At 41.0% G+C, this 66,680-nt stretch overlaps 3 protein-coding genes across 3 annotated transcripts; 2 read left to right on the forward strand and 1 right to left on the reverse strand.

Moving 5' to 3' along the window:
• The first annotated feature begins 7,823 nt into the window (after window positions 1-7,823).
• On the forward strand, window positions 7,824-20,595 carry LOC141010254 (chitin synthase chs-1-like). Its single transcript, XM_073483127.1, is given in 22 exon segments — window positions 7,824-7,849; window positions 9,888-10,023; window positions 10,326-10,514; window positions 10,593-11,472; window positions 11,890-12,079; window positions 12,213-12,308; window positions 13,170-13,331; window positions 13,917-14,091; window positions 14,221-14,322; window positions 14,733-14,874; window positions 15,621-15,821; window positions 16,461-16,576; window positions 17,033-17,201; window positions 17,375-17,554; window positions 17,651-17,929; window positions 18,007-18,187; window positions 18,280-18,314; window positions 18,405-18,469; window positions 19,359-19,469; window positions 19,561-19,775; window positions 19,876-19,969; window positions 20,473-20,595. Coding segments are annotated over 22 exon segments (3,867 nt in total).
• Window positions 20,596-29,142: 8,547 nt separating this feature from the next.
• On the forward strand, window positions 29,143-40,133 carry LOC141010258 (chitin synthase chs-1-like). The gene is made up of 22 exons (XM_073483134.1): window positions 29,143-29,168; window positions 29,880-30,015; window positions 30,776-30,964; window positions 31,375-32,169; window positions 32,453-32,676; window positions 32,961-33,050; window positions 33,669-33,830; window positions 33,951-34,125; window positions 34,219-34,336; window positions 34,381-34,548; window positions 34,710-34,910; window positions 35,444-35,559; window positions 36,108-36,276; window positions 36,567-36,750; window positions 36,843-37,117; window positions 37,386-37,569; window positions 37,683-37,717; window positions 37,817-37,881; window positions 38,944-39,054; window positions 39,146-39,360; window positions 39,462-39,534; window positions 39,960-40,133. Exons 1-22 carry the CDS (start codon window positions 29,143-29,145, stop codon window positions 40,050-40,052), a joined length of 3,804 nt encoding a protein of 1,267 aa, XP_073339235.1. The 3' UTR covers window positions 40,053-40,133.
• Window positions 40,134-41,303: 1,170 nt separating this feature from the next.
• Window positions 41,304-48,959, reverse strand: LOC141010483 (formyl peptide receptor 2-like). The gene is made up of 3 exons (XM_073483464.1): window positions 48,764-48,959; window positions 43,577-43,763; window positions 41,304-43,489 (listed from the first exon to the last, which is right to left on the reverse strand). The coding sequence occupies exons 2-3, from the start codon at window positions 43,754-43,756 to the stop codon at window positions 42,599-42,601; spliced, it is 1,071 nt and encodes a 356-aa protein (XP_073339565.1). The 5' UTR covers window positions 43,757-43,763; window positions 48,764-48,959; the 3' UTR covers window positions 41,304-42,598.
• Window positions 48,960-66,680: the final 17,721 nt, after the last annotated feature.

A 66,680-nucleotide genomic window follows, 5' to 3' on the forward strand; every position in this document is an offset into this window, starting at 1 on the left:
ACACCCATACTTTGGTTTGTGTCAAACTATGATCAAACATAGCTAGTTATGTGCTCAGCGTTTCACTTGATGTTGCACAAAAATAAATCAGAATCCCGACAAAAGGTCCTGGTGTCAGATGGAACTGTGGAGCAGGCTTTATGGTTCTGCCCCCCGGTGACTGGCACATGGTTCTCCAACTCAATTGGTTAAAAATGGCTGCCGAGTATGCATGAAAGGTTTAAAGTTGAGGAAATGTAACGTGTTTAACAGAAGCTTTGCATGGACATGAATAATCAGGACTCAAGCAACAGTGACACAAACTGTTTCCCTTCCTTGTGACTCTGTTGTGGTTATTTAGTGAGAAGTAGTGAGGTGTGACTTGGGAAAAAAGAAAGCTTTAACACTTCCCTGTATGACACTTTCACGATCAACCACCGAGTAATTAAATGAACAATAAAGACAGAGCAATAATTAAATGTCACAGGGACGATTGCTGAAACTTTCCAGTCTGATACAATAATACTTTAATGTGATAATCACCTCCGCCGAGGAGGTTTTGTGTTCACATCGTGTTCGTTTGTTGGTTTGTCAGCAGGATTTCACAAAAAGTACTGAACGGATTTCCACGAAACTTGGAGGGAGGACGTGTCTCAGCCCAGAATAGACCCAGTTAACTTTAGGTGTGGATCCAGATAAAGGGACGGATCCAGGATATACAAAACTGATAACTCAGTGTATGTGTTTCTGAATGTGGAGGTGTGCAGCAGCAGCAGGGTTCAAACTGCGGTGGATACGGAGGGTAGAAAGCAGAATATTACAAATACAGATGAGTACAAAGTCCCCGAGCACAACGCCACCGCCCGCTCATAAATATTTCAGGAGACACAACGCGAAAATTCTTTAAATTTTTTTTACAGCCTCGTTTGTCCATGAACTGTCACCTGATACTTTAGCAACAAGTAAAATCATCTGTTTGTCTTGGAGGGTCCAGACAGAGCAGCCAGAGGACATTAGAGGGAAAACCAGAAAACACTGTCTCCATAAGATGTGATCCAGTTTCACACAAATCACTGAATAAAATGATAAGTTTCTCTTTTTACTGCGCTCCAGTGGCAACGCACATGACTTTGAGTTTTACAGGAAGAAATCATTACTGATTTTGTTATAAAAACACAAAGAAATCGATTTTTTAAAGACATTTTTGGGTATATATTGTTAAACAGGTGCACAATGTGACCGTGGATGTGACCTAAAGATGTTTAACGTTAAACATTTTTACCACGGTCACATTCCTGTAAAAGTGACCTGCTTATGGAGACAGTTTTTTCTGGTTTTCCCTCTAATGTCCTCTGGCTGCTCTGCCTGAACCCTTGGGGGTAAACAGATGGCTTTACTTGTTGCTAAAGTAGCTGCTAGCAGCAGAGGCAACACTGGCTTGTTTTCACTGACGTCATGTCGGTAAGTTAACTTGTTGTGGTGCCAAAATCTAACCAGACACAGAGCATTTATTGTTACCATGACAGTGAAGGTCACCTGGACATTAAACAAACATTAAATGAGGTGCAAAACTTAAAGAATGTGTAACCTGACATTTGAAATGTTCTTAAAAGTGCTGTGCTATTGATACGCCACCGCACGAGACCCTGTCATCGTTCATATTCTACCTATATGATTGTCTAAGTGCTGTTTCTAATAACCAGGAGTATACTTCTAATGGTGAACACTACAAATCAATTCACTTTTTGTAATCTAACTTTTCATTTTGGCCAAAAACAGACACATTTAAAACGATATTCGAACCAGAATATGGCTACATGTGTAGGGATATAGAGACGCCCGGTGAACCACAGCGTGTTCAGGAGGGTACATCGTGTTTACACATTACTGGGTTTTTTCCCAGTTTCTTTGCCTCTGTATCTTTGTATGCTACACACATGTTCAGACACACACACACTCAGAGATAAAGTTAGTTCCTGGCAGTCAATCACGTCAGGAAGCACCTGTCAGTCTGTCAGATGCTATAAAACTTCAGTCTTAGAAAATTTTTGGGTGTGGAACGAGGGTTATGTATGCTACTTGGAAAGTGCACTGTGCTGAATGCAGCTTCACTGCTGATGCTAAACGTAGCGGGTTAACTTACAGCAACATGGCAGCAGTAGTTACATCAATGCTATTTCTGTTTTTACACTGAACAACTTCCTTCCAAGTCGATGCTATCGCAGTGATCATTCAGCAGATAGGCAGGCTCACAGGTGTGTCCTCTGCTCTCTCTGTCCCAAAACCAAATTGCTAATAAAAAAGAAAGCACATAATAACCGTGTGTGTACGTACGTCTGTGCATCAAACCCGTCGTCCGTAATTCATGGAAGCATTTATGGACAGTTGTGATCCACGGATTGGGCCGTGCCAGGTCGGTCGTAAACCGAACACATTTTTTATTGTATTTCCGTCACTAAGTCGAGTCGCTCGCTTACTAACTCATGTTTTGTCACAGGACGTCTGCAGTGTTTTGGTTTATTCTGCCTGCAGTAATGAGACGTTACATTCATATATGATGTATTATATAATATATATAAGATTTTCATTACACGATTATTGTGGCCAAATCAATTCACGGTAATGATATTATTCTATAGAAAATCTTTGTTTATTTTTATTTTTTGTCTCTTTTTTGGCGAATAAATTTCAAAATACGAGCGTCGGAGGTGAAGAGAGTCTGTCACCATATCTTTGAAAAAAGTGTACAGAAAAAACAGTTCGACTCAATTTCTATTGAAAAGGCGGCCGGATGACGTCAGAAACAGAAGATGCGAACAACAAAAATCTTCATTGGATTATGATAAACAGTATACTGTATATATATGTACATATGTACAAACGGTGGAGATTTTGTCTTCAGCATCAGGGCGGGGAACGACATCGACAAAGAAAACCAGACAATGAAGGAAATTAATTCCTATATGATGCTAGATCTGAAGTATGAGGAGGTGGCCTGATCAGATTTTCCCTTCCTGCTAATTCCCCCTCAACTTCCTTGTGCAGGTTGTATTACATTTTTTCTAATCTGCTGAAATACCTTCGATCAAGGCGTTACGGTAGCCAGAAGTCATGCATGTGGCCTCTGACGAATGCTAAAAATAAGCTCACACAAGAGGCAAATCATAAAGAAAATGGTCAAAGTCGAAGCAGCAGAGGCCAAAATTTAGATTTCAGTCCCTACGAGGACGGTTTAATCTCCACAAACACCGACAGTTTGTCACGCAGCTTTTCTGTTGAAGATTTTAGAGACATCTCAGTGCTTCAACAACATATGATGACATTTTATACCACAGTGTGCCCAAAGCAAATCCAGCTCCGTAAAGAAATGTTCACTTTTTTATCCTAGAAATGTTTCCAAATCCTGCTGGAGAGCCTGAAACCTGGAGAGTGAAGCCTGTTTATCGCAGCCTTAAGCTTTAAACTACGACGCTCTACCTGCCCTACTTGACAAATCAGAGGTCATGAGTCTCCGGCCGTTTACGTCCCACCAGCCAGCTGCACAGTAAACTTAGCTCACTTTAGCTTTACGCGTTACACGTACAATCTAGAAGAACAAGCATTTCTACAATCTGATCATTCTTGTCCTGCAAAAAGTTATCCATGCTTTTATTTTCTCAACTTACACTGGCTGCCTGTTTTATTTCGGACTGATTTTAAAATGTAACTTAACACTTTTAAAGCTTTAAAGGTGCTATTTGCAAGAATATGTTGATTTTTTTGAGTTTTTGACTGGTTGGGAATGAGACTCAAAAATCAACTTTTCTTACAAATAGCACCTTTAGCTGGTCTCGCCCCAACGTATATTAAAGATTTACTGACCCCCTGTGCAGTGAGACCCCCCACAGACTCTACCTATTGAAACCTGGCAGGTGACATCATCAGCAACTTTTAAATCTCCTCTTCAAACCTTCTCGTAAGGCATTTACGACTCCTCAAAACTTTTTGGGTTTTATCATTTGCTCGTAACCTTGTTTAGAAAAGTGCTTTATTGATAAAGTTATTATTATTATCGTCATTATTATTATTATTATTATTATTATTATTATTATTATTATTATTATTATTATTATCATCCCTCTAGTGTCAGTTTTGCACGTGAAGGTCTCTGCCACATTTGTTTACACTTTCAAAATAAAGCGTGCAGATAAACAGTTTGTTTAACTTTGTCAAACAGTCGTGGTTTGGTTAGGTTTAGGAAAAGCTCATACTAACTAACTTAAGTGACGTCACTCTTGTTACGTTCACTTACTGTACTTAAACCCAAAAACCAATTACTCTTGGTCACAAACGTGACAGGAAATACTCTGTTTGGAAGGAAAGTCCCGTCGCTGTTTATCTAACTGCACTAGAGCGGCGCCTTGAGAAGTGACGGGCTGCTGACCCGGCTTCTGTATTTGATGCGCTGGGAGTGACAGCAGGTTCAATCATTAGTCATCATAAGATTGTTATCAACACAGTTGAGTGTTGATAACGATCAACAAGTATTTGGCTGAACCAAGTGTCATCTGAGGGAAATAGGTCACTGGGTAGCTGACTGATGTTTATAAAAAAAAAACTCTCTTTCTCGTGTGATCAAAAACATCGATACACAATTTAAAGGTAAATCAATCTGGGGCACTTTGAGAGCTGAATCAAGAGACTATATCGACGCTCCTGTGGACAAGGACCATCAGTGTTGAGTTCAGTGTTGGCAGTCACGACACTTCAGCCAGTCCACCATTTTAGTTTGAGGAATGAGAAAAGTTAAAGGATTTGTGAAATTTGTGTGGCACCCGAATAAACATCGGATACGCGTTTGACTCATGGAGGCAGCTTCAACTTGAATTGGGACTGGAAGCAGATGCTGACATGGCTCATTTCCAACATTTATAAACCAACATTTGTCTCATTGGGTATTATTAGTGATGACCGGAGGCAGTTTGTGGATGAAAGAGAAGTCCAGCTGATACAACAGCAGCAGTAACACAATCTCACAAGGTTTTATTGTTGTGGCTTTGTTGATGTTGGATCTCAGTGACACAGTGACACAGATTACATATGAAATATTCACCCGCTGCTGCTGCCAGGAGGAAGTAGGGAAAAAAAAAGATAATAAACAAACTCGCCTCGTAATCCACAAGTGATGTAAACAGACTGTAACTAATCTTCAGCGACAAATAAAACACAGCTTCTTCATCCTTCATTGAACTTTCATTATCACCTCCATTCAAACCTGCTGGGCGTGTTTATGGTTTATTTTTAGTTTTGTAAAATAAACCATTAAGATAATTATTTTACAAAACTAAAAGGGAAACGAACATAGAGACAAAGTATAGAGCCTAATTAAAAAGACACAGTCTTGCTTTTTAACAAGCTGCTGCATCGTGAACGTAACTGTTCTCGTACTCGCCCACCATGTTTGTTACTGGAGGATTCAACTTGAGACCACTTCGAGCGAGATGTAACTCTTACTCTGTTTTACTCTATGATGGAATTGGTCTCAGTGAACCGGTGGATCGATGAAACTGCTATGCTAGCTCAGTCTGATGACTTCCGGCCAAAACACGCCATCGATACCGTCCGTAATGGCTCAGACTCTTTGGCCCATTTTGGTAACGTCACTGAGATGGAATCTGTATATTCTTCTCTGGTAATTCTCCAAATAACGCCCACAGAGATCTGTGTCTGAGCCTCTGGCGGCCTGAAGATAGGTTGTGCCAGGTGTGCCACTTTTTAGGGGAATTTCTTTCTCTTACTGATAAAGGAAACTGGCAACATGAAATCAACCTTAATTCCCAGCAGATGAGAATTTATCCGATCAGCACCGACCTGCCTGCATCACAGAGGATTACTCCTTTCCAGTGAGTTTCTTATTCCTCCGTTCACGTGTCAGTGCCATTTTATAATCTGATTATCTGCGTCAAATTAACCTCGAGTGCAAGAACCCAAAGACGTTTGTACAGTGTACAGCGTACTGCACGGTCGGTGTTGGAAACAAACACCAAACAACTGTCGGGTTCGATTGAGAAGTTTCCATCTCATCTAATTAAGTCCTATTTATAAATGCTATAATTACAGTACGCAGGACTCTGTGTGCTACAAAAGACCTGATCTTCTTGTGCTGTAGCCACACCAGCACAATTTTTGACAAAGACTAATCTGCAAAAGAGATTTTTAGTAATTTTTACATGATGGAAGTCAAAACTATATGTTTTGTTGTGCACTACAAAGATATCCTGGTCTGGATTTAATTCCTTGTAACATGAAGCCGATGTGCAGGTGAAAATGTAACGTCCAGTTTTAAATGAATCTCCAGAAAATCTGCAAAAGAAAATCTGATGTTTGCATCTGCCTCAATTCTTTGTCTCTCCAGATGTTTATGACACACGCTTCATATACGTCATCATTTGTTTCCTCACGTCTGTTTCTGTTACACGTGGTCGCATTTATTCTAGTTTCAAGCATTTCCACTGTTTTTCTTAATGCGCAAATTGAAAATGTAAAACTAGAAACCAGATTTTGATGAAATTAGTTACGGACATTCATGCTCCCCAGAGGGTGATCCCTAATGAATCTGTTGCCCCGCTCCTCGTTTTTCATCATGCTCCACTGAAAGCTCAAAATGTCCTCTTGACCAACACGTGTGGCACGACAAAAACTAACCCGGACTCTTGTTAAATTTGCTGTGGATATTCATGCTCCCCAGAGGAGGATTCCTTACATTTTGGGAGCTTTTTAACTTTCTTCTAGTGCCGCCATCAGGACAAACGTCCACCTCTGGACAATCTAATGCCATGTGACTGTGCCCTGGGTACGAAGTCATGCTCCTCAAAATATTGGGAGACTTCATCAGAACAAATTTTATGTTCTGAGTCACAGCAGGTACATTATGTTCATACTGATGACTGGTCCGGTAATAAAACTATTCTCAGGTCTATAATTAGTGAAATACCGTCCAGCCTTAATCACTTACTTTGGCATATTATGTAACAGCACTCCCATTATTACTCATCCATTGACTCTGGACTCTCTCCTCCCGTCACTCTTTCGTCTTTTTCCTGGCTTTCCATTGGTTGGAATGAAAGTATTTGTTTTTCATTACATTGGGAAGTAATGAAAAACAAATCCGTAAATTCCTTTAATATTTATTTTTCTGACACACAAATATCTGTCCTTTCTCGTCCTCACATTTTCAAAGCAGGTTAGTAAATTTAGTTTTAATGCATTTGAGGGGAATTATCAATTATTTTTATTTTGCCTCATTGCACGCCACCTTCTCAGCACCACAAGAGCACACCACGCATGCCAGATGCAGTGAGACGAAAGGAAGTAAAAGACGTAAGAAGACAGAAACCCTCTGCCTGGATTTTTTTATTTTTTCACTTTGTTGCTGCTCGGGAGGTTTTGTGAAAATGTGGCTACTACTTTTACCAGAGTCTGTTTTTACACAAGTATCCGAACTTCTACTGGAGGAAACAATGTGAGGACTTTTTGTCACCTCTGGTGCAAAAACACTTACTAAGACCTGAAGTTGCATCATGTGTCTTCTCCCCCAACACACAGCAGATACAGAAACAACACGTGTAATACTTATATTTGATAAGTGTCAGAGGTGATGTTTAAATTCCTTGGTTGAAACTATATTTTTGTATTGCTTGTTAAAACAGTTGCACTGTAAATTTTAACTGAATGACATTCATGTGCTGGAGCATTCACCTGTTTTGAGCAGTGTGGGTGGGGACGAGTGAGTGAAGGTGTGAGTCACGCAGGTGTGCTTTAAAAACTGGTGTTGAGCCAGAAGGCATCCAGTAGCAGCAACAACCATGGAGGAGAGGAGAGACCTGCCCAAGTAAGTAGACTCAAAACATATTTTCATTTTTCAGTCATAGAAGTTAATTTACAGCTTGTGTCAAAAACTGTTGATCTAATTCAAAACAAAAATATTTTTTATATTTGTCATTTTCATTTTGTCATTTGATATTTTTCTGCAGTTGCAAGTAAACAAGGTTAATAATAACTTCTGCACCTGTGGATGAAGTTGAAATTATACTTCATAACTGTGGAGAATCTTTAACATTATATCTGATTATAACTGCATTATAAAGCGTTTAAATGAAAACATATTTTAGTTTAGACACTGCTGCTGACAAATGATTACCTGAACAGATTAATTAATAACCAACTGATCAAATCACTTCTCTGGACTATAATTTCTACTTGAGTTATTAAAAAAACACGTCCTGTTGTTTCTGTAAAATATGTTTTTACTGTTGCGGATGTTTGTTCCAGCTGTTTTAAACCAGACACTGCAGGAGGAATTTCTCATAAAAATATCTTTAAAAAATATGTTTGTAAGCTCCTACAGTTTAACTTCTGAGAACATGTTTGAAATGAAATGAACATACAGTCGCCTGTGCGTAATGGTCCCCGCGTCAGGACACTTTGCTTCATATCATCCTCAAAGCCAGTACGTCTCATCCATCTGAAACTGATCTTTATAAAAGTACCAACAGATTATCAGTCTGATGTTGCTGTAAATGATTCTCCACCCTTATTCTTATAATACTTATAATTAATCCAGTATTAATAACCTTATCAGACTGTTCTACTGGTCCTAATACTCGTCTTCACCCACTCAGCCATTAAAGCCGCATTAGTAATCCCTCTAACAATGATGGCTAAAATATTTCAGCATTATTTTAAGGCCGTATTGTCCAGCCTGAAAACATATGTATGTATATATATGTACTACTCAGAATTAGTGAGGGATATTTTAGTGTTTCACTTGATTGTTTATTTTTTGACATATCTTAATTTTTATTCTGTGTTTTGTGAAATAATGCGACTCATTTCATTTGACTTTTATTGCATATCCATGCACATGCATATATGCACCCATATCCCAACATCCCTAACTCGTTTTGAGTAGTGTATAGATATATTAACACTTCATTTAGTTTAATTTTTAAATTGATATATTAACGCTTTAACATCAGTATTTCTCTCTTAAATGTAGAGTTATAATTGGTTAAGTTCAGGATGTGCATTTGGGACAAACTGCCGCATCACCCAGTAAATGGTCAACTAATTACAGCATGTTTATAAGAAGAGGCTTTCCACAGTTGTTTTTGCAGTTAAAAGTCAGATTTACTCAGACAGATGTTGCGAATCCAAAGTCAGTGTCAGTGCTTGAAAAAACAGGAACTTGAATAGGAAACAAACAGTCTACTGTGGGCAGTAGTTGACGCAGACCAAATGCAGTTTTACTAGAAAAAACAGGGTTAAATTAATAACAAAACATTAAAAAAACAACAAATTATTAATCCTGACTTTAACTTCTTCCAGTTCAAATTCAAAACCAAATGCAACATTTATAAACCACAGTGACTGACTCACTATAGCTCACATTTTGCATGACTGCAGGACTTAAAATAAACCTTTTCTCTTCTCTATTCTATTGAAAAACAATTGATTGAAGTTTTATTACATTAATAGAAAAGTTTTTGGTTTTTTTTACTTTTATGGTTTGAAAAAATATACAAACAGTTCTCACCTCACATTACAGTGACATATACTGAATGTCAAGAGCAAAATGACTTCAGAACAGTAAACATTTTGCACTTACTTTTTTTTCTACTTGCTACTTTGTCTTTGTGCTGCTGCAATATTTGCTTAAACAAGAGCATCATCACACTGCAATACAGAAGGTGACGGTATGCACCTTTACAGTTGGTTTGGATTCCAGCAATAAACACACAGAAGAAGAAGTTCAGCCTGTAATACATGTTCGTCACGTCAAGTCATTAAATCATCCATCTCAGCCTCTCTGACCCTCAGAGACAAAACTGTCACATCATTTCTCATCACCTGTCAATGTATTTATGAAGGAGGCCGTGGGACACCTGTCGGGAGGTCCCGATCATTGAAGATGAACAGACGCCGTGGAAGATGATCAAACTTCTAAAGATCATCACTCTGTGTGTCGTCGCTATGATTGTGTTTGGATTGGCTCTCTGCAGCAAGGTTTGCTATTTCCTTTAATATATATATATTTACACTACATTAGTACTATGAGTAAGGCTACAGCTAGAAGTATTAGAGAACCGACCCTGGAAAATGTGTGATTTCTTTGCAAAGTGTCTGCTTCATAGACAGAAATGGGTCACTTTCTTTGTTGAGGAAATTCTTGCATCCAGATATATCATGGTTCATACCTGTTATCACTCCTAGAATATAATTTGCTTTGGTGTAATTACTCAACACAGGAGGTCTACATGAAGTTACATGACATACAGTCACTTTTCACTTTTTTTACTCTGTTCCAGACGTCTTTCCTCCTCCTCATCACCTTGTCCAACGAAGGCACAAAGACAATCCCAGATGAGCAGAAACCCGTCGTTCTGCTGTGTATCGGCTGCTCTCTCATCGCTTCCAGCATCCTTATTTTTCTCAAAAGCATCTGGAAGGCATGTTACAAAACATCAAAGCTGCCAGGAACAACAACAACTGCCCTGGTAAGACGAGAGCCAACATTTCTCAGTTTGTCTCATCTTTGACTGTCTGGTTGAATTTTCTTCCTACTTCTCCTCCAGGTTCTGTTCTTTGAGTTCCTGGTGTCTCTTGGTGCGGCGATTCTCACCATCGTTGCAATGCCGCACTTGGACATCGTGACCAACGTGACGATACTGAACAGCGTAGCCGTCCTCTCTGCGCTCCTCCAGGTGGTCGCTCAGTGCACCGCCAAAGAAAGGAATCGCTTCCTGCTGCCATCCATCGCCGCCTTCATCCTCCTTGTGCTGGGTTATGTCCTGGTCCTCGTCTTATACATTATGAAAGATCCTTTTGATACCAAGATGGCCATTTGGGTGGGTCTGGCTGTTGGTGGGTCCTTCTTTGTGTCCTTCAACTGGTGGGAGAGCTACTTCAGACTGATTGGCAAGAACAGCAGCTCCGTTTTCCTCAAGAACCTGTGCAGAGACATGACAAAGTGCCAGAACATCCTGAACATCCTCTCCAGCCTGCTCAGGATCGCTGTGACCGCCTGTGTCCTCGGAGCCTACGTCCCTCTTGGCCAAATGGACTGGGACATAGTGAAGTCCATCCCAACGCGCGAGACAAGAATTATTGCCATCATCATCGGGGTCCAGCTCATCTCCTCTGCTCTCTGCCACTGGTTTGCATTGGCAGCCTGTAAGATGCACGCACTGAGACGATGCTTCATCCTGCCTTTGTACCTGGCCTCTCTGGCCGTCATGGTTCTGCTCGTCGTCCCCGTTATCGTTTACTATCAGGACTACAGAACGAGCCTGAACGGCACCGAAAGCATCAGCTTCACAGGCTACTGCGATGTAGTTGTGGATGGAAGAAACCACAGCTTGAACGGCAGTGTGTTCCCACATCTGGTTCTGGATGTGACACACACTCTGTGCTTCCTGGACATGTCCAAGATAACTGACATTGGCCTACTGACAGGTAATTAAGCACCAAAACTCTAAACATGCTCCACACTATTACTACTGTTACCAGTTCACCTTTCTTAGTTATTTTTTTTATTTAGGATACTCGTTTCAGTAAAGTATCCGTTACAGATAACTTAATTTGTTCAAGTATCAGAATGAGCCAAGTAAAATGTCTCAATATTCGTACTCCTGAAGCTCAATTTTGAAGCGTTTCTGTAAATAGTTTTCTAATAGATAATAATTATAACAACTTTTGATCAACCCGTATCAGTTTCAGGCTTAAATTAACAACCACCAGTTAGTCCCGCCCATTTTTTGGTGTAAGTACCACTTTTGGTTCAAATCCGTAGTAGGTTGAACAGTTAATCTTGCACCTTGCAGTATCCAGAGTTACAGTCATCACTGAACATGTTTATTAATCTTCCCTCAGGTTCGGCGGTGTCCTGGTGGCTCGGCCTTGTGTTGGCCACCCTCCATCTGTGGTACCTCAATGTGTATCGTATCCAGAGAACCCAAGACCTGTTTGTCAGGAGGCTGTACGAAGGAGCCTTCATCGAGCAGTCTCTGCTACTCAACACCCGCTTCGACATCCAGACCAAACGCAAGATGAAGAAGTAAGTGTCGTGTGTCCTCGAAAGAAGCATTTAAAGCCTCAGACTTAAATTTTAAGGCTGTTAGAGTGACACTTTCTCTTCTCCAAACAAAACTGTTTCAACAAAGTTTCTCAAATTTGCAAAATCTTGTCATGTCAAGTGGTACACAAGATGACAAGGTGATGGTGTATCTGTGCGCGACCATGTGGCACGAGACCTACGATGAGATGTTGAACATCATCATCTCGATATTCAGGTGAGTTGCATGGAATCTTTTATAATATTTCATTCCTCTAACTCTCTGTTCACTTCAACGCATCACCAACCAAAAGAATTTAAGCTTTTCAATGCTACCTGTAGTGGAAAATTTTAAATATATATTCTGCCATGTGGTCAGTTAAAAGCCGTTTACCACCAGTGTGATGCAAAAATGTGGCAATACAGAAAATTGGCACACAATATATTATCCGGGGTGCTGTATTCCATTTCCGTCCCCATCGCCCCAGTTTGCGAAAAAACATTAATAGACTTCACGATCAGATTTGGTCATTTACGTTTTGTTAATGAGGCCCAATAAATTCACCCTGCACCCAAAAACCCTTTGCGTGACCAACATATAACTACATTAGCTACATTACCATCTTCATCGTATCCCAGCTGCTGGACCATCTCAAGACAGTTATTGTCCTTGACATGGTTGTTGAGGTAGTCGGTGCGGTGTCTGTAATACAGTTTTGGATGCTGCAAGACCAAATAGATAAGGTTTTCTGCCATTTTGACCTGGACATCAGCTGAATCAAAGGATTTCATTGGTCAAACATGTGTTTCCGTGGGTGGTAATCCACTGACGTCAAGGTCCATCTAAATATTTTTCCCCCATATGAATGTTCGGCAGCGGCGTGCATATGTTGGTAAAATCCCAAACATTTTGTGAGTGCAAATTTTCCGGGCAAAAATCTTAAAGAGAGCTTGGTGTGAAAAGGCTTTAAATGTGTTGCTGTCATTTCATTTTCCCAGAGATTGTGTCCATGACCCAGACGGTTTTCACAATGTACTCTTAACTACCACAAAATGTTCTGTATCCCAGTGAATCTTTATGTTTCTCTGAACACTGCAGATTGGACAAGTACAGACCAAAGATAGACCCAAAGTTCAACGATTTCGCCTTCGAAGCCCACATCTTCTTCGATGACGCATTCGAAGATGTTGAGGGAAGTCAGGGGCGTCACCTCAACAAGTATGCAGAGAACCTGGTGGAAGTCTTCACAGAAGTTTATGGGTAAGTTTACAGAAGGTCAACAGTTACAGGGCAGTCGCAAAAAAATCAGATTTCGTTACCTAACCTTAATTTTCCTCCCTACATTTGACCACAAATATCTGTACTTTCTACTCCTTATATTGTCAAAACAGGCGCGTCACTTTAGTTTGAATGCGTTTGAGGGGAATTATGGATTATTTCTATTTTGCGTCATTGCACACCACCTTCCCAACATCACAAGACTGATTTCAACCAGATGTAGCAAGACGAAACACGATAAAAGATGTAACAGGAAGGAAACAGACAGAGAAAGAGACTGGAATGGGTAAAAAAGGTGTATTAGTGTCTCCTGTAGCCCTCTGCCTAGATATTTGACGTCCCGGGAATGAAACTCAACAATCAACTATCTTTGTGGTGCGTTCAGCTCCAACAAATCCTACTGATTCTACCTTTAAGCTTGATATTCTTATTATATTATATTAATATGACGTGCCCTTCAGTTAGTTAGTTCTGACCGGACAGTAACACTTGACACAGCAGAGAAAAAACTGTTTTTAAGAAAGTAAAAATTACAATAAAAAGTGTTCTCTCAATTTCTGTCATCAGCATTTTCAAAAACATCGATGAGAAGTTCTTCAAAAAGCAGCAGCAAATCCCAGATCAGACGGTAGTGAGGACACCTTACGGAGGTCGTCTTGTGATCACCATGCCTCACGGGAACAATATCGTGGTTCACTTCAAGGACAAAGAGCTCATCCGCCACAAGAAGAGATGGTCTCAGGTAGGAAAATAATGACTTTTAGAGTTCACTTCATGTTTAGAAATCTGTTTTTTTTTCCTGTTTCAAACTCAACAACCCTTGATCATGAGAAATACTAGCTTTATCTAATTGTTATTTTTTGTTTTCCAGATCATGTACCTTTACTATCTTCTTGGCTGGAAACTCATGACCAAATATTACCAACGCTGGCAGAACAAAGAAGACGAGCAGCAGCTGAAAGAAGAGGTCCAGGTGGGTTAAGATTAACATACGACACTAACCCTAACCCAACAATGAAAATTCAGTCATTATCTACTCACACATCACACACAAAACATTTGTGGAGCTTCACAGCAAAAAGGCGTGGCAGCGTTACCCTTAGCACTCTGTCTGAAGTAGTAGGTGCACAAGCTCGACTGCTGCTGAGTGTAAATAACATCTTTTCGAGCTGTGTGGAGCCATTTTATGTTTTTCTTTGTGCTAATTTTTCCTTCAGTTGTTTAGAAGAATCCTGAAACACTGTTTTGCAAACTTTACCTGATTTTCCAACGACATGGGTGTGAGCAGATAATGACTGAATTTTTGTTCAGTCATTATCTTATCATTATTGGGTGAACTATTCCTTTAATGTTAAACAAAGAAATCTGTGCCTGTTCCTTCAGAGAGAGAAGCACAACACCTACCTGCTGGCTTTAGACGGAGACACAGACTTCCAGCCGGCCGCTGTGATGTTGCTCATCGATCGTCTGAAAATGTACCCTCGTGTCGGGGCAGCGTGTGGCAGGATTCACCCCACTGGATCAGGTGGGTGTAGTGTCTGAGTGTTTCTTATACCTCCTGAGCTCTGAGTGACAGGACAGGATGGGACAGGATCAAATGCTTTCTTTAAGTATATTTGGGAAGGAGACAATGTAGAGATCTCATGTTCAGGATAACAACACATTAGTTCTGTAGTGTGCTTCAGAGAATAGCTAAAGGAAGAGGCCCACACCAAGGACTGAGGAATTCAGAGGTTCAGTGTATACATTTCCATCTAAGGATAGGAAGAGGTTCAGGGTTGATTTAATGTACACATTTCCATTTAAGTATACAGAGACTAACATCAACATAGTAACGCACACACCTCCATGTACACGTAGGTAAACAATTAGAGAAACAGGCAGGCCTGAGCGAATAGACTTTAAAAACACACACACACCAGAGAACGGGGGTGATTTTGGTTGATCTCCTAAGACTGAGGGTCTGAGAGGAGTTCTGATAGAGCAGAAGGCAAAGTATTTTGGGCATCACTTTGCCAAGATTTGAGAATACCAGGGAGTGGCCACACTCTGGTTCGGACGCTGGCTTGAAATCTGTTTCAATAAAGAATGCTCTGTCTAATACACCCAGCCTTGCCTCCGAAGAATCTCTTATCAACATACTACACGCCGACACCTTTCGAGGACGACAGCCCATACACCTCATGGGCACATTGCACAAGCTGAAAAACCAACATTGACCAGCATTAGGTCGATGTTTAGGTTTACAATACCTCTATGTGTGCTCGACAGGTCCTGCAGTGTGGTTCCAGAAGTTTGAGTACGCTGTCAGCCACTGGCTGCAGAAGACAGCGGAGCACGTGTTCGGCTGCGTGCTGTGCAGCCCCGGCTGCTTCAGTCTGTTCAGAGCAGAGGCGCTGATGGACGACAACGTTATGAAGAGGTACTCCACCAAGTCCACGGAGGCGAGCCAATACATCCAGTACGACCAAGGTAACAGATGCTGTTTGATAGGACCTCCTGTTTCTCTAAAAAAGAAGGGAGGGTCATTACGTTTGCAAATCTTGTGTGGAAGTCAATGGCAGAAAAACAAAGTAAAACCCAACCTATACATGTGGTATGGCTTCTGACGAAGGAAATGCCGCTTCTGAAGTCACTTCAGAGAGTAAGTTACCCACTGATTCTGACAGGGCTGATAATATTGTGACTGGTCCAACTGCTAATGTGTTGTTAAAAAAATCAGTGGTTAACCTACTCTCTGGAGTGTGTTGTTTCATTTTCTGGAGCCGTACGATGTGGATATGTTGGGTTTTAGTCCTCTTTTAAAATGAATATGGCTGTTAAACTCCAGTCAGCAGTCAACGTCACAGAACATAAACATTAGAAAAGGGAGGTCAGCTCTTGTGGGTATTTCCTGTGTGCTTGCACCGGCATCCTTTTCCTTGCAGATGTACACATCCAGAAACAGCTGAACACATGCTCAGTATTTGTGATCAAAAGTCAGATTCAATGACAAAGATGGTACTTGGCGGTATGCAAAATCTGATCTCCTTCTTTATTTAGTTCCTTGTTTCTCACCCAGTCTTGGTGATAGCTTTCACAATCAGTCTCTCCATCTTCCCTTCTCTGCAGGTGAGGACCGCTGGCTGTGCACTCTGCTGCTGAAACAGGGATGGAGAGTGGAGTACAACGCAGCATCTGATGCTTACACCAACGCACCCGAGGACTTCAAGGAACTCTACAACCAGGTGAGTGTTGTAGCTGATCAGAACCTTTCCCACAAAGATTTGACAAACTGATATATTCACTCATCGGATATCAGACTGCCATGCCGATCCAGATTCCATTGTCTATTTATATGAATCATAAATAAGTACATTTTAGAGATATAATATGCAACATTTCTGCATTCCCATGCCTACAAATGACTCAAGCCAATGTTTCTGACAATGTTCCAACCCGTAACATTTCTTGTAAATTACTCAAGGTATCAGTGTGTTTCATTTGGTCGCCTTTTATTATAACTGCCAGCAAACAACCTCTTCAGAATCGGAATCAGATCAGAAGTGAAGAAAAGCGAATCGCTAATATTTTCTTCCAAAATTCAGAATCTGCGTATCAGTGGCATTTATGAATGTGGATCTCATTGCTTACAAGTTGTCAGATTCACAACAGCTGTGCTAAAGATTATTTCACATCTTCAGCGTCGGCGATGGGGACCGTCCACAATGGCCAACGTGGTGGATCTGCTAGGCTCAGCAAGCATAATTTCCAAGAGGAACCCGTCCATGTCCAAACCCTACATGTTCTACCTGCTGTTTAACATCACCTCGGGCATTCTGGCACCTGCCACCATCTGCCTTCTGATTGCAGGTTGGTGTTTTGTGTTTGAGGGATGTACAACCTATGGTGAACTTTTGAGATCAACTGGACATCAACCAGACATGATCGTCTTACCATTGTTTCATTTGTATGTATATAAATGCAAAAATAAAAAAGGGAAGAAGAACATTGACTCTGTGTGCCTCCTCTATTGTGCTCTCCAGGTAGTTTGACCTTCATCTTCGATATTGAAGGCAACATTGCCCTGGTCCTGGCTGTGATTCCTCCTGCCATCTACCTGGGTCTTTCTTTCAAACTCAAGGCAGACACTCAGATCCAAATTGCAGCTGTCATGAGTATCATATATGCATTCCTTATGTTGGTGGTGACAATGTCCATTATCGGTAAGTTATATTCAAACAAGCATAACTTAATGCAGACCTAGAAGCTTAAAGTTGCTTTAATTTCTAAAAACTCTCCATATTTTCATCTTTCTTCAGGTTCGATGGTGAAGGACAAAACTATCCTGGCACCCAGCAGCCTTTTCGTCGTCATCATGGCCCTCATTTACATCGTAACTGCATTATTGCATCCTCAGGAAATCCAGCTGGTGTTCCATGGCTTTCTCTACATCATCTGCATCCCCAGCGCCTACCTCTTGCTCACCATCTACTCCATGGTGAACATGAACAACGTGTCCTGGGGCACCCGGGAGACGAAACCTGCCGCCGGAGCTGCCAAGCCTAAAGCCACCACCCCACAAACAACCGCCCAGAAAGGTAGACACCAGTTGAATATAATTATTGCTAATGATTGTTTGTGACGACTTAACTAAATCTGATCTACACCCTCGCAGCCAAAAGCACCTTCCACCGGCTCTTTTCATGGGTCAAGTGTTGCAAGAAATCCAGCCGCGGATCTGGAGAAGGACAGCTCATTGTCAGCCAAGAGGACACGAACCCAAAGTCCGCACAGCCTGAACTCCTGCCCCAAAACACTATTGTGGAGGACGTAAGGATCCAGGAGGAAGCACAGAGGTGAGATCTGAAGGTGGAACAGTCACTGAATACAAAGTGTCGGTAATACAAAGTGTGAGATGATACTAAAAATGTATCTGATTGTGTTACAGGCAAGTGGAGCCTGTCTTCAACCACCGTGCCCAATGTAAGTCCAAACAATTGGGCAAAAAAATGTAACACACTTGCTAATGTGATGCTATCTACTAATGCCCTCCTGTCTTTCTCCTTTTCCCAGGTTGGGTCACACAACTAAAGAATGCGTCCAATGACATGCAGCTCCAGGAAGATTCACTCGACAAGGTGTGTATGTCTGTAATTATCAGGTTGGTGTGATTATCGGCCGATCAATATAGCAGGACCAGAGACATTGCCTTTTTTACTCTATGCAGTCATCTTCATTTTCAAAACCTGCCTACCCACAATGCAATGTAGCCACTAAATGACATCACTGGAGGCGATGTATCAGATCACAAGCAGCGTCCTCTGGAACCACGAAAGGCTTTATACTACTTTTTTTTCAAGTACGCAGTAGTACTCCCCAAGTCGATCGAGTCACCCTTTGATATGACATTGAAGCATTTGAAGGAAGCAGTATAGCCGCTAACTGCTGCTCACTGTACTCTTTGCTGTACACAGCATCTGAGACTGACTGATGACAGTATGAAGACAGGGGGAAAAAGTACAGAGGTGATTTACAGATAGGGGAAATGAGTGAGAGAGAGAGTTGGGCATCAGCTGCGGATAAAAAAATGACTGATCCAGAATATTTTCACATCACATTTTATTTGACCCAACCAGAAGTGACTGTGGGCAGACAAACCAAGACTTTTCTGGCTGATTTTATTTTGTTCATGTCGAGTTTCAATGAAGTGTGTTTTACAATTCAACTCATCTTGCTTCAGTAAAAGACAGAAATGTGAATTCAGATGGTTGTTTTTTTTCTATTAAGGAAGGAAAATAGGTGTAAAAATATCTCGTTTCCTGACATTTAATGAGTTTATATTGTTTACTTATTGGACTAGTGAACTCAACGCTAACAGTTAGCACGCTAACTTCAGTATAAATAGTACAGAGACATCTTTGACATAATGTTTTAAACTCAAATATACATATTGCCCCTTTAAACAGCTTCAACATATAGTACATTTACAACATAATTAATAGAAAGGGTGTCTGTGTTCCTCTGTAGACGGAGGAGGACTTCTGGAAAGAACTTCAGGACAAGTACCTGCAGCCTCTGGTCGACGACAAAGAGAAACAAAAGAAGATGGCCAATGACTTGAAGGAGCTGAGGAACAAGGTGTGTGTGTGTGGAGCTGAACTATGGCTAATCTAACAGGAAACAACGGCACAGTTCATTTTATTAATCTCGTCTTTCTCATCACACGCAGATAAACTTCGCTTTCTTCATCATGAATGCGATGTGGCTGGTGGCAACATTCACCCTCCAGCTCCTCCAGGCCACCGTCTCCATCTCGATCCCCTTGTTAAACTTCGAACTCGAGGACACTGGACAAGACGTACAGATCGATCCCATCGGCTTCATGTTCATTCTGGGGTTTGCTTTATCGGTGCTGCTTCAGTTCTTTGGCATGCTGTACCACAGGTGACCACTCACATCAAATGACTTTTTGATTTCAACGACTGTTCACGTATCTGTCAGCCTTTCTAAAATGATCTAACTCTCTTGTTCTGTCTTCATCTAGAATCATAACTCTGATACATTACGTTGCCTTCCTGGACACACAGCCCAAAGAGCAAAAACCTGAAAAAGAAGAATTAAACCAGGCGAGTAAAAAGGTATTTACACTTTACTGCTACATGTTTCTACTATCAGTGTTGCTTCTTTTATTACACCTACTGTGTCTGCTAGTCCACACATGACTATTTTAACAACTTGCAATGACACAAGAACTACTGATAGTTCATACAAAGTACTAAATAACACAAAACTTAATTTTCTATACCATTCAGTTTGTTAATGAGGGGATTCAGTGTAACATGTCATAGTCATAACCTCGATCAAACAGCATTCTCCACACAAGTTGGATCCACCTCACTCTAATTATTTAACTATGCTTTTGTGTAAGTTGCTAACAGAAAAAACAACTATTTAATTGCCCTACACATACTTTACTTCCTTTAATTACCGAAACTTGCGGGGGCTGAATTTACTGACATGAGTCAAGATACGCCCTCGTGCCGCTGTGGTTAGACGAGAAGAATCAGTTCAGTCGCCCTCCAGAAGTGTTCCAGGTGTGGTGGCATTTATGTGCACTGATCATCCTTCAATCTCCTCCCAGGCCGACTCTGCGTCTCAAGCTGACACCAACTCCAGCTACCAGGAGGAGTCTGAACCTGAAGACAGTGATTATGACGATGATGAGATGTACACAAGAGGATACAATAGAGGGACGAGGGTGTGAACACAGACTCTCTGCCCAACTAACACAATTTAGCACTTTGAAATATCCACTGTATGTGAGATTTTGACCAAAACTGTTTTTTTATTGTGTGTAATATTTATTTTTATGTTTAGATGAGTTATTTATATACATCTTGCAGTGAAACAGTTGCAAAATGACAAACTCTGGATGAAATTGTGATGAATTTTGACAGAACAAGAACAACACAGCATCTTAAAGCAGTAATGTGTTGTGTGTGCAGATGAAGGACCTCGACAACATCAGTCAATTTAACAGTCTATTCCATCTATGAAGGATCTGTATGCTGTAAATATTTATTTTTGAGTTTGCTGCGTCTGTGTGTAATGAAACTGCAATGTGAAGAGGAATGAATGAAGCATTAGAAATAATGTGAAGAGAAATTACAGTGTTTGCACTGATGAAGTTCTTTGAATGTCGAAAAAAAAGTCAGGAATATCTGGTTGGGAGTCGGGAAACTCATCATGTGAATCCTGAAGATCAGAAAAGTCTTAAATCAGGGAAATGAAGCATATATTTTGCGGGGGCATCGCTGGTCATCCTTATCAGGTATATTTAAATGCTGTCTCTGTGTGCTGCGCCGTGTTTAAAACATTTACATATGCAACTTTTACTTTTTAATGTTTTTCTAGAATTTTCTTTTTTCTCTTTTTTTTTCTTTTTTCCAGTAAATAAGCCCCCGGACTGTAATTAAATTACAAGAAAACAAATTCTGGTATATTTGTTGTGCACTTATGTTTTCTGAGGGGTTATAAAGAAGCTGCTGGGGACGGGACGTGCATCAGAGGAGGCACGTCGGTCACTAAAACTGTAACAAGCATCTGATTCTGTTTGTATTTATTCGTGAGTGAAGGAAAATAAAGTTTACTGAAGTACAAATGTGTTTCCTTGCTGTTATTTTACCTACTACGGCTTAATGTGTATATGTGATGATGTTGTGATGATGTTTTTAAACCATTTTTAAAAAATGAATATGGCTGTTAAGTCCTGCACACAAATACCTCATCACCGTACAGATTTTTCAGGTATCTGTACTTTACTTGAGTATTTATTTTTCTGCCAACTTTTGACTTTTCCTCCTCCCTACATTTGAACACAACTATCTGAACTTTCTCCTCCTTGCATTTTCAAAACAGGCTTAATATTTTATGCATCTGAGAGGAATTGTCGATTATTTTTAGTTTGCGTCATTGCACGCCGCCTTCCCAACATCACAAGTGCCTATCATGCACAAGGTGTAGCAAGATGAAACAACATAAAAGATGGAAACAGAGAGACTGGAATGGGGAGAAGCCCCTTGCTTGGATTTTCTTACGTTTTCACTTTGTTGCTGCTCGGGACGCTTTACCAACCCCAAAAAATGATATCTTTGTTCAGGAACAGCTGGGACAAATCCTACTGATTCTACCTTTAAGTTTAATAGTCTATAATAGATAGACTGTACTTCTCTCTCTTCTTTCCCCCTCTCCTCTCTGTAACGTTATGTTCATGAAGTTCATAAACTAACCTGTCTCGCGACGGCCTAAACCCAGCTCACGTTCCCTATTAGTGGGTGAACAATCCAACGCTTGGTGAATTCTGCTTCACAATGATAGGAAGAGCCGACATCGAAGGATCAAAAAATCATGAAGTGAAGTACATTTCCCCTCCAGCTCCAGTCAGCAGTCAACATCACAGAACATAAACGTTAGAAAACAGAGGTCAGCTCTGCGGATCACTGCTGGAGTCAGGTTGATAAATAGGAGTGAAGATAAATCCACTTTTTAGGTTTAATTTGTAGGTTTAATCCATCAGAAAGCTCCACTACAGACTCCAAAACCACCACGGCTTGACCTTACTTGATCTTTGTTTGATAATCAGGTGTTTTATTCAGTGATGTAAAACCTGTGACTTCTTGGACTTGGTTATGTAAAACAAGCCTCACTTCCAGAAATAGCTGAGAAGATGTTCCGTATTTGTGATAAAAGGTCAGATTAAATGGTAAGGTGTGGTACTTGGTAGGATGGACCATCTGATTTTTTACTTGTGGGAATTTCCCCTGTGTGCTTGCACCAGACATCCTTTTCCTTGCAGATTTGCATAACTAGTGTTCATTTTATAAGCAGATGGACTAATATGCAACAAAGTGAAACCGCTCACCTTAAGGACTTGGTTTCGAAAAATAACTTCCAGAAACGTTTGGAAACATGTTCGGTATTTGTGATCAAAAGTCAGATTATGTGACAAGCATGAAAATAAGAAACCCAGTCGATGCTTTACATGCTGGGTGTACGTGGCCAAACTGAGCAGTTTGTAGCACAGCTGGGAAGCTTCTGTTGGTCTGGTTTACCTTCAGTTGGGGGGGATTTAAAATACATTTCAAGTTACAGTATGTTAAAAAAAGCCCATGTAGAAAAATGACTAAGGTAAGATGTCACGTTTTATTAATGAGGGCATCACAGAGCATATGAGTTTTATTAAAAGGGACTTCTATGCTTTATGTTTTTAACCATAGAAGTGATTAAATCCAGCAAAAACAGCAAAAAAAAGCATTTTGGGTTTCCGTATCTCAACAGTTTATTTCACCGTGTCAGTTTGTTCGTTTGTCAGCGGGACTACACTGAACAGATTTCTATGAAACGTGGGCGGAGGATGGGTCTCAGTTTGGAGTAGACCCCATAAACTGATCCGGACAAAGGGACAGATCCAGGAATGTTTCCTCACTTTCTGTCCCATTGTGAGGTAGGGCTGTTCGTTTGTTTTCTTTTTACATTTTTGTTAACTTAAGCATTTGTAGGTAGCTGTTTCTTATGAGTGAGTACAGTTTGCTGCAGATCTCAAATAAATCCTGATCAAAATATGTTTAATTTGATATTGGATCAATAAATTCTGAATTAGACACATTGTTTTTTTCCACAGCTGATTACAAAAGTTGCTACGTAGTGAGTCATCTCGTCTCTCGCTAACCTTGAGAGTTGCACGTGGGAAGTACCGATCAGGAAGGTGACCAGCACGGAAACGACTTGCAACAGTTTTATCTTTTATCTTTGACTTTAGTATCTCTGTCCAACTTTTTTTCAGATTGTTGCTTCTGGGAATCTGTGCAGGAAAGGCTCCTGTTCACAGTGTAATTGCAGTCTCATTAGCAGAAATCAGTTGGAGTTCCCCCGTTTGGTTACGATAGTATCGGCCCTGTCTATTATTTGGGGGAAACAAATCAGTGGTGAAGTTTTTTAATTTTCTGGAGGCATTTCTTCATCAGAACTCATACGAAGTAGATATGTTGGGTTTTATTGTGTTTCTCCCATTGACTTCAATACAACCGACACCACAGTTTGGCCCCAAAGCAAGATTCAGTCTCCTGTACCTGCTCCCTGGTCCTTGAGTGTGCTCTGTGTTCCTGATTTGTTCCCCGTGGTTTTCGGGTTCATCCTTAATATTTTCCTTTGTCTGCCTTTTGTTGACAGTTTACGTTGCCTGCCATGTTATTTTTATACTATATATTATTAACATATCCAGTATTTATACACTACAAATACAATGTTTACATATTATTGTTGTACTTTTGGATTTTTTTAACTTTTGGATGTTGGACTTCAGCTCATTAAAGTTCACCTTGTACACACCAGACTGGTCGGCTATAACATGAAAACATCTTCAGTCGTCACTCTGCATCTTGTTTTTGACTATTTTCCATGCACAAAGTTAGTGTCAAAAAGGAAATAAAGAGCTTTAATGAGTTTAAGGCTTCTGTTACTCTCAGGCAGGGGTATTTTGAAGTCACAAACTGGATATTTCCTTAGAAAAACATGTGTTAAATGTTAATCTTCAGTGATTTTGTTATTGAATTTGAACTTGGACCATGTAAGACTATATGATGTGGAAACCTTTGTGTTTTCCAGCTAATAGGGGCACTTACAGGTCATCTGCAGGCTTATTTTTGCATAAAACAATTCAGGTGAGAAGAAATAATAAATACTTTGTACTGGTGTTTTCAAACTCCTATAGATCAACTGCCACCTTTTTAAAAGAGTCTGTACTCCGAACGGTTCGACAAGAGCTTAGTGCAGATTCATCACACCTTCCAAAGAAATGTAGGTTAATAATTAAATCCTCCACAGGTGTCACCTGAGCACAGTGTCAATCACAGCCTTCAGTACAGAACATCCAACACCTGTTTGCATGATAATTAAAAGGAAAGGAAGAACATTTTCGGGTGTGTTCCCTTTTTACCTTTGATTGCATTTTTTTTTTTTTAATGATGAATGATACATGTAGGTCACTGTATCACTAGAAGCAGTGTGTATGATCTTTGTTGACTGTGCAGCAAAATGCACGATAACGATTTTATTGCAAATATCTATGGAAATAATTTTTAAAAATGCTAGTAATCAAATCTATCTTTAACTTTGTTTGCTGTGTTTTGCCAATAAATTACTCTCAAAATACTCTGATCTTCACTAGTTACACGTGAAAAGGTAACAAAATGTTTTCACTTGCCTCAACCCACTTTTATAGACTTGCTTTTATGTGAAGTCACCCTTTAAAACTGATCTTTCTTTTTATTCCTTTTACCACTCTCAGTCTGTTTATCTGTTCCTAATTCCTCTTCTTATCATCCTTAATTGATTTTATTCTTTTATTATCTGTTTTTTGTATTACTTTTCCTCTCTTTTCTTTTTCTGTGATCTTGCCTGATTTATCGATTTTATTCCTTTTACTTGTAACGACTCATATTGTCTTTTTGTGTTTTTACATTTGCCGTTCTGCCTTCTTGTTTTAACTCACCTTAGACTAGACTTCCTTGTGTTTGTCCTGCTTTTGCTTATTTGTCAAAGCACTTTGTAAACTCTGTCTTTAAAGGTGTGATATAAAAGTGTTTATAATATTATAACAGCTTTTTGTTTGTTTGTTTTTTAATTTGTGGCCATTTAAGTATTTTTGAATCAGCGACTGAGGAGTCTGAATTTCAATGTACGTCCATTGACATGTAGGTCACATTCAAGTTTATTTAAAACATTTAAACAAATAACTTAGTTAGTTACTTAGTTACAGAGAAAATGAGTGAATTAATTGTTAATTCTGTATTTATATTTTTCTTATAATCTCTCGGTGCTTTTACATTTCTATTCTAGGATGAAACAACTGTAACGTGGCCTATTTCTCATTCTAATGTTATAGTAAACTTTTGAAAGGAAAACTACTGATTGAATAAATAAAAACACACACGTACTTCTTTTGTTGCTTTTATAAAAAACATTCTTTTGTTTGCGTTCTTAATCTAATCAGGTCACTGAAATTATCACCTGTAACTCGTGTAACGTTTATGGAACGACCTCCTTCAACCCACGTGTGAACAATAAAGACGTTAAACATCTTATTAATTATCCTCAGTTAATCACTGCACTAAACTCGGTATGTGGCATTTCCATCTGCCACCGACACAAAAGAGCCGCTGCACCTTAGAGGAGTGCTTCGGGATTAGTCTGTCACTTCAAGGCATCGCAGTTCTGATTTGACCCCGTTTGATTTGACCCGGCACCCACAGCCCCACGTTGAAGCAAACACAGTGGTGGTAACTTTTATTTTAATTGTTTGCTTGGATAACTTTTATTTTATATAATGCTCTGTAATTATTTTCCCTCAGTTAATGTTAGATACTGACATGTGTTGAGTTTACTTTAGTAGCCTGGTTCATCCCCCCCGTGTCTCTCGTGACGGTTGAGTTCTGTTATGTTGGACTCTTATGGGCCCAGAATTATTCTTCAATGCTTTTGTTATTGATTTTCGCTATTTGTAAATAAAATAAAAACATATTCTTCAACACAACACCTGAGTCTCTCTTGCCTTTTAATAAAACATGTCATATAATTAATGGTAAAACATATTGTTACTACTGTAGCAGCAAACTGTATCATTTGCATTTAACCACACATATTCTTGTTACCTTGCACTGTTTTATTTCACGTGTTGACCAATAACCTTTTGGTTTATTACACCTGTTAGCACTGTGAATTATGACCTGGCCTAACTATGAACTGTTTGACTTACTTTTGCACAGTGACCTCGCTGCTTTATGTGAAAGTGCTTGTGCACAGTAGCACTCTGTGCTCCCCGGGTGCATGTTGGGTGTTGTGGGTACATCCAAGGCCGTTTGTCCAGCTGGATATTGTTTTGGAAAAATCTCTCTTTCTCATGGGATCTCTGAGCGTGCTATAAATGTGCTGCAAACCGCAACTTTGTCTGTGACTCTTGGTCGGTCTCTGCCAGGGTTTGGTTGGTGGACGAGGCCTTTCAGCAGAAATTGGTTAAATCTGTTTGCTCTTTGCTTTTACCTCTTTGTTAAGCGACACAAAGACAACCTTGTGTGAATCACATATTATTTGTTCACTTCTAAATAAGAATTTCCATCAACACTGTCCGGCTAATTAACAACAATGTGAATCTACAGTTTGAAAATCAAGGAATACATTAAATTATCAGAGCAAACAGGAAACAAAGAGCAGCGGGACACGGGGGACGTTTAGTGCTTCACACGAGCCTTCACATGGACACAAATACTGAACCACTTTTTAATAAACTTGTGTTTTTAACAGTTCTTGTAGAGAGAAATAAAAACAGCTGTTTACAGGTTGCAACTCGCTCACTGTCCTGTCACCTTCATGTTGTTCCCCCGTATGTCTTTCAGCTGCAACAATGAGGCAAAAATGGAATTATGGCAGAAAGTTAATTTTACCATGAAAAGCAAACAGTGTAACCAGATGGTGTTTTCTGTCCGTCTAACGTTCAGTGGACGAGGACACGCGGCGATGTGCTGTGACATGTCAATTCTGGTAGCAGATGCGCATTTCTAATCTCATGTGAAGCTGATCTTTATAATAAAACTAGTGAATCATGAAGTTAGAATGAGCATCGCCTCATGTGATCTAGGTTTTCAGGTCGTGTGTAACTCATAAATTCATGCATGTAGGTTAAGCTAATTATCTGATATGACTAACAGGATATCCTGAGGGTGCTCTGGGTTTCTCACACATCCCGAAGACATCTAGTTATAGGTTGCGTGGCATCCTCCAAAGGTTAAGCAATTATAGATAATGGATGGTTTAAGCTAGTGTAAAGAAATGGCTGCATTGTGAACATATTTGTTTACATATGCCTATATACAACACGTGTTACATGGAGATACCACTAGATAGCGTACATAAGCTTGTTGTCCCACCTTTGTCCCTGCTGTTGCTGACCTACTTATCTACACCTGACCCAGAAGGTGCCGCTCAGCCTTTCTTCCAATCTTGCCCGGTGGAGGTTTTATATTTATAATAATCTGTGACGTCATCACAATGTAAAGGCTACTGCCCAAGTGGGAACTTGCATATTCAATGGGCCGCACAACCAAGAAGTAAGCGAGGAGGCTAGAAAAACCCTGTCATATCCTCATACTGGCCTCACTAATGATGAATGATACATAGGTCACTGTATCACTAGAAGCAGTGTGTAGCATCTTTGTTGACTGTGCAGCAAAATGCACCAGTCAATAACAGCGGGTTAACACATACAACATCAATATAAATCAAAAATGTTTAGTTGTCATTTGCAAAGACAAACTCTGGTCAGGAGCCTTGGAGTCACACCTGAGGAGTCTGGTATTATTACAAATATCTATGGAAATTTTAAAAAAAATGCTGGCAATCAAATCTATCTTTTACTTTGTTTGCTGTGTTTTGTCTCTTTATGTCAATAAATTACCCTCAAAATACTCTGATCTTCACTAGTTACACGTGAAAACTTAGTAGTGCCAAATGACAAAGAAGTTAAAAACATAGTGTACACTTGAATGTATATATATATATATATATATATATATATATATATATATATATATATATATATATATATATATATATATGTATATATATATATATTAGGTGGGACTTATTTTAGGTGGCTAAAATAAATTTTGCTGCTGGTAGTACAATAACTAGGTAGTCAGTACTTTATACAACCCCACATCAGAAGACCCCAATGATTACTTTAAAGCGCACTGGTTTGAAATGACACCTAATGTGGCGTTCCCTCCACACAAGCACGCAAACGGGGTCAGAGTGTGTAGGTGGAGTGTGTAGGGTCCGTTCTTTGTCTGTTCAACCAACCAATGAAATCCGCATCCGTACTCGTGACGGGCGAGGCTTGAACCAAAAGTCGGTCGTGATTAAACATGAAGAAACGAACGGCTTGAACTAATATGTGGTTTGCAGAAACGTCGTCAGTGATCAGGTTATAATGACATTAAAATGATTTATTTTGAATGAAAACAATGAAAAGTGTGTGCAGTGTGTTCTGGTCTCACATCAGCTCCCACAGCTTCACCTGCAGGAGCACACACACACACACACACACACACACACACACACACACACACACACACTCTGGGTGTTGCTTTTGAATGACAGGTTAAGTGTAGCTATGAATCACCTGTCATGATGATTGCCTCTGGAATCTGTCGTGCTCAGTACGTAACGATCGAGCAGAGCGTTCACATCAGTCAGAAACATGAATGAAGACCGGAGCTTTCCCAAGTGAGTAGCACCTTTTTCAATTGAAAACTGATTAATCTCTATCAGTTTATACAGCAGTCTCTGCTAATATGAAAGAATAAGTGAAGCATGATTTCTAGTGATGTTTGTGACGTAAAACATGTCAAACCGTTGAGCAGTTTAACCTCCTTTCTACTTCGAGACAATCACACGGATCAATAAAAGGAGATTTCCCATTTAGCAGAATAATTTCTGTTTTTTGAAACATTTTGTAGAAGATCTACAAAGCAAACAGCTGTAACTTTCTATGTGATCCAGTCCAGCAAGTCCGACATGTGTGATGCTCGTAAAGTTCAGTGTTTTGTGTCAGAGAGGTGTTAAGTTACGTTTGAGGCTGCAAAAATGATCATTCCCACTAATAATCAATCGTAAGGCAATTGTCGTATCTGTTGAAATAATTGCAATTAGCTGTGTTTCGTATTGTGCAACCCGATATATACCATATATATTTATATGAACATTACGTGAGATAGATAAAGGCGGAAATGCACACAGACCTGTGCAGATTTCTCTCTGTGTAACCTACTTTAACCACACACAGCCGGTTCTCTCCACATCCTGACTAACTTACAGACTATCCGCCTCCCTCCTGCCTTCTTACCTACACTTCATGCCTGCCTCATTGCTTTCTACCGATATAATAACCTCCCTGCAGTCACCTGAGAGTTTGACATTGTGGTGTCTTTAAACCAGGAGGACGTGGGACACCTGCCGAGAGGTCCCCGTCATTGAGGATGAGCAGACGCCGTGGAAAATGATCAAACTTCTAAAGTTCATCACTCTGTGTGTCGTCGCTGTGATTGTGTTTGGATTGGCTCTCTGCAGCAAGGTTAGTGTACACATCGTGCACCAAACAACATTTTTAATTACAAAACACAACTGCTCCCATAGGGATTGTAATTTACATTTAATATAGGTTAATAACATTGTATGAAATAGTGGGCAGAGCCACCCTGACGTCATCTGAAGGTTTCTCCAGGGTCGAAATGAAGCTCCAGGTTGGTAGTGCTGGCCGTCGCCATCTTGGCAGTGCCAGACTCAACCTAACTCCACTACAGATGCTCGGCCTGATGAAGAAGAGGAAGTAGAAGAAGACGAAGAAGAAGAAGGAGAAGGAGAAGAAGAAGAAGACATAGAAAGGGAAGAAGAAGAAGAAGAAGAAGAAGAAGAAGAAGAAGGAGACAGAGAAGAAGAAGAAGGAGAAGGAGAAGGAGGAGAAGAAGAAGACATAGAAAGGGAAGAAGAAGAAGAAGAAGAAGAAGAAGAAGAAGAAGAAGAAGAAAAAGAAAAAGAAGGAGACAGAAGAAGAAGAAGAAGAAGACAGAAGACAGAAGAAGAAGAAGAAGAAGAAGACAAAATATCTGTCTGGTAGAAAGATGCATGTTTTTAGATGTGTTTGCTGTCTCATAAATGATGATTGATTTCACAGATGAAAAGTAGTGTTGAAAGTTAACTGCTCCTTTTAACTGAAGTAAGTTATTTAAGGGATATTGAGGGACATTAAGTTTCAAAGAGATCTGCACTGACACTCTGTGACTCCATTTCTTACTTATCTTTCTGCGTCACCGTCACTTTGTCCTCTGCTCCAGACGTCCTTCCTCCTCCTCATCACCTTGTCCAATGAAGGCACAGAGACGCTCCCGGCTGAGCAGAAACCCGTCGCTCTGCTGTGTATCGGCTGCTCTCTCATTGCGTCCAGTGTGCTTCTCTTACAAAAGAGCATCTGGAAGGCGTGTTACAGATCCTCAAAGCTGCCGGCCAAAACCACTGCAGCTGTGGTGAGACAACATTTCTGAAACTGTCGCTCCTCTTTAATTAAAGCCTTGAAGATGTGTTAGAGGTGACTGCCACTGCTGTGTTTTCCCTACATGTAGACGTCCTTGTTGCCTCCTCTGATGCACGACAAACACCTTTGATAGATTAAAAATTAGCCACAGCCTCGACTGGCTGCCACGAGAATGATACTCAAAAATCTTGTGAAGTGTTTTTGCTGCATGAATAGATAATTTCACTTTTTCTGTATTGAGTAATTTCCTCCTCAAATTCAGTGTTTGTTTCTTGAATTGTAGTTTTCCTTTTTGTTGAAGTGTATAACCCTTTGAATGTAAAGCTGAGCTAATGCTTAAAGAGGAAATCTTTCATCAGCCGTCAGTGAATTATCAATGTTCTGCTCCTGCTCCTCCTCCAGGTCCTGTTCTTTGAGTTCCTGGTGTCTCTGGGTGCGGCGATTCTCACCATCGTTGCAATGCCGCACTTGGACATCGTGACCAACGTGACGATACTGAACAGCGTAGCCGTCCTCTCTGCGCTCCTCCAGGTGGTCGCTCAGTGCACCGCCAAAGAAAGGAATCGCTTCCTGCTGCCATCCATCACCGCCTTCATCCTCCTTGTGCTGGGTTACGTCCTGTTCCTCGTCTTATACATTATGAAAGATCCTTTTGATACCAAGATGGCCATTTGGCTGGGTCTGGCTGTTGGTGGGTCCTTCTTGGTGTCCTTCAACTGGTGGGAGAGCTACTTCAGACTGATCGGCAAGAACAGCAGCTCCGTCTTCCTGAAGAACCTGTGCAGAGACATGACAAAGTGCCAGAACATCCTGAACATCCTCTCCAGCCTGCTCAGGATCGCCGTGACCGCCTGTGTCCTCGGAGCCTACGTCCCTCTTAGCCAAATGGACTGGGACATAGTGAAGTCCATCCCGAGCCGCGAGACAAGAATTATTGCCATCATCATCGGGGTCCAGCTCATCTCCTCTGCTCTCTGCCACTGGTTTGCATTGGCAGCCTGTAAGATGCACGCACTGAGACGATGCTTCATCCTGCCTTTGTACCTGGCCTCTCTGGCCGTCATGGTTCTGCTCGTCGTCCCCGTTATCGTTTACTATCAGGACTACAGAACGAGTCTGAGCGGCACCGAAAGCATCAGCTTCACAGGCTACTGCGATGTAGTTGTGGATAGAAGAAACCTCAGCTTGAACGGCAGTGTGTTCCCACATCTGGTTCTGGATGTGACACACACTCTGTGCTTCCTGGACATGTCCAAGACAACAGACATTGGCCTACTGACAGGTAATAAACTGGAGCGACAGTCTGACACCAAACATTAAGACTTTACTCAGTGTTTATTACCTGAGAAAGCTTAAATCGACTTTATTGATCTATATTACTGCGCTGCAGCGTTCTCCTAATCATCTGCAGTAGATGGTAAAAATGACTGTAAAAGATAAATTAGGAAACTAAAGTTAAACAATGAGAGTCGATTTAAAGGTGGAAATTTCCTTTAATCCTGTCACTCATCTTTCTTCAGGTTCAGCGGTGTCGTGGTGGCTCGGGCTTGTCTTGGCCACAATCCACCTGTGGCAGCTCAGTCTGCATCGCATCCAGAGGACCAAAGACGTGTTCACCAGGAGGCTGTACGAGGGAGGGTTTATGGAGCAGTCGCTGCTTCTGAACGCTCGATTTGACATCCAGACGACTGAAAAGCGAAAGACGTAAGTGTCAATGTCATTTGTGTTTGTGTTGATAGTTTGTTTCTGGTTCAGGTTTTGTTTGCGAAGGGAGGGTGAGATGAGGGGAGTTCAGTTGGTTGCAGTCTGCAACCTCACAGCTAGATGCCACTAAATCCAACACACTGGATCTCTAAGATTAGCTTTCTACTGTAGTGCAGGTCAGGTTCAGGGCCTCGGGTCGCCCGTGTGTTTGTGGGATTATTGTGAGTTTTTTCATGTAACAAAACAATTTTCCAAAAATGCTAATTTGTCGTTTCCAGATTGAGACCACAGGACCCGGTGAAAGTGTTCTTCTGTGCGACCATGTGGCATGAAACCTACGACGAGATGATGAAGATAATGATTTCAATATTTCGGTAAGGAGTCAAGCATGAATTTGCCTGTGGTTTGGGTTAAAATCACAACCTTTCTTCTGTAATTTCCATTACAAACATACCAAGTTAACTAAGTAACTTGTGTGACGTCACTTCACTTCGTCCTGTGATTGTTTTAACCCGACCATCCATCCCGAGCCTCCTCTCTACAGACATTTCACTCTTTATACTGCTTCTCCTCACTTCCTCCTTTTCAGATGTAATAAATACTACAGCCACTAGAGGTCCCGCCTCATAAAATGCCGTAAATATGGGTTGTAATATCCTGCTTTCATTTTCAATCTATATGGTTGTTTTTCTGACGAGGACAGGTGTCTGTAAAGCAGAAGTATAAATTTGGTTTTGTGGTTTTCAGCAGCACTTAAGGGTGTTGGCTGTCTTGGGGAATCTTGATATCTTAATACACAATATGTTTAAGAGCAAGGCTGTCCAGTGAGCTTAACTCAACCATCTGGAGCTCTCTTTCAAAGCTTCAGAATCCTGTAAAATGTAGGTATTTTAGCAAAATAAAAGATCTCTACTGCAGTGTAACAACCTTCAACTTCACACTTTTGATTGTCAACAACACAGTAGCTCAAAGTGTTTCTTGTAACTCCTCAGATTGGACCAGTACAGGCCGAGGAGGGACGGAGAAACGAGTGATGTGTCTTTTGAAGGTCACATCTACTTCGACGACGCCTTCAGAGATGTTCCCGGGAGCCGAGGACGCCACGTCAATGAGTACGCAGAGATGCTGGTTGAGATAATCCGAGAAGTTTTCAGGTAAAATCTGTGATACTCAACGTTAATTTATAAAATAAAGCAAAGACCGAGTGATGTCAAGACTCTACCAATGCTTAAAAAATCCCACAGATTAAAGTGTCTTTCCTCCTCTGTCATCAGTTCCTTCCTAAACCTCGATAAAGGCCTCTTCGAAAAGCAGCAGCAGGTCCCAGATCAGATGGTTGTGAGGACGCCGTACGGAGGGCGTCTGGTGGTCACCATGCCTCACGGAAACAGTCTGGTGGTTCACTTCAAGGACAAGACACTCATCCGCCACAAAAAGAGATGGTCTCAGGTGGGGAAAATGAGTCAGTGCTTCAACATGTGTCAGTATATTCATGTAAATGTTTGGAGACGGTGTTGCTAAAAGACCTGTTATGTCTCCCAGGTCATGTACTTGTACTACCTCCTGGGCTGGAAGCTTGCGACCAAGTATTTCGGCAAGTGGGGGGAAGGAGAGGACGAGGCTGAGGTGAAAAGAGAGTTTGAGGTGAGAGGAGAGAAAAACACGTGCATGCAAACACAGACTGAATATTTCTGTATGACGAACCAGAGCAAATGTTTCTGTTCCTCCAGAAAGAGAAGCAGAACACCTACCTGCTGGCTTTAGATGGAGACACAGACTTCCAGCCGGCTGCTGTGATGCTGCTGATCGATCGCCTGAGACTGTATCCGCAGGTCGGGGCAGCGTGTGGCAGGATTCACCCGACCGGATCAGGTCAGTGAAACAGAACTGTTAATACCACACTGAATTAGTTGTTTCATCCTCCGTCCACATTTACCTAAACTCTGTAGGCGGTTGCTCAAGACAATCCACATTTTGCAAATCATATACACAGAATGAGGTTGATGCAGTAACAGTGTGAGTTTCCCTGGCAGGTCCGATGGTGTGGTACCAGAAGTTTGAATACGCGGTGGGCCACTGGCTTCACAAGTCGGCGGAGCACGTGTTCGGCTGCGTGCTGTGCAGCCCGGGCTGCTTCAGTCTGTTCAGAGCAGCGGCGTTGATGGACGACAACGTGATGAAAAAATACACCATCAAGGCGTCGAGGGCTCGACACCACATCCAGTACGACCAAGGTAACCAGCCCGTCATGTCTTTAAATACCGCTCCAGGCTCCCAGTCCAGTCTAGCTGTAACAGAGCTAATGGTAGCTACAGTCAGCAGCACTTAGCGGTTACTCTGGTCATGTGCTGCCCTCTATTTTTGTTTGGAGTGACCTTAGACAGGGAGCCAATTCTTACATATTGCACCTTTAAGAAGCCAACACTGTGATCTACCACAGCTGTATTATAGGATCTGGATACCAAAGATGGCGCCTTTTCAGCCCAGTAAGAATCACTCCTTGTGCATACCAGTGATGTTTTCTTTAGACCTGGATATGTTGGCGCCGCTCAGCCGTTGCTTCCTGTGGCCACTCATCAGTACGAGAAACAGGATTTTTAAAGTCTGTCACTAAGCACAAATATATTAAAACAGCTAAACATGTTTTGTATGCTTCAATTGTACGCACGACAAATCAGATGAATACCAACTGACTAATCCTCCAGCTACGACTCATTTTTAATTTCTGTGTCTTGATCTTTGAAAATCTCTGTGGTCGTCCCTGCAGGTGAGGACCGCTGGCTGTGCACTCTGCTGCTGAAGCAGGGATGGAGAGTTGAGTACAACGCGGCCTCGGACGCCTACACCAACGCCCCGGAGGAATTCAAAGAGTTTTACAACCAGGTGATCAGCCAAAACCACTTTTGTATTACACAAATTGTTGGCACCTGAGTGGGTGTAATAACTCTGCACATGTCGTATGCCAATGTTTGACAAGTTAAATAAAATTGTTCTTGAAAAATTCTTTGAACCAGATCCAAAATGACGCCTTGCCTTTCTGGTTTCTGAAAGGAACATCATTCTGTTGTACACAGTCATGATGATTTAAAGGATAATTACCATGTACAGTATGTTGCAATATGTAAATGTCACCGTGACAAAGAAAGAAACAGCACTGTGGCTTTGCTTCCAACTAAACACTGCTGCAACCAGGCACACAGCAGAGCGTGTCGGGTGTTTGCTATCAATTTATGTGAAAATTACAGTAAAAGGAAGTAAAATATATTTCTGCTTGTCCTATCCACAGCAAATATAAATATAAAGATAAAATACATTTTTAAAAGGAGTGATTTAGGAGACAGAAATGATGTTAATGGTTGGTTGGACCGTGTGGCCCTCATGTTTAATGTTTTAACGTTTAAGTTACGATAACGTTTACTTTCCATCTTCAGCGTCGACGATGGGGACCGTCCACCATGGCCAACATCGTGGACCTGCTGGGCTCTAGTACTCTGGTTTCCAAGAGGAACCCGTCCATGTCCAAACCCTACATGTTCTACCAGTTCTTCAGCTTGGCCTCGTCCGTACTGGCGCCTTCCACCGTCGTCCTTATGATCGCAGGTCAGGCTTGTTTAAGAGCTATTTTTCTGCCATCTTTCTGGATTGTTTTATTCTCAAAGAGACACTACGAAGTTTTGGAGAAGAAATGTAATATTTACAATATTACAATATTAATTAGGTAATAATACAAACTTAGAAATGTTTATTTTTCATTCATTTTATTCTATTATTTTATAAATCAGATTGGTTTAATTGAAAGAGTGAATCCCTAATAGTTGGTAGAGAGAGAGTAGGAAGAGTTGACTCATGCTGGGCTTCCTGTGTTTGTTTGCTTCCTGTCCACCATTCAGGTAGTTTGACCGTGTTGCTCGACATTCACCCCAACGCCGCTCTGGTCTTGGCTGTGATCCCTCCTGCGATCTTCCTCGGCATCAGCTTCAAGATCAAGTCAGACACTCAGATTCTCATTGCAGCGGTCATGAGTGTCCTGTACGCCTTCCACATGATGATTTCAGCTATCACCTTAATAGGTATGTTGGACACAAACACGACAAAGCCTGTTAATACCAAACGATTTACTGCTTCTCATTTTCCATCTGTTTTCTTTTTTCCCATCCGACAGTCAGCATGTTGAAGGACGGAACCATCATGACTCCCAGCGGCATCTTCATCATTACTCTCGCCTGCTTTTACATCATCACTGCGCTCCTGCACCCTCAGGAGGTCGGCCTGGTGGCCTACGGCTGTCTTTACATCCTCTGCATCCCCAGCGCCTACCTGCTGCTGGCCATCTACTCCATGGTCAACATGAACAACGTGTCCTGGGGCACCAGGGAGACGGCGCCTGCTCCTGGAGCCGCCACACCGGCAGCCCCGGCCCCACAAACCCAAGCCCAGAAGGGTAAATACTGGGAATAATAAAATAAATACTTGAAAAATAAGTAGAATAGATGATTGTGGGTTTCAGCAGTTGTCCCCTCCAGTTCCTCACCACCACCACACACACATAAACACATAATAACACATACACACTATCATGCTATTACAGGGTTTGTTGCCTAAAATACGACTTCCCGGTAAAAGAAAACATTATATTTCGCCATGAGACAGACTAGATATCGTCCCGTGGTCTCCTACAAAATATTTGAAACTGATCATTATTCTTGCAGTCAAAAGCACATTGGCACGGTTCTTCATGCGGGCCAAGTGCTGCAGAAAACTCTGTCGGAGAGGCAGCGCTCAGGAAGAGCTCATCGTGAACCAGGAGAACCCGAGCGTGGAGGCAGCAGCACCTGAACCTGAACCCCAAAACACTAATGTGGATGACGAGAGGAATCCTGAGGAGGAGCAGAGGTAAGATCCGGTCGTCGGAGGGTTTGTAGCGTGTGAAGGTTTCATTGCTGCTGCTAAGTGTTTGTGTTCAAGATTAACATCAAATATAATGAAACATATTTGTTTTATTTCAGGCCAGAGGTTCCTGCTTTCACCTGCCCGAACCAGTGTAAGTTTGATGTGAAGATATTTTGCAAAAATAGGCTTAAAATCAGTAGCAAAAACTTCCATGTTGAATAATATTTCCCTGTCGCTCTCGTTTCTCCAGGTTGGGTGACACAACTGCAGAGTTTGTCCGATGACATGCACCTGCAAGAGGACACGCTCAACCAGGTCTGAATTTTTGTTTCATATCTCGTAAAAGTCATCTTCTGAGTCACATCTGTCTCATCACTTTCCTTTGTCTCTTAATTACCACTGTTAACATTTGTGTATGAATGCCACAGCCAAGAGAGAGACACATTGAAATAAGGTCACCCTGTGATTAATGTCTTTAATCCAATGCATAATAAAACACATTGCATAATAATAATGTCAGAAGAAAGTATATTTTTTCCCCACAAATTTAAAGTCTGGATTTCTTTATTTGGTATGAAAAAATGTTCATTGTCAATCATTAATCAAACTACCTCCAAAATTGGGGATTTTGGCACCCACAGTGGGCGTAGCAGCTGGGTCTGAAGAGCCAGCAGGGGGCACCGTCACTGGTTGTTTATAGAGTGCTAAAGTCATGAGCTACCAGTGAACCTCATGGGATCTTATTTCAGAAAATACTTTGTACAGTAGTCAATGGGGTGAGACAAGTACATTTTTGATCCCGTTCGAACATGAAGTTTGTCAATTTGAAGATAATTTTAAGTCAAAAAAGTCTGTGTTTGTCGTAAAGATGTAAAATATCATCTAGTTTTGTGTTAAACTGCATCACCTTACTCAACACACGTCACGACACCAACATGGCCGCCGCTTCGGCAACTGGAGCAGCTCTACAATGTTTAAGTTACGGGTTTTGGTGAGCGTTCGATGAATTAACGTAACTGTTGGCAGTGTAGTCGTTATAATAATATAATATAATAAAGTGTTTTCACAGTCTCAAATTTCATTTTTTATTTTGTTTTATGACAAACTGCGGCTTTATTTGGATTATTGACTTGGAAAATTGTCTTTTAAATATGTGATTCATGGCACAATTCAAACGGCACACAGAAAAAAGATGTCTCCCTCCGTTCACTACCATACAAAGTGTTTCTGAAATAAGATCCCATGAGGGAAACTGAAAGGAGCAGAACTTTGCTTCTCTAGATGAGTTTATCGTCTCTTTCTCTAGTTTCAGTTCTTCTTTAAATTCAGACGGATTTGTTTTTTCTTAATTACCAGAGTTCCTGTTTTTCCCTGCAGGACGAGGAGCAGTTCTTCAGAGACCTGACAGCCAAATACCTGGAGCCTCTGCCTCATGACAAAGAGAAGCAGAAAGAAATGACTGAAAACCTCAAGAGTCTGAGAAACAAGGTGGGGAATTATATTACATCTTTATGAAATCCCATGATGAAAAAACACAAAGTAATAATAAAAGAAATCTTTTTTCTCTCCTCGTGCACAGATCACTTTCGCCTACTTCATCTGTAACGCCTTCTGGCTCGTAACCACGTTCTGTCTTCAGCTCCTGGACTCCATCATCTTCATCCAGGTGCCGAAGGTCGACACCAACCTGCAGTTCACGGGGGAGTACATTTACATCGACCCACTGGGCTTCATGTTCCTCCTGGCCTTCGCTTTGCTGGTTCTCATCCAGTTCGTAGCCATGGTGTACCACAGGTAACCAGTCAACAATCAAAGGAGGCACTTCTTCATGTGGTCTTTCTCACGGAGAGAGATCAGTTCTTCTTCTCTAACTTGATTGTGCTTTGATTTTGCAGAATGAGCACTCTGATCCATTTCGTGGCATTTCAGGACACAGAATCCAAGTCGGACAAACAAAAACAGCAACAGGTACAAACACAACCTCGACTGTTATTACCACTGTTACTATCGATGGTACCACTACCATTTATTCTTATTATTAAGAGTGGGACAAGCAGCCAGTATGCAGAGACATGGCATTGGCAAGATTGAACTTCAGTGCTGTGATTTAATCCTGTTCAGTTTCCTGAGTGACACACTTGTCACTTGCAACTTAAGTTGTCAATTCCCCTTTTTTGTTGTGCGCGTGCGATTATCGCCGCAGCACGCCCACAGTGAGTCGCATCATGGCCAATTAATGTGTCAGCTGAAGAAACATACATATCATAAAAATTCAAGATAAGTCCACACGGATTATAGCCTAGAGTGTCATACCACACCCCTCTAATGGTACAGTGGAAATTAATAATACAGTCTTGTTGCAGGTGTGTACTCATTCTCTTAATTCCTGATAGGTCAAAGATGATGAAGAGGACGACGATGACAGCGATGACTTTATGTTCCCGAGTCTGTTTTACAGAAGGCAAGACCAAGGAACTCTAGTGTAAAACAAAGACGCAACAAAAACACCCTCAAGCACTTTTAAAATACCTTTGTGTAACAACTCAAACATACTTAACTGAATCATTAAAAATTATGTTATTCATGTCAAGATGAAGGTGTGCTCTGTAGAGCTCTGTGTGTGTGTGTGTGTGTGCGCGCGTGTGTGTGTGTGTGTGTGTGTGTGTGTGAGTGTGTGTGTGTGTGTGTCCAGTGAGGACTGGAGTTGATTGCACTTTTGGAAAGTGAGGGTCGAGGATGAAAAATGATTGATTATTTCGAGAAGGATCATCAGACATGTCTGCATTACACTGATGAAGCCATATTTTTCTATGCTGAGTGTCAGGTTTCTTCTTCTCTTTGTATTTATAGTGATTAATAATGCTAATTCATGTTTATTACATTTTAAAATATATGTTGTATCCCCTGTTTTCATTAAAGCACTTGGTGATGAACATCTCTGATCTATTGTTGTTTGAAATCTTATTATGAAGAACAAAATGTATTTCTTTCTTTCTTTCTTTCTTTCTTTCTGTTTTTCTTTCTTTCTGCTTTTCTTTCTTTCTGTTTTTCTTTCTTTCTGCTTTTCCTTCTTTCTGTTTTTATTACTTTCTGTCTGTTTTTCTTTCTTTCTTTCTTTCTTTCTGTCTTTCTTTCTTTCTTTCTTTCCTCTCCTCTGTTGTGTTTGTGTTGTGTGCATGTTGCTTTGAATATAAACTGTCATCTTCAGCTTCATACACAGAGGTGTGTCCTTGACATTACCGGGAGATTTATTACATGCTGGCAGCAGCACCAGAAGAGTTACGAGCCATTTGTGTAATCATCTGAAATTAACCATTAAGTGGTTTATGACCAAACAATAAAGGAACAAAAAACTGCTGTACTCCAGCAGCCTAACAAAAGGCAGTGAGTGGTTTAGAGACGCGTCTGATGTTTAAGCTTCTGGTGTCAGCATCAACACGACCAGAGCTCGTGGTTTCACAGTATCTTGTAACTCTTCTACAAAGAGGAAGATCGCATCCTCTTTCCATTTTATTTTTTTTGTATCTGTCTATTTATATTTGTCTCTCATCCTTCCAGAAGAGGAACGAGTTAAACCAGAGCTCGAACATTGATGTTACCAAATACTCTTCTCATAACAGCAGCATTTTACAGGTTTTAGTTTAAGTAAACTAATTTCTAAAAGGCAGAAGTTATGTCATTAGCTGAGCTGGTGTTTTGGTTTTGGTGCTGTGAAATGAATCAGTCTTGAAACCATAAAACAACACTCATATTTATTAACTGATGCATGATCAAACAATATAAAGAATATATCTAGATTATGTTACAGTTTCTCCTGTATCTTATAGTATTTACACAGTTTTATTATTACAGAATCTTACAGCAAAAAGAGTTAAACTGAGCTCATTAGCCATCGCTGCAGGGAATTTTAAATCAAAGAGCAACACTGTGACATTCAACATGATCCCGCAACCGCACGGCAACACCATAAAACCTAAAGGACAGTGAGCTCAAGATAAACAGTCTGATTGCACAGATTATGTTTCCTTGGTGATGTGTAAGTAATCTGCCGAGCGTGTCCAGCAGTGTTTTATGAGCTGGTTGCTAAGGACTGATGCTCACTGTTGACTGACCGGCTTCGAGGCTTGATTTTACTGTCCCTGTAAGCCATAAAACTCCTCTGCTCTGCGGGTACAGCTGATGAAATCTTTTCAGCAGTTTGAAATTGAAAGTGCTCATAGAAAACCAAGTGACATATTATCATGAAACGCTTCTTTACAGTTTCAATTCCTCTTCTCCTGCAGCGCGACCTCTGAACACCAGACAGTGACATGACCAAAGTCAGAACCGACTTTCCTTTTAATAGTCTCGCTTCCTCCTGCCGTCCTCTGTGTCCCTGCAGACTCGCCACAGTTCCACTTTTTCATGCAGCAAAAAACAACTTTACAGGAAAATGTGAACCTGAACTCAGTTTATCCACAGGTTCATTTTCAAATACAATTCAAAATTAATACTGACAAGTTCAATTTTTTCAAATGGACCTACTTTACAGTCTGAGAAGGAAATACTCACAGTGATAATTACAGTAGAAAGACGGATAGCCTCGGCTCTTAAAGGATAATACTGGTGGTTTCGCATTTCCTCAGAAACAAAACGAGGGGAAAAGTGAAAAGTGCTATTCAAGTCAGAAATCCAAGATGGAAACTTCAAACCACAGCCCTTTTCCTCTCTTGTTACAAGGTTCCAAGTTAAATTTATAATCATTTTTTAATCAAAACAAAACAAAACTATGTTTGAGTCCTTTTTCGCTACATCTATTTAAGAAAATGTAATCTTGATGGTGAATTGAGGAGTCCTGTGTGACCTGGGGACTGAAGCTGCTCTGTAGTCTGGTGGTACGGCAGCGGATACTTCTGTATCTTTTGTCAGATGGCAGCAGGGTGAACAGACTGTGGCTGGGTTGGGTGTTGTCTTTTGGGCTCTCCATAATCGCTTAAAACATGATAAAACCACCAGTACGGCCCTTAATTGCTCCAACACGTCTTCAGGAAACTCAGAATTTAGCTACATCCACTGAAGTCCGACTCCTCCCTGCCGCCGCCACAGTGCGGTGTTCCGAATCGATGCTGTCATCCACAGAGCGCTCGTTGGACTGGGTCGTCTGTCCATCCACGTCCTCCGCCAGAGCTCTCCTGTACACCCCCGCCAGACTCTGCCTGAACCGGCCCCTCACGTTCAGCCCCATGCAGAAGTACAACAGTGGGTTCACACAGCTGTTGAAGTAGGCGATGCCGGACGCCACAGGGTGCCAGATCTTCACCACTGGGTTCTTATTGTCCACCATCTTCACCAGCAGAAGGCAGTGGTACGGCGCCCAGCACAGGAAGAACGCGATGACTAAGGATGCTAATATACGCAGGGGGCGGGACTTCTTTGACAGGCGGGTACGTCGGATGCGAATGCCGGCCAGGATGTAACAGATGAGGATGACCATGAAAGGCAACATGAAGCCACACAGGAAGCGGATGGTGTAGAGAGCAAGTTTAGAGCTGCTGTCACCCTTCCCCGCCTCCTTCACGTCCACAGAGCACTTACTCAGGTTGTTCTTCAGGTACACTTGGCGGAAGGCGAAGTACGGAGAACTGAAGATGATCGCAGTGGCCCAGACGCAGGCGGCCACCACCCTCGCCGCCAACAGGTTGCGTCGTCGCTTGGTGAAGACGGGCTGCCAGATGCAGAGCGCTCGGTCCAAACTGATCACCGCCAACAGGAACACAGAGCAGAACATGTTGGCGTATTTGAAGAAGCCGTTGAACTTGCAGAGGAAGACGCCGAAGGGCCAGTGGTCGAAGAAGAGCTTTTTCGTGAGCGAAAAGACCCGTGTGAAGCAGAAGATCAGGTCCGCTATCGCCAGATTCACCAACCACACGTTGGTCACAGTCGGCTGAGCAGGAAGAACAGAATATTATTATATATTGTTACGTTTTGTTTAATAAAAACACTGACATCTCATTCTACACTGTACATCTACCTTGAGCTTGAATCCGGCCACCCAGATCACCATGGAGTTCCCTGTGATGCCGAGCACGACGGTCAGCGTGTAAAGGACGATGGACACGTTGTCCATGATGGCGTCAATGTCCACAATTGTCCCCCCGTCATTCTTGGAGGTCTCGGGGATGTGAAGAGAGAGAGAGGCGTTGGGAGACATCTTGTGACTGTTGAACACAGAATAAAAGAAAATCAAAGCGTTACCTGCCTGAGGTCAGTTAATTTATTACTGCAGAGCCTTCAAACAGGTAAAACTGTGGATTATTTGAGTGCACAGTTAAATAATCTGTTCCCTTAAATCCTCTCTAATCTAATCCTATAATTTCAGAGCACAAATCAACAAACAGAAGCAATTTCTTTTCATGAATAATTTAAAGGAATGCCAAAGATAAGATTGTCTTTAACAGCCAAAAGCCTGAACTATATTTATACAATGCATCTCAGCCTAAAGTCCATACATCTGTATGAAACCTGAGCAGCACGTTTAGATTTCCAAGTTCATTCACCTTTTCCTTTGTTAATATATGTAAGCTACTGATTTGAAGCAATAAATTGTGCACACAAAGTATTAATGTGTCCATGACAGAGAGATGTGAAGGGAAAGGGAAACATTTTTTATCCCCAGCATGAGCAAAATGCACAGGTTAAATACAGTTTTCTTTTGTCGTCAGAATGTAAAAGACACGATAACCCTCAGAAATGCTGCTGAAATGCAGTGAAAGCAGCTGACATAGGAGGCCAAGTCAAAGCTCTTTGCAGTTCGAGACAGGTAGAGAACCATCATACTGACTATTTCCTTCAGTTTTCTTTCAATGTGATAATGAGACTAAATGGTTCATGCTCAACCGAAGATTGTCTCTACTCTGCAGAAGCTGTTTTATAAACTCATTGTTGTTTTTGGGGTCACTTCCTGTTTTACTCTGTGCTAAAAAAAAAAACACGAAGGCATCTAACTGAAGCACGACATACAAGAAAAAAACTACAAAACAAACCTCCGCTGCCCGACGGAAAAACTTTGTAAGAGAGTCACAAGCTTTCGAAAAACGAGTAAACTTTTCTGATCACAAGCCTCAATCTTCATATGATGCTGTGAAAATAGACATTAACAGAACCGTGTGAATGGACACGTGTGTGTGTGTGTGGACGAGTCAGATGTGCCCAGCTGAGTCAGCGTGCTTCAATGTCTGAGAATGTACCAAGGTGTCTGTGTGTGTACAATATTAGCTTGTGTGTGTGTGTGTGTGTGTGTTCGGGCTTTAAATACAACTTTGTGTGTGAGAGTAAAGTTCACACTGAGTTGACTTCTATTGTGTTTAATGTTCCCTGTGACCTCTGTTAACACGCACACACTTGCAAAAGCTTTGACTAGCAGCTTAAAGTCTTTAGGCATCACGTTATTATAATCTTCAAGAAAAATCATGAAGGTGTTTTTATGTTTTACTTAAAAGAAATCGCACATTTTGCTCAGAAATACTGCTTTTCACTAACGCTAACCGATTTCTGGGTTTTGGGACGGCTACACCACTCTGAAGACCTAACTCTTTCTCCTGCGACGTGATCGACTGCTCATCTTCTTCTTCTGTTTATCAGGACAGTGGCCGCTGGTGTTTGAGGCTGCACTAGTGTCTCCTTCTTCTGGGGAGGGCTGAGTGGTTTACAGTAATTATATCAAACATTTATCAACATTTGTTACATTGCCATGAAAATATATACTCCCAGGGTGACGATGTGTGATCCACCGACAGGCCGACCCACAATGAGTCACTTACAGTGTGTGAAAGACGTAAAATTGATAATATTCGAGATAACACAGGCTGTTATGAGTCACGTCTCTTCTGGTTTTTGTCATTACGGATGCTCCTTGACATCTTTCAGAGTAGTTTTGTCTTTCTTCAGAAGAACGTCACTATCAGGGAGTTCTTCTCAAGAACTACACTGCTGCTGCGTGTAACTGAGCCAGTGTGTCTGAGTTAAAAAAAAATAAATGAAGCCACAGACAAATATCAGCTTTACGAGTATTTTAGTGTCCATCAGCTCATTGTTTTGTTTTTCAGCTTGCAACATTATTGTTCTGCTTCACGTAGTCAGTTTAAATTAGTCCAAACAATGTTACGATATTATAAGTTTTCAGACTTGTGTGTATACCAACGCTCAACATATATAAAAAAACAGATATTTAATTGACAAAAACAAGATGCTTAGTCCAGACTATAGAGTACTAGCTCTACTAATGTCATCTATTGCAGGGCAGCTGCGGCTCAAAGTGGGTCATCCAGTAATCGGAAGGTTGCTGGTTCTATTCCCCTGCTCCCCTGGCTGCACGTTGAAGTTTCCTTGAGTAAGATACTGAATCCTAAATTGGTCCTGATGAGCCGGTCCACACCTGACATTGCAGTCTCTGCAATCAGCGTGTGAATGGGTGAATGTGACAAAGTGTTAACCCCTCACCCTCAGTAGACTGGAAAAGTGCTGTAGAACGACATTCACAAATTCCCAGGGTGTCAAATACCAACAATATTGTGTCACTTATTTAACTTTTAAACTACGACACACTGTTTTTAAATGTAAGTGCACTGAGGCGGTCTGCTGAAGAAAGACAAACTACTCTGAGAAATGTCAAAGAGCACCGATAATGAAAAACAACAGAGGAGACGTGACTCATAACAGTCTGTGTTATCTTGATTTTTATGAATGTTATGTATTTCACACTGTAAGTGACTCATTGTGGGTCAGTTTGTGGGTGGATCAACAAAAATGTCCCAACACTTTGGCGGCCATAATTTTCACCCTAGGATACCCACAATTATGTTGCCGCCTCATCAGATGCAGCGGATGCCCTTTAGCGACCCACTGGGCTGTAAAGTAACTCTGATGTTTACCTGTCCACGACAATATGACACAGTCACAGCAAGTACCAAGAGGGGTGGAAGATGGCGGCTGAGTAGAGGATCACACAAATGGCATTTTTTTAGTTGACTGGATTTCGTGTCCCGCGTGAAACCAAATGTCACCGAACTTTTCTCAAACCTAACCAAAGTGCCGTTCCATGTAAACCATGTGGCAACAGAGTACCTTGTGTGTCTGTATGACGAATAAAACCCAATCGTCAGAATAAATGTTGGCAGTGTGCGTTTCTGCAAAACCACTAATATGTTGAAACTTTAACGTTTCTTTAGGGTCTGTTTTCACTGTGCTCACGGTTCAGTTAGGTTTAGGCAGAAAGTCAAAAAGAGAAAAAATCCAAGGCAAAAAGGCATTTATTGAGATGGCTATTTAAATACTGAAATTCTTAGAAACACTGATAATGCATGTTAAAAAAGAGCCGAGTAGCAAATTTAGATATTCAGTATGAAATAGCCATCTATAAAAAAAGCGTTTCGCCAGAAGAGCTTCTTGGCTTACCCCCCACAGAGCTCCTTCATCACATTTCATTTGAATTTCCTGAGCAATCTAGACCTTTTCTTTCTGTAAACCTGTTTTGGTCGCCACAAACACAGTCGTTGATGACTTCCTGTTCAAAATAACAGCTGTTTTTTGTGTCATGTCCGGAGGTCTCTATACAAATGGGATGTATAAATGTAAACGTATCACTGGTTTGTTCCCCAGAAATGTAAGTGCCAGTGTTTTATCCTGACAACAGGGCATATTTGACAGCCAGAGATGAGAACATGTTGCAAAAGTTGCTGCACATTTAAATCAGCAATTAAGCTTTGAAACTGTGTGAAAAGGTTTTGCTGTTGCTGTTTTAATGTTTTTGAAAATGAATACGTCACCACTAATAACTGGTGATTATTCTGAGACAAATTGCTCTCAAATCAGAGTTACTTACTTTCAACAAGAGGATTGTTCCCATGAAAAAATAGCAACTGTTTTAAAGAACAGACGAGTGGAACTTGACTCTGAGTCACTGTCGTCGTCGTTGTTGGTATTTGATCGTTGCAAACTGGACTCTTGTTAACATAAAGCAGCTGGTTAAAGATGACACAAGTCAGAGAGCAAAACTGTGTCCTCTGTGAACATCACTGTGTTGGACACGATGAGAGGAAGTGCATCAAAATACCACAGAAGAAAAACTGCACATCAAACATCAGTTCACCACAAACGGTTTCAACTATGTGCTCCATCTCACTCAACCACAAACCTCCAACCGCTGGTTGAGCTGCATTAATCTAACCTCTTACTGCTCATATAACTTCACTGTGGTAGGAACTAATCCCATTGAAAGCAGTTAAACTTCTCACTGTATGGCAACACAACACATATGGAGAGGTAGAAAGGCAATTCAACCCGAGCCTAATTAAGACTTCCTGTACTGAAGCATTTTGACTTTTCACAGCAACAGACGATGCCACAAATTTCACTCTGAGCAGCTCGCAGCTTCGGCAAAATAATAAAAAAAAATCGCACTGTTTTAATGTTTGAACAGAGAAAATCTGCACATGCACAAACAGCTTGAAACTGAAGAAACCCAGGTTCTGTAAATGTGACCAAGTTAAAGGAGCATTACGTAGTTTTGGTGTAGAAAGTTTAACCAGAAGAGAAAGAACTTCATTGACTGAACTTTTTTATAGCGAAACAAACTCAACAAACAAACTCTCTTTGTTTTCATGACTGAATAAACAGAATAAACAAACTGACATTAAAGGACAACGCAGTTTCATACTGTTTTGCTTTGTTTATACTTGGCGGACCCTGCCACCTTTCTAGCTTCAAACTGTGTTCTGGGGACCTCATTAAAAATTGATATTTCTGAGTTTGTATAATTACTTCATTAAAATTGTAAAATATATGTAAATTAAAACTACAGAGTGTCTCTTTAAGACTGTGCTGAATTTGATTGAAGATTTTATTTTACTTTTTACGTTTCGGTTACACTTAACATCTATTTGTTTCTAATTTCAAGGACTTCACTGTTCAGCAGCTCATAACTACATGTTGAAAATATAGTCATCTCAATGCTGTTGTGACATTTAACCCACAACTAAATGTCTTCTGGCCTAAAAATCTCCCAATCAGAGCTTACGGTGATGCCTTCAAGTTTGAAACCAAAAATGAAATTGTGTGATTATCAAAACGACACCGCAGCTGTGACATCTGAAGTGTGAAATATCTGCAATATCGTCGCTGAGTTTGTGACAAAGGATCAGAAAAAGTCCTGTTTTCTTACCTGCAGATGTCGAGCTGATATCACAGTGCTGAGGTCAGCTGCTTCGGTCTCGATGGTCAGAGGCAGAAGTGACGACGCATCTTCGTGTGCAGTGTGTGTCTGTGTGTGTGTGTGTGTGTGTGTGTGTGTGTGTTTTAAAAATCCCCTCTGTCAATGTTACTTCAAGTGGTTTTATTGCCAAAAGCTGGACGTGTGTCTCTCTCTCTGTCTCTCTCCGTCTCTCTCTCACACACCCACATGCACACACACACATACGCACACACACACATGCACACACACACACACACACATGCACACACACACACACACACACAGACAGACCCTTCCTCTTTCTCTCTTTTTTTTTGTCATGTGTGTCTGTCTTCCTGTTTCTCTTTTTCTCACACAGCCACCCTCACTCTGCCTCCCCCACACCCACACAAACACACACACACACATGCGCACACACACACACACACACACACACACACACACACACACACACACGCATGCACACACACACATACACACACGCATGCACACGCACGCACACACACACACAGACTTGCAATAATTTCCTCAAGCCTCACCCTGACCTTCACCCCAGCATTCACTCTAAAATGATGTACTTCATGGGGTCCTGCCTTTTTGGTCCCTACAAAGATTTGGGACCCCACACGGTGAGCGGGCGGTATTGGGATCCCACAAACATTGTAAAACAAGGCCACACACACAAACAATGACACACAGATGCATAAACACACAGTGTGGGTGACCGTCTTGTTTTAATGAGACAGAGACATAACTTTCCTCCTCCGTCACCTCGGCCAATCAGATTCCTCTGAAGAGGGCCGACGACCTCGTGTTATTACAACATGTAACTTCAGATAATCCACTTATTACTCCTCTGGGAACGCTTGTCAAATTGATCCTTCATAACATTTCTTTGCAGATTTTTTTGAAAAGTTGAAATGATTTAAACTCGATTGCGGTCGTTTCATGTTCCCACACGACATTAACGCATTGCTCTTTCTGGTAAACAGGCTGTCCTCAGCTCAGCAGGCTTCCAGCAACAGAAAGTAAAGACAACGAAAGAAAGAAAAGAAAGAAAAACAAAAGAAAGAAACCACAGAAGAGTGACTGAGCTCCTGATACAACCCTGTCACTGTACGTATGACACAAATAGATAGTGAAAGTCAACGTCTTTTTATTATTAAACTGTAATTTTTATCCAATATTCAGCTTTTTCTATCAAACAACATAAATCTCTGGATGTTCCTGTTGAAAAATAACTAATAAGAGCTACAGTGCAAGATGCAGGTCAAACCTCAGCCAGTTTGAACATTTTCTTTTACTTCATTTTTCCTTTCCTCCGCGAAATGTTTTGTGAAATCACTTCCTCCTTTCGTTGTCCCCTCGGCCAATGGGGTCACTCTAACCAGGGCTCGAGTCCTCCTGGTGTTGCAATGGGTCGTGACAGAAATATCATCACAACATAAGCGAGAAGTTGTTCAAGAAAAACCCGCTGTGGTTCTGATTTCCTTTAAACACACATTTAACAAAAGACTGACGTTCTTTGTGTGTTTGTGTACATGTTTATTGCACATGCAGGTAGTTACACATTATATTTTTCAGATTTTGTATTCACAAACTTTGCTAAATTGGACATGGCATGGATGTTTATGTGTGTGTGTTAGTGTGTGCTCCTGTGGTTTTAACTTAGTGTTTTTGTTGTGTTGTTAACAGTGAAATGATGAAAAATGTTATCATTTATTAATGATGGTTGTTATTAAGTGCTGCCACACGAACAAATGTGAACATATATGTGGTTTGTACTCACGTTATATGCCAACATTTTATTCTGGCGTCTGAGCTCTACTTTTTGGGACAAAGGGATGCATTATACCGATGATAGTGATAGTTCACATTTTCACTTCCTTTTACCACGATGCAGCCTGTCACAAAAAATTATCTCACATCCAAAATGCTATACAGATATATACATATATATATATATATATTTTACATTTGTCAGTTCAATTTTCAGTTATTTTTACCAACAGAGTTACTCTCACATCCAAAATGCACAAATATTTTCACAATTAAAAGTTTTTTTTATTTTGTCATCGTCATTTGGTTTGAACGTTTGTCTCCCAACGGAAATATACAACACAGTGACCTAAAAACATGAACCACCTGCACCACAAACTATTTGCATAAATGCAGCCAAAAGGTGACGCCTCTCTGCACAGGCTCACCTTAAAGTAAATGCTATAGAGATGAACAGAAATGTTGCAAAGCGAGTTGTTGCTTTATTACTTAAACTTAAGTTATTCCAGTCATGCAACATAAATCAAATGTCTATAAGAAACAAAGAACCCTATTAAATTAATAGGACCTTTCAAAATCTTAGCTGTACTACAGGTACACTTTTGTGATGAATCTTTAAGTCCTCAAAATAAAATTTCTATAATGTTTATAATTGTATGTGTAAATTAAACCTCAACTGCATTTTTTTCACTGGATTGGTAAGAACATCCAAATGAAGTGGTTATTTGCAGTATGTATTAATTTAAATATTTTTTTGCTGAATGGTTACAGTAATCAAATTAATAGCAATAAAACCATTTTACCCAAATGAAGAATCTTTCATTTTCAAAATTAGGTTTCAGAAGACGACGGACTGGAAGCTCTGCTGGGTCTTTCTGTTGGTGCTCTTTGGAAACTTCAGGTGTTATTCTCCTTGTGTCTCTTTGTGTGTGTGAGATATGCAAGTCCAAGGCTCACTGTGGGATTTGTGCATAATTAAAACACCTTTTATTTTACATGGGAATATATATTAAAATGACCAGCAGCTGCTAATATAAAGACATTTATTTGCCACAGATCCTGTCGTGTGCCTCGGACTATGACGAAAGTCCTCACAAGTATTTACATCTCTCTTATCTGTGCTTACTTCACATTTTCAGTTCCTTTTACCAAGATGCAGCCTGGCACAACAATTTATCTCACATCCAAAATGCTATACAGTTATTATTTTTATTCTTTTCAGTTCACTTTTTCAGTTCTTTTTACCAACAGAGTTAATCTCACATCCAAAATGCACAAAAATGATCAAAATTAACTGTTCTACCAAAAGTGTTGTGTGTCTCATTCAGGAGTTGTTTCCAGATGTGCATGTAGCAGAATACAGCGAATAATTGTGTTTTAAATGTAAATTAAAATATGCAAACTGAATGCACTTTGTTAGATGAGGTCACTTGTGTTGTGCTGACTGGGTGAAGGGTTTTGACAAAGGGAAGTGAGGAATGTGGTGATGGTTCGACTTGCACACAGACTCGTCACCGAGTTATTGATTTCCAGCCGTCAACACGTCTTCCAATGCTGCACTCTGGTGGCTCAAACACACGTCTGCAAATGTGTGTTTTTTCCTCAGTGTGTGTCTGCGTGTGAATGTGCATGTCTGTCTGTTGAGTCTCCTGCTTGTGCTGCCCTCTAGTGGCACAGATAGACGTTGTTTCACATGAGATTTTGAAAGCTTGTTAAATCTTTCTCAGTGTGCAGGAAGAATCATTCGCAGCTTGACAAAATAAATGTTTTAGTGGTTCCCGGTCCTGTACAGAGTTTAGTTTCTGTGTCTAAGGTTTCCTGCAGACACAGTTGACAGTAGGTTGTGTTTCAGAGTAACAGGGATACAGTTAAACATTCTCATCAACTTTCATCAAGAAATCTCAGAAAAGGATGATCAGGACGATGAGAAAGTTTTTACACATTTTGTTGTATCACTGGCTGTAAATTGTTTAATGTTATTACTTCTTAGATGTAAGTATGTTTACTCCAGAAATGTGCTGAAGTGCATGTTTGAGTTGTAGCTCATTTCCCTTTAATGACACTTTATACTTTATTTAATTTATTCTCTGCATTTAACCCATAAATATTAGGAGCAGCCATTGGGACGCTAGTGCCTGGGTCACGAGCACTGACAACAAAAGACACATGATTAGATGCTTTTAAGATTTTACATTTAAAAAAAACATTTAAAGAAAAGCAAAGATAAGATAAAATACCAAGAATAACAACAGATTTGCGCAGCAGAACATTCCTGTTAATCCTCTCATGACCCCTCATCTTTATCTTGTGCCCTCTGGAGGCGTCTGACCCCTAGTTTGGGAAACACTTGACTAAAATAGCTGCATATTATAAATACCGCTCTAACAGTGATGTGTCAGTAATAACAATCCTTTCCCTGCGCCTGGAGATGGTATAATAACCATATGAGCCAACGAGTACTTTTACTTTTTATACTTTGAGTACATTTGCTGATAATACCCGTATACTTTAAGCAGGATTTTGAATCCAGGACATTAACTAATGGAGTATTTTGATTCAGTAACAGTTCTGAATACTTCTTCGATGAGATGATTCATGAAATTGCAAGTAACCAAACACATTTTTTAAACTTCATCCATCTCAAAGTGATTTAACAAGTAAAAAATGTGAGTTCTGCATCACAATGTCAAAAAACAACTAGACCTTTGTGAAATATGTTGTTGAAATATACTGTACATTTAACAGGACTCAAATCGAAAACTTAGAACTCCCACACAGTCTCACTTCCTGCTGAAATGTCTATATATTTTAAATATTTCATAAGTTATCTGGGCAACATCATAATACTTCCATGAAGTGTCAGAAAATATCATTAAAGAGGTTATAAAGATACAGAAAGACTCATAGTAAGGGTAAGTAACATCCATGCAACCTTTATTTGTATTTAATAATTAGGGCCACTGGTGGATCACTGAAAGCATTACTGAACAAATATTTGAACTTTTTGTAAAATTAATGTTATTTATTTTAAAACAGAAGAAAATTGGTTGTTTTCTCCCTGAACGGCTGAAAAACAGGCAGATATTAACGATGCTTTTGTTGTTCTTCCTCCTTCCTGCCTCCTTCATTATGAAGACTGCACCGACACTGATTTATCTCCCATTAAGTCGGTGAATGTGTTTGACTCAGCAGACTGTAGTTGACCTGTTTCAACATGACTTCGTCTGAGCGACTGAAGGGGTTTTTTTTTTCTGCACTCGGCCGGAAGCGTTTGTTTAAGCAGTCAGTGTTTGAAGAGCAGAACTTGTCTTAACTTGGTGTTGTCGGAAGTTTAATGAAGTATTTGGTTACGTGCATAACACAATGTGCCATCGTCACTGTGTTGCAGGCAGTAGTAGTAGTAGTAGTAGTAGTACTGTGTGATATTATTATTATTTACTCACGTAAAAGTAGGAAGACCACAGTGTAGCAACTAAAGAATTCAAAGGAATTTTATTTGTATGGCACGTTTTATTATAAGTCGTATTTTAGTTCGAGGATATATGAACTAAAATACAGGAAAATTCAACGAGAAAAAAAGCACTGCCGTTTTACACCAGTGTCCAGCAGACATGCATGAAGCAGAAGTAAGTCAAGTCATTACCATTAAAGAAGGAGCTTCTTTTTCAACCCACAGAGGAATTAATGAAAACACGACCTATTAGTGATATTATGTTTGAGTCAACTTGCCCTTTCCCTTGTCCTGTTATTCAGATTCTCCGGAAAAAAGAAAGGAATTCTGGGATGTGACAGACATAGCTACTGTTGGTTAAGCAAACAGTGATGGGAAGTGAATAATAATAAAGGGCTTAACTGAATGATAACTTGGGGGAAGGATGAATCACAGGTTGAAGATATCAGACATCACAAGGTGGAAAAAAACAATGTATAACTGTTAATTTACTGACTCTTAATAACCTGCTGTCTGTTCTGTCATGTTTCACTCTGTTCAGGCAGCAGCATTAAGATGATCCCCTACATTACATGTGGTGCTGTGTTGGTCCATTAAACATGTGTAATGGATTGTTTCGGAGGCATTATTCTGGCCCTGACCAGACCCGGTATCAACATGTGCCCTGAGTGATCCGATCACAAGTGGACAGCTCCAAGTACAGGTGTGAACGTCCACAGTTCACATCGAGGACGCATTTAAGATATGATAACTGAGACCACACTCAGAGGTGGTCTGGGCCACATGTGACCGCAGTGTTTAAGCAGTGTGTACGCACGAGTCCTGGGCCACATCGAAGTAGAAGAAGAAGAAGAAGAAGGAGAAGAAGAGGAAGGAGGAGAAGGAGAAGGTGAAGAAGATGAAGAAGAAGAAGAAGATGAAGAAGAAGAAGAAGAAGGTGAAGAAGATGAAGAAGAAGAAGAAGAAGAAGGAGAAGAAGTATAAGAAGAAGAAGAAGAATAAGAAGAAGGAGAAGAAGTATAAGAAGAAGAAGAAGAAGAAGAAGAAGGAGAAGAAGTATAAGAAGAAGAAGAAGAAGAAGAAGGTGAAGAAGATGAAGAAGAAGAAGAAGATGAAGAAGAAGAAGAAGGAGAAGAAGAAGAAGAAGGAGAAGGAGGAGAAGAAGAAGAAGAAGAAGGAGAAGGAGGAGAAGAAGAAGAAGGAGAAGAAGAAGAAGGAGAAGGAGGAGAAGAAGAAGAAGAAGAAGAAGAAGAAGAAGAAGAAGAAGGAGAAGGAGGAGAAGAAGAAGAAGAAGAAGGAGAAGAAGAAGTGACTATTGACCACAATATCCCCGGACTCCCTTTACAAATTGCAGAATTTTGAGAACTGTTGCATGAAGAGAAACCTTTCCAAAAAGCTTGCGAAACAGCTACGGCACAAATTAAATCATCCGTGCTTTCTTGTAAATTCTGCACTGAATACAACTCAAATTAAGTTGTTTCTTTCCTTGTTTTCTTGCCAGTTTCTCACAGCGTTGCTTTACACACAACCATGTCCACCGTGCTTCCTGCCCGCCAACATTTAGCAGCTGCGTGAACACACTGTTTCAACTGATTTCACCATTTACACCAAATATATGAAAATATTTGCCAACTCAATTTTGTGACTTGTGGAGTTCGGAGAAACACTCTCTATTACAAATTCTTGATTAGCTGGCCCTTTCACTTATACACTTGGCTAATGTTATACCTGAAGCTTGGAGCCAGTGATGTGTCTGACAGACTCGGAGCTGTCTCTGTGATCTGATCACTCTCTTGAGGTCTAATCAGGGCCTTTGTATTCATGAAAACCTGTGTTTTCTTAATATTTTGTCAAGATTTTGTTGTTCAGTTATCTCACACTGTCTTTAAAAGCTGCATCCTGGTGTTAATGATTCACCTACATCTGGTGAAATTCCTACCTTGTAGTTCTGGTTAACATTCCTCCCCCGTTTGTTTTGCCTCTCCTGCCAAGTCCTTCCAGGAGGCTGAGGGTAAGAGGAAACTTTTCACTTGGAACTGAGAGTTTGACAGACAGCCAGACAGCAGACACTGAGCACTAATACAGAAGATCTGATAAGGAGTTTTGACATCTTTGGCACGTCACAGTCTAGTCACAGTCTCGTCTCGCGGGCATCCTCGTCCTCGCTGTTTCACTGCAGCAGGAAGTCGGGATGAGTAATCTTGAAACATGTGATGCTTAATTTTTCCTTTTAAAGAGTGAGTCTCTTCCCTGCAGGAAGAAACAGCAAATACAAACATATTTGTGCTCCGTGCATGATAACAGCTTCCCTCATAAGAAAGGATCACATGCAGGGAACTTTCTTTTTCTCAAGCCTGGACTTTCATTCCTGACCTCTGGAGACAACAGCTCCATGTGTTGGATGAAGGCCATGAGGAGCAGTTGAAAGCTCCCAAGTGAAACTTTCATCTCAGATTGTTTGGTCACGATTGTCGTCTTTTTTTATATATAATATTTAATTAGTGAGAGAGCAACAGCAACGCATCAATGTACAATTACTTTTGTCCACATAAAAGTCAAACATTAATTTAATTGAAGTAAAAGTATATATTATTTACAGAAACATGTACTTAAAAGTACAATTTTGAAGTTCTTGTACTTTCATGTTTCTTTATGCTTCTTCTCTTCTACATTTATTGAAGCTACTTCTTAAGTTTAAACTATATAAATAAAACATATAATCAGAGCATCACACACATTGTTATGCATTAAACTTTAGTATGAAATCGTTCAATTAGACTCCTGAATTACCTGAAACAGCTAAAACAATAAAATGCTGATTACATGTTAGTTAAAACTTGTTAATGAACTCTTAAAGAGTATGCCTACTGACACAATAATTAAAGGGCCACAGTTGAATAAGTTGCTGTTTAATATAACTTCAGACACCAAATAAAACCAAACCACTGCACATATTTAGTCTTTTCTATGCGATCTCCTTTTGATAACTAATGTCATCACTGATGTGTTATTTCACTTCCATTTGCTGAGCCTCCCTAGAACTTAATCTTAATCAGGGGAGGTTATTTAAGAGATGTGAGTCGTTGTGTTATTGTTGTATGTCTATTTATCGTGCTGCAGGGGTGAAGTAGTTTTGTAAGTTAGCATCGTCCTGGTTTCCTCGACAAAAAGCCTCTGGGATTTCTTTATCGGATTTTGGTTTGTTGGAAGTAAAAAAGCTAATGGACACTGCGGTCACATGACTTCAATGTCACCACCAAGATTCTTACTACACTACATTATACACACTTTACAATAAACTGATCGATCTACAAGTTGTAAAGTTAGAGTTAGAATAGTTTGCAACTGAAGTCGGCCTGTGAAGACGGACTGGTGAACAGATGAGTCTCCGTGATTAATGTCCATGACGACCTCTCCAGTCTCATTTAGACACTCGTTAGCAGCCGCTGTTTTGAAGACACGTAAACACTTTTTAATTCAAATTTACTGACATGTTTTATATCATGGAACAAAATGTCTTCGGCTTGTGTTTCCACAGACCTTATTTCAGTTTGACTTGGAGGGACGAAGGAACCTGAAGTGCTTTTCTGTGACATCGACTGTTTGCATGTTTATTATTTATCATTTTTTAATTGTTCACCCTGTCTAGGTCCTAATCAGGGGAGGTTATTTAAGAGTGGAGTCTCCGTATTGCCTGAGTCTGTTCTAGTCTTGAACGTCGAGCTCCTTGTTTCTGAAGTCTATACTGAGTCTATACTGTCTGCTCCTTGTGAGGCGTCCTCCTCCCACTGAGCTCCCCCGTGGAGGTCGGCCTCCCACTTTGAAAACCTCTGCTGGAGGAACTGAATATTTCGTTCATTGCATCACCGCTGTAAATCATTCATATGGTACAACATAATCACAGTTTACGTTCCTTTTACTTCCTCTTTTTATCTCTCAGACTGGAGCCGCTCTTTCGACAGCACAGTAGTGAAATTAGTGGTGGAGAGCAGTGAAATTCAGTCCTGGTATCTAATAGTGTCACGTCCTGAAAAGCTGACGACATGCTCAGTTTCAATATTGAGTGCAGTTAAAAATGTTTTTAACACTTTGTCTTCAATTTTCATCAAAGTTATAGTCGATAATTATGTGAATTTGTCTGTATCTGGGTCTGTAAACCTTATTATATTTCCTTCAATGATAAATATTGATATTTCCCACCAGTTTTCAAATCAGATGACACATGAGACATCTAGTTAACTGTGCACAAAATGATTTACATCTGAAAAAGATGAATTGAAAGGAAGCAGGAGGCGAATGGTGATGTAACAGAAGTCTTTTTCATGTTCAGACTTGTTGGGACACATTGGGAAAGGTCGGGTGACAGAGGATGGCCAGAACACAGCAGCTACTGTAGGGCAGGAGGGAGAGGCAGGAGCGAAACAGCAGGAGCAGGAGGAGCAGATAAGGAGAACGTGAGACAAGGAATCCACATGTACTGATGCACATTTAAACTGACACATTAAAAAACAAGAGTGGAAAAATCTTGAAATTCTTGAAAGTTTTTTTTGGAAAAGTTGTTGCAAGCAAAACATGATGAGTTTTTAATGAACTGTGGTGATGATTCTGGATATCCCTAAATAATTAATGATCTAATTTGCTGTATTTAATTAAGCCCTCAGCAGGCCTCTCCCTCCTGGAGCCTGGTGGGTGGAGTGAGGTCGTCATCTGGATTCAGCTCACCTGTTCTGTCAGAGGATAAAAGCTGGTGGCTGTCAGTCCTTCACTTCCACCCCATGGTCTTTGTCTTTTGTTTGCTTCTGATTTGTTTTATCCTTGTTTTACATACACTCCCTCACATCTGCTCCCTCCTTGTCACCTCATCTGAGCCAGTTTGCAACAAATCCTGGATGAGCTCCCGTTTGTCACAAACTGGCCGGCTGCTACATGTCGCTCTGCAACTTTCTGACCCCCAGATGTGTTTCCAAGAACATAAAAACTCTTCAAAAACAAGAGGAAAGACATCTGTAACTTTTCAAGTTAATATTAGACACAGACAGAGGTGAAATCATACGTCTGTCTTGGTTGGAAAAAAGTAACAGCTGCATAACATAACTGTCCATACATGATGATATAAACCCCCGGGAACTGAACACCAAACTCCCACATTCTCAAGAAATTCCACAGGAAGCACCGACGCGCCGGCTTCTTCAATCTGTGCTTTGATTTCACGCCTCACTTATTGTCAATGGGGAGATCTGGCTGTTGTCCGGCTGTCACGCTGAATTCCTGCCTAATGTGATGGTTAAATCGGTTCAGTTTAGTCTGCAGAGTGTTTGATCTCTAAAAATAGTCAGTCTGTGTCAGAGCGTCCAGAGTACAAATATTGTCTTTTCATGCCTGCGCTGAAAGCTTGCGTGCAGGTGCTGACTTGCATCATTTTCATGTTTAGACTCCGAGCGCGCTTTCTTGTCACCTTTCAGCAAGTTTGTCACACTTTCTGTAAGCTCATATCAGATTCAGTGAGCCAAAAAAAAAAAAAAAAAAGACAAAAACCTGCATCCGTCAGTCCTTTGCATGCTGCCTCCCCCACTCGCCCATTCACTGCTGCATTCCTCACATTCCTCCATTCAACAGAGGTCAGAAAAAGAGAGAGAGAGAGGAACAGATCAAAAGCAGAATATCCGGGACGTGGGTGGCTGGGGAAATGATTACTGGGTCTGTAAAAACCACTATTGAGGACAAGCCCCCTTCAACCCCTCCTAACAGTCTCCCTATTACCCCATATGGGTATATTTGATGACAAAAGGAGGCCGGACGAGTCAGCAACCGTTATGACGTACCTCCCTCTGTTTCCGTGCATCACTTTCACTGGCACAGAGTTCAGCAGTTCAGCATTTGAAGCCAAACGCCATCTGTGATCCCAACTGGAACATAAGACAGGAGGAGCATACTGGGTTTTTCTTTTTGATAAAAGAGGTTGGGGAGGTTTCAGGATGCAGATCTCATGTGTGAAGTTTTCTCCATCCTGGTGGGTGGAGATTTAGTATCACACACATTTCATAAGAATCGGAAACTAGTTCTAGCTTCTTGGAAACTGCAACGTCATTCCTCAGATTCAGTTTAAACCCACTGACGGTGCAGCTTTAACACACGCCAAACCACCGTTAAATGAAGTGAGTAACATAATGATGCTCCAGTTACATTAGTTTTTTAGCTGACACTTGCATCAAGAGTGAGTAAGTCCTGACTTATTGAACAGCAGTTAACCTGCTCATTCTCTGCACTGCGATCAAAAATTTCCACTCACAAACAAATTGAGTGAAAGTAACAGCAGGAGTGACGCTGCCAGAGGTCAAACGTGTTTACACCTAAATGCATCACTGAACTGTTGACTGCCGCTGCATCAGGAACATATCTGCAAAATAACTAACTGCCAAGGCATTTTATGAGGTTTTCTGGCAACTAAACCATGTTTAACATATTTATGGTTAAGGGAAATGGGAAAGGAAATATTGTGGTCTTGGTTAATTATTGAAAACACAACAGTGACTAAGACCTTTTTAATATTTCACAGAAACCACAATCTTTCCCCATCCAAGTGTTTGTGGTATACCCAACCATCCAACATGTTTTTATGGGCAATTGTCACATTAAAAACCTGTGGAAATATAGGAAATTTAAAAAAAAGAAGAAGTTGAAATGCCAGGTATGACTAGTGCTCTTTCACTCACGTCAAGCCAACTGCAAAATCTCCCTTCAGGCCTCCCTCCACAGAAACACCTGAACTCACCCTGCCTGACTACACTGATAACGACCACCCTGTAGCTCTCTGGGCCAGCGGGAAGATGTGTAGGCTGAGCAGATACCTCTACGCTCAACAAGCTGTGACTAGCTGGTGAACATAGTGGAGCTAAAGAGCCAGATATTTTCTTAGAGACTAAATCCCCAATCACGCTGCCTTTTCAAGTTGTGAGGAATCCTGCGGCGATATTCTGCCTTGCGGTTTGTTTGAAACTTACAGAGATGTAATGGGGGACGGGTAAGCCGGCAGCGCGGGACAGAGGTGTGCCTGTCTGATGAGTTCACAGTCTGACAACTAAACACATCCTTCACTCATCAAATAGAAGAGAAATGTCCCACAAAGCAAAGTTACAAGACCAAACAACAGTAATGTGGTAGCAGGTCGTGTCTTTAAAAATACCGCATTTATATGTGGTCATCCTGCCATCACATTTCCACCTGACAAACAGCGTCTGTCTCCGGCAGCGAGGGCCAGGCAGCTCCCGCAGTTGACTGACGGTGATCATGTGAAGTGATTTCAAGCAAAAAACTTTAACTCACATGTCTTTGTCGCCTTCCACTATTGCGTTGTTGTAGTTATTGTCTCTGGCAACAAAATGTGCAGAAAAATCACCAAATTTAAAGGAAAAGTCACCACGACGGTCAGCTCTCCTGACTGAGTTTACAGCAAACTTCCCCGCAGGAAAACAGCATCCCTCTCCGCGAGTGAGAGCCAATTTTGTTGTATGAAGTGACACACTTGAGCGGCTTTATGGCGGCGCTGCTAGGTTCAGTTTAAAATACAAAGGCGGTGCAGAGGTAAGCCTTCACTGCGGCGTTATTGCAGAATCTCTGACCGAAAAGGGCTTAAAACATCTGTGTGTTTACAGCTCGTTTCTGTTGCTCCCAAGTGGTCAAAACATCTGATCATGCAGATTTCAATGGTCACTTATAATAATCAACATGACAACTTACTAATCGAGGAGGTTTTTCTTGTGGCGTGAACACTGGACGCTCTGACGCTCTGCTCTGTTTCTATCACTGCGTCACTGGTGCTGGACACAAGGCAGTTATGACCCATTTCTGGGAAATAAACATCACGAGAGAGGCAAAGAAACTGGAGGAAAGGTTTTGCAACATTGCATCATAAAAAATCATCTTGAAAGCTTGCAACAGTAAACTGATGACTGGAGAGTATTGGAGCATCTGGAAGTTGAACTTCCTGAACAGGTCAAGTTGATCCTCAAGTTTTAGAGCGCTCTCTTCCAAACAGTTTGTTACAGCTCCAATATGAACTTTTCACCTCATGTTTGAATGAATGAATGACAAATTCATTCATCGCTCTGAGAGCGGTCAAAATCGACCGTTTGCCAATGAGTCCCCAAACTACGCATATGACCATTCAAACAAGACACAAGTTACTTAGGCTGTCACGTCACGTCACATCACGTCATGGTTACATTTAAGAAAATATCATGGTTTGAGTTAAAATAGTGTTTGTCTGTGGCGTGAGTTCAGTGCGTTATGGAAGTTGAAGGTCCAGTGTGCAGGATTTGGGGGGATTACAGGGCAGGAGAGGAATATAACACCTGAAACTAAAAAGTTGTTGCGTTTTCTGTACCTTATAATGAGTCTTTTATATCTGCAGAGGTAGAAGGTCCTCTTTCACAGAGTGTGCCGTGTTTCTACAGTAGCCCATAATGGTCAAACCCAACACTGGCCTTTGTCGTTTTTAGTCGATTGCAGTCTGCAACTATCCTGCTAGACGCCACTAAATCCTACGCACTGGACCTTTAACCTGCATACGTAAGTTTTTAAATAAGTCAAAGTTGACTTTTGGTTTTCAGTGGGCTCCTGTGGTTTTATTCAACCCTGACCTTCTCCCAATGAGGACGCCGTTTATACTGCGTCACCTGACTTTTCCCTTTGCCTGTGTCACAGTTACCATGGCAACTAAAGGCCACCGCCGACATACTTTGGTCGTGTTAATCCTCTTAGTGGACCATTGTTGTCATTTCTTCTGGTGAAGACAAGCGAGCTGAAAGTCACGGTGAAGTTCTGTAACCCCGAGGAGAGCTGAGCTGCAGACGCCGCTGATGAACCTCTGTAGATTTATCACTGTGAACGTTGTCACACTGCTTTAACAGTCATTTGATGCATTTTGAGTGTAAAAATGAGTCTTGAATGTGGCCACATCCACGCGCACACCAAAGGAGACACTTGACTGAGACAGAAAGTTGCACTCATCTTGCTACAGAGATGACTTTCACTGAGAGGAAACTGACATGATTCTGAAGATGCAGCCCACAAAAAAAGCCTTTGAAGAGTAATATCTCAACTCTGCAGAATTTCACAAGTGTAACCTCAATTTCCAGAAAAAAGAGGATTATGACTTTTCTAATGACGTCAGGAAGTTCACCGATCTACCAAACTTGAGAAATTCCACAAAAGCAGACACGCACGTAGTAAAAGTGAAGAAAAAAAAACCCAGAAACACTTTATTAATACTGGCAGGAAGCCACACTGGGAAGTGCCCAGTATGACCACAGACTTGTAACTGGTGAAGCAGCTGTGGTTCGTTGTGGTCGAGAGCAGTTCGCCCTCCTGCGACAGGAGGGAGGAGGTCTTTGTTTACTTTAGTTTATCATCTTTCCTGCATTTATTATTAATGCACTGTGCTGCTGGGATGTCATCAGCTCAGTTTCACACCTTTTTTTTCCTTCCTGTTACATGATTTTCTACAAAAAGGAAAAAAAAAACTACATTAGAAGAAATGTGAAAACAAGATAAGATGTGTTCAAGTGCCCCAAACTCTCCTGATCACACGATAAAGATCTTTTTCTTGTCACTTCTCACCTTACTTGGGTTTTTTATTGTATTTACTTTCTGTCATTAAGCTCATATGAGTCAGACAAAATCATTAAAGTAAACTTGGTTAAACAAAAGAAGAAGATGATGAGGTGACGACATGAGGTTACAGAGGCAGCAGAGGAGGAAGAGACAGGAGGATTGCTCAATTTGGTATTTTCTGATTCTCCAGTTACATTTTATTGATGATTTGCTTCACTCAGAAACACCTCAACACACAAACAAGACATTTTGAGTTTTGTTTCAGATGAGGGGGGGTTAGAGGAGGGGGGGGGGGGGGGGTGGCTGTCCGGCGTGGGCGTTGAGCCTGAATGGCGACGATGATGACTCAGGTGATGTGTCATACTCAGTGCTATAAAAGGGAACTTTTACATTTTGTCCACACACACACAAACACACACACGTACAGTACACACACTGGACTCAGAGAGAGGTTTGTTTACTTCGGCGGCAGCAGAAAGATGAAATGTAAGTTTGTTTATGATACTTTTACACAGTGAGTGTGTGTGTGAGTGTGTGTGTGGAGGAGGAGGAGGAGGAGGAGGAGGAGGGATGTACTGCACGTGGTCTTTGCTTTTACTTGATGCCTGAGTGAGTTTGAGAGAGAAAGTCTGCGAGAGAGACAATGAATGAATGAATGAGTGAGCGGATGAATGAATGAATGGGTAAGTGAGTAGCTGTTTGTCATTAGCTGCAATTTAAAGTGTTAAAATGTGACTGAGTTTCTTTTGAATTTCATGAACTTCGCGCTGTTTGGGCTGTGATTGGCTGCCTCTGTGTGTGTGTGTGTGTGTGTGTGTGTGTGTGTGTGTGTGTGTGTGTGTGTGTTAGGGGTTTCCCTAAGTAGTTTGAACCAGTCAGCAATATGATTGTGTCCTGCTGCATCAGACTTTTTCTAGTCAAAACAGCTTTGAGTGAATATTTACAGATGTACACTGTTTTATTTCAGCTTTATCAAAATAATCTCAGATTAAAAGTGAATAATGGTGGAAATATGGAAACAAACGAGCAGTGTCACGGCTTTGTGAGAGATGAGCACCGAAAGCTGGAACTAAATGGACTCAGGCCTCAAGTATTGAAGGCTGCAGTGTCAAGAAGCTGAAATGTTATTGGTGCTGCCGTCAGTATACGAGGAGCTAAGATGTTTGTTTTCTTTTGTACTATCAGGCTATTTATCTAACATCTCAATTCGTACCCAGATGTGCCTCGGTCAACTTGTCTATATTGAACAGAAAACACGTTAACGAGATGGTTTAAAGATGTCGCTGCTCACCACCGACCACTCGTTAGTTCAAAGGTAACGTCACGATGTACAGTCACATTATATTGCTCCCACGATCTTCACAGATACGTCACGATGTGAAAATTACGTGTGACTTCTGAGTACTGTCCTCGCTGTCCCATCTGTTAAACGCTGCTGCAGCCGGCTAAACGAGACAAAATTAATATCAGTTCGGTTCCTAATTTGTTTCATTTCATTTCATTTTTCTCTTTAAAAAAATAACAAAACAAGCCAATAAGAGTACAGTTATACTACCGCATCAATAAGCAGTATTGGAAAGTGCACCAAAATGTAACTTCCTCGATAAAGACAGTTGATTGTTGAGACAGGAAATGCTGATGCTTTTGTTTGATATCCGACCAGAACCACCGACTCAAAGCGTCAGTGTTTGACGACCAATCGACAATCTTTACACGGAAAGTTACTTTGTTTCTTTAATCTGAACGACAGCCGTCCCTCATCATTAGGAGGTCATACAGAGTCATGACCCGACCAGAACCAAGGCAGGGAGTGACTTCTCTGTTCCACCAGCTTCATGAATGAAAGTGAAGCTGTGAGCGGTCGTGGTCAGTGAAGGTGAGCTTACTAATCGATTACTAACTAATTACAAAGTGAAGGAAACCTGGTGACTAGTTACAAAAACAGAAGCCAGACGTGTGTGTCGGTGTGTGTGTGTGTGTGTGTCGGTGTGTGTGACAGACATAAAGTACGAGTCAGGCAGGCAGACGGTGATGACATCATTGCACGTCATCAGAGCACTTTACTGTAATGTAATCTGCACACTCACTGTATGGAGATGGATCATGGACGTCTCAGGAGACGGGGTGATGTCATTTCAGCCCAGTGGCCAAATGTGGAACTGCAGCTAAAGACATCATCACACTGAGTGTGTTCATGAGGCAACAGGACGGCAGTTCAGACACAGAAACACAGTGTGTGCATCGTCACAGCTCATTGAACAGAGTTTGCATACTTGATATTAAGATTAATGATCATTTTAATGAAACAGGCTAAATGTTTTGGGCAACTTTTTTTTTTTCCTGGTTCCAGTTCATTTCACTACAGAATGAAAATAAACTTGCAGATACTTCAAACGTGTGTTAGCTGTGATAACACTCAGCATACACACACAACAGAAGCTAACAATTAGCCACGATACGGAGGACAACAATAGATTTATCTGTTTATTGAGTTATAAAAGCTTCAGCTCTCTGTCACCGAGCACATCAACAAGGAGTTTTCATGACAGCGCGTGCTGCAGCCGACCGTGTTGTAATGTAATTTAAAACTGGAGTTATATAAAATTATATGTAATCACTGTATCTGCCAACAAGCTGAAACGTGAGCCTGATCATCTAATGTGAGGAATCACAGATGTTTTGTGAATTGTTGTTGCCAAGTGAAGAAAAAGAAAAAAATCCTGTTCGTGAGCCAAATAAACAGAAAATGTCGTAGGAGCAGCACAAACACTGACATCCTGTGCTTTCACTTTAAAAGGCCATCTCATCGCCTGTTTACACATCCACATAGCAGCTTTAACATTCATGTGCTCAGCTTCTCAGCGTCCATGTCTTCTCCTCCGCCATGAGGTCCATACCGAGATCGCGACCCTTAGTTGGTGGTGTGTGCCTGTCCTCATCAGAAAAACAATAGATTGACTGTGAAAGCAGCTTATTACGACACATATTTACATTTCTTGTAGGCGGCGACCTCTAAATATTACACGAGAGAGTCCACATAGGGAG

Source organism: Pagrus major, chromosome 16, assembly GCF_040436345.1.
Source record: "Pagrus major chromosome 16, Pma_NU_1.0".
NCBI classification, from domain to species: domain Eukaryota; kingdom Metazoa; phylum Chordata; class Actinopteri; order Spariformes; family Sparidae; genus Pagrus; species Pagrus major.

What these genes read in the sequence shown, in the direction of transcription:
- LOC141010483 (XM_073483464.1), bottom strand. Translation starts at nt 43,756, where the DNA reads ATGTCTCCCAACGCCTCTCTCTCTCTTCACATCCCCGAGACCTCCAAG. An exon ending in TGGCCGGATTCAAGCTCAAG is followed by an intron (nt 43,490 to 43,576) that starts GTAGATGTACAG and finishes CTTCCTGCTCAG; the next exon opens with CCGACTGTGACCAACGTGTG.
- LOC141010258 (XM_073483134.1), top strand. Translation starts at nt 29,143, where the DNA reads ATGAATGAAGACCGGAGCTTTCCCAA. An exon ending in ATAATCCGAGAAGTTTTCAG is followed by an intron (nt 33,831 to 33,950) that starts GTAAAATCTGTG and finishes CTCTGTCATCAG; the next exon opens with TTCCTTCCTAAACCTCGATA. An exon ending in GTAGCCATGGTGTACCACAG is followed by an intron (nt 39,361 to 39,461) that starts GTAACCAGTCAA and finishes TTGATTTTGCAG; the next exon opens with AATGAGCACTCTGATCCATT.